This window comes from Onychostruthus taczanowskii, unplaced genomic scaffold (assembly GCF_017590055.1).
Source record: "Onychostruthus taczanowskii isolate IOZ18803 unplaced genomic scaffold, ASM1759005v1 scaffold11, whole genome shotgun sequence".
NCBI lineage: Eukaryota > Metazoa > Chordata > Aves > Passeriformes > Passeridae > Onychostruthus > Onychostruthus taczanowskii.
Genome location: NW_024497629.1, coordinates 10,747,378 through 10,819,466, shown reverse-complemented (window position 1 = coordinate 10,819,466; position 72,089 = coordinate 10,747,378).

Here is a 72,089-nt window from a genome sequence, read left to right as displayed (position 1 = left end):
TGGGTCCCTCATGGGGTCCTGCCTACTCGAGAGTGGGCTCCACTCTCCACGAGGCCACAGGTGCTTCCAGAAGCCTTCTCCAGCATGGGCTTCCCATGGGGTCACAGATTCCTTTGGGCATCCCCCTGCTCCAGTCTGAGGCTCTGCACAGGCTGCGGGTGGGTCTCTGCTCCACAGTGGAGCTCCGTGGGCTGCAGGGGCGCAGCTGCCTCCCCATGTTCTGTACCAAGGGCTGCAGGGGAGCCTCTGATGCAGTGTCTGGAGGACCTCCTCCCCCACCTTTTGCACTGACCTTGCTGTCTTCTCACATATTTTCACTTTTCTCTCTGCTGCTGTTGTGCACTTTTTTCCCCTCCATTCTCAACTATGCGATGTGGTTTAGGACTGGTATTCTCCAGTTTAGTAATCCTGCTAAAATCACACTGCTAATCGCTCTGCCTTCCCCTCCCCCTCCCTGCTCTGGCAGGATGGAGTTGAGAATTGGAGGCACAAAAGTAGAAAATCACAGCTTGAGATAAGAACTATTAGCTGGAAACAACAGTGAGATAAGAGAACAAACAGTAACAACAAAAATATTACTAACAAAAGGTATGAGGCTAAGGAATTATTTACATGGAAATCTGGCAGCAAACACTGACCAGGTTCCCCACTACCTTTTCTCCTCCCTGGAAAAGCTTGCTCTTCTTGGAAGGAAGAAAGTCTCTTTACCCATCCCTGGCAATGACATGAGATGGTATTGAATTAAATTAGTGTGTGGTCATGCCCCCTCAGCTACGTTTCTCCTCAGCTATTGCAAACAGTTAACCCCATCCTTGGCTGAAACCAGGACACTGTTACCCAGGGCTGCACCACTGTTGCTGATGGGCTCAGCCTTGGCCAGAGGTGTGCCTGCCTTGGAGCCAGATGCCATTAGCTCTGTTGAACACAGGGGAAGTTTCTGATCAGTTTCTGATAGAAGCCACCCCTGTAGCCCCTCTCAAAAGTCTTGATATGCAAACCCAATACAAATGAACATAAATTTCCTAACTGTTATTAGAAAACTCTCTATTGTTTTGCTATTCTGGAAATGGCTGGAAAAAATGTGTTAATTCTGCTGCAGTATTAATCACTGCCACAATAGATTCTGTCAAAGATAATAGAATGATCCTCCTGTAGTTTCAGAAGTGGCAGGTGAAGTTATCTTCTACTCTCTAGTGATGCCAAAGGGTAGCATTTGGCCTTGTTGTAGAGTGCTGTCTCAGGACCCAGGGTATTCCAGATAGTTTATGTAAATTTCCAGCGTACAAGTCAGGAAATGTATACTTAAAGTTAGGAAATGTCAACGTACCCTCAAGAGCACTATTTTCTTTTTGCACATTGGTATGCTCTGTTACAATGCCAAAGACCCACTGTACTGGTTCTCCTGCATTTCTTATGCAGTAAATTGCTTGGTACCATGGTGCAGTGAAATGAGATGCTGTAGCTAAGCAGTTAAGGAAATGTGCAGTATATCCAGCAATGTCAGCGTGTGCCCTTGCTCTCTGTGTGTTCTTGTTATGAGTGTTAGCTTCCTTTTACCTAACTGAAGCAGCTAGGAAAAGCTTTCTTCTTCATTTCAGCTGGGGAATCAAAGAACACTGAATTTTTTGTTAGCCACATTGTTCTTTTATCTGCCAGTGGCTACTGAAATTGGAAATATTATGCATCATAACACAGCAGGCCGTATAGCCCTAGGTGAACATACAGCCACCACTGTGAGTCTGTGTATTGATTTTATTACCAGGCTGTCTTGAAGAGCTGGTCTTATATCTGTCAGCTGCCAGGGACCTCGGGTGATAATGACTTGAACTTTGTGCGTTTCTTATTAAAAGCCTGTGGCACTCAGAATGTCTTTTTGCATTTAATTGATATTTTATCAAATATCAATTGATATTTTATCAATATCAAATTTCTCCCATCAAATATTGCTGATTTGTCTTATTGAATTGGCTACTGATGTAATCAAACAGCTACAAATGCAAAAACCAAAATGTGTGGTGGTATTTTCAGTACTGTATGTGTATTGAGAGCTCTGGTATCTGGTAGCATGCATATCAGTCAAAATTTCTTCAATCTGTCAATATTAATAAATAAAACAAGGCCACAGAGCACTGTCATAGTCTTAGGGCCCAAGGGTCTTATAGGCATCCTCTGACCCCTGTAACATCTCTGAAGTTTCAAAAAATATTATTATTACTATTATATGTTATTTCCTTTTTTGCTTGTAGGTTGTGAAAGGACATGAAGACTGTTATCTACCACAGTAATGTTTTTATAGCAGGAAGCTGTGGGAATCTGCTGCATGAAGTATCTTGTGGCAGGAGGAGTGTTTGAGGGTACAGCGCTGACTGCTGCAAAGCTAACTGTAGGGTGGGGGACACCCAAACCACTACATTCTTCTCCATGTGGCCTTTTGGGAATGGTCCTGGCACAAGTTATTCCCTGAACTATGCCCAGTCATTGTCTTGGAGAACTCTTAACTTGCAAAGGCAAAAAACCCTGCCAGGGAATATGCTAGCAATTATGCACTGCACAAGGCTGGCAGTCTCATCCAATGCTCAACTTCACTGCCTGGCACTTTTTCATTTAACAGCACAGATATGTGCTGTGTTTTATAGAATGTCTTTCAGAAATATTATGGGATTAGGTTATAAACAATTCTCTTACCTCTAATTCTTCCCAGTCCCCCATATTTTTGTATTGCTTTCTCCAGTGCAGGACCATGTCAGCATTGCCACTTCAGCTCAATCAGTGGTGTACTTGCTCTCTGTTAATGGCTATTATTATGTTGGCCCTTTTTCCCTTGAACAATTCAGCTGTCCTAGCTGTTTGGAGGCATTTGTCTAGCTCTGTTTCCCTCAAGCATGCCTCCTGCAAACTGGACTATTTTTTCCCAGAGACAATCCTAAGTACAATTATGGAATATCTAATATCTATAAAGTTACACATATTGTTTCCAGTTCTGAATATGTGCTCAGTCTTTATTCAGATTTTCAAATTTCTAGATAAAATGAAAGAAAACACAAAGCAAAGCAAAAATACTCTAGGAGTTCTCATTTCTTATGTAGTCAAGGTATAACACCTTGTAAAAAAAAGGGAAGAACACTAGACTTCAGAATGCTTCTATCTTTTACTGTAAGTAAGGTTCTTCATAGAACAGCTGTGATAGAAATGTTTACTATAACCATCAAATGCATTATCTCTTTACTAAGTCTAATGATGAGATACAAAAATGTGATTTTGCAAGAAATGCAGAATCAATAATAATTGGTTTAACTACAATAGTGCCATAGTGCCTTGCTCTACTGATTAAAGATTGATGCAGATTTAAGTAAATACTGTTTGCCACCTTTATACACAAATACAAATGTCAATAAGTAAAGTATTGGAATATTTCCAGTGTACATAGACTTAAAAAAAAGTATGGAAAATATCTGTAAGGGATGATTTCTCCAAAAGTGAGATATAGTACTTACTGATAGTGTGAATTCTTTTGTAAAATTAGGAATAAGAATTTAGAAGAACATATCTATAAGACTAGGTTTATAGGATGGAATTTTTAATATTCTGTATTTATATATCCTTTACATATATGATGCTAAGTTTTCCTGCATTTTTCCATGAGATAGTGCTGTTACATCAATGAGAGGGGAAAACCTGTAGGTATCTGCATAGGTAGTAAGAATGAGATCCAGAGGTCAAACCTTATAAATAACCATGCTGAGACCTAAGGCACCAAGCTGATTCAGTAAGAAATTGATTAGTTGATATTTCTGTAGTCTCATTCTGTCTGGAGTTATCAAAAATCTTGCTCAGCTGCTCCACGCTTCAGGCATTTCTTGCAACAACAATGTCATTCTCATATCTCTCATCATCCTAAAGGTAGAATAGTTAGAAAAAAAATTACTTCAATTTCAAATTTTTTCCCATGACCTTCTGCTATTTTTCCTTTCTGATTTTGCTGTCTGAATTATGACTTTGCTTGCCTGTACAAAAAGAAGAGAAAACTCATTGTTTTGCTTCAAATGGAATAAAGCATTCTGGCTCTTTTTATTTGCCTTTCTATTTAGGAACCCTGGGGAAACTCTAAGGCTAATTTTTGGCCATAACAACAAAAATCCTGCTTTTTACTGTAATAAAGCATGGGATTATCTTAGGAACGCATGACTCTGAGGATTTAGTCCTTAAAACTAAGCACTGATTATTACTAAAACTCAAGATAAAAACAATTCTGGTGATTTAGAATAAGCTCTGCCCTTCCAGAGCTGCAGAGTAAGACCCATAAGCTGAATACTAGCCAGCAGGAATTACTATGGTTTTGCATATATAGAGTTATTTACTTTTTCTTTTAAGATGTCTTCACCTTGATGAAAGAAACTGCAGTTAGTGTTTCAGAAGACTTTACAGATAAGCTGCCTTGCTGGCCTCCCCACACTAATTGTGGTTTCCTTATCCTGTATGCTCTCTTTATATTTCACTGACTCACTCCAAGCCTGTCTTTACATATCAGGCTTTTCTGTTTCAGCATATTCCAGGATTCTGCCCACTGGAGAGGCTGAGCCGGAGAAACAGCTAAATGGGCATCCTTCTGATGTCAAATGTAAATGGGAATGGGCTTGCCTTGTTTATTCTTAACAAGTCTTGACAGTGGTCCCTTGCAAAAATACAATGTTCTCTTAGTAAATGTGTTAGTGAAAAACTTGTTTTGATTGACAGCAGCGACAATACCCCGAAGGGATATCATACTGTAATGGAGCTCTTGCCTCCTTCTCACACAGCAAGAGTGTGCTGGGGCACCTGAGTGGGTGCTCCTTTCTTTCTAAATAACTTCGGGGAGGGGGAGTGGTTGGGAAGTTGGTTGCTGTTCCTTTTTTTTTTCTAGAAAGCATAAAAGTCTCTTTGGAGAGAATTGTATGAGATGCTAGTAAATGTGTAATGGAGATAGTTCTGTCATCTTCATATTTGTCTTTTTCTTCTTTAAATAAAGCACAATTCCTGCTATTGCAGGTTTATCTTTTGCAATATACATTAGTTAGTTGCTTGTTCTTGCAGTGTCTTGTACCAATACATCATCAAAAGTGACAGTTGTGTGAATCTGTCACAATACATGCAGTAATAATTGTATTTTTGTCTCTGTTGTTAGAATGTGTTCAGGACACGGCTGCGGCATCTCTACTTCTGAAAAATCATCAAACATGAAATGCCTTATGACTAATAAACCACTGCAGACAGCATATGTATGTGGATACAGTACATGTATATGCTACACAGACATGTATTTCTGGTAATATGCTGTAATTATGGCAAAAGTTCTGTTAGCATTCCCAGAGCAAACATCATTTTCAGGATTTATTGTACACATATAAGTTAGATTGTCGCCCTGATTTTGTAAGACTTTGTTAAGCCTTCTGATGTTTGCATTCTTTCAACAAACTTTCTCACACACAGTTCTGTAAATAACCTATGTTTTGCATTCTTTCATGGAGGTGGAGAGAATTGATGGACCCTTGGTCTGTCCAGTGGCATTGGAGAGGTGGCACTGTCACCCTCCAATCCACTGTCACCTTTGGAAAACTATAAATGCTGGAGTCAGAAAATAAAGTTCTTCTTCTTCTTCCTTTTTGTTCCCCTCGAGAGCAGCAGTGTCTGTGTCATCATTTCGTGCCGTATCGCAACATTAGATCTCAGATAGAATTTGGCAAATGAGGCCTCAGCCTACAAACCTTCTATAGATTTCTTTTTTAAAGTATTGCCTCATAATATATACAAACACGAAGAGAGACAGATGTTTTGCAAAGTTTTTATTTGTGATGCTGTAATCAGAAAACAGTACAGGTTTAAGAAGAAATTTGCTTCACAGAAATACCTAAGTTTAAACCCAGCATGGTCTACTTTTTTTTACAGTGCCCAGCATAGTCTGCTTTTTTCAGTGTTTCAGGGGGTCTTTTTTAATCTTTTGATAGTGAGGAAATATCACGTCTACTCTTTTATTCTTTGGCTGTTCCAGGCTTCCAGGAGTCTGAGAACTGCAAGAACTGGTGTACTGCAGTCCTTGGTGATATTGGAATGGCATGTGAGCTAAGGTTTCATGAACATCTCAACACTTTGCAGACACAGTAGGAAATATGACATGTTCCTGTTGGTGCTTGGACTTAGATCAGATTCTGTTTTATTCTTGTGTTCCCCCATAGCTGGTGGAAAGACCCTTATTCAGATGGACATGGCCTGTGAAAGTGTTTGGCTGTGGAAGATGGGGTGCCTTCCACCTTTCAGGCAGATGTTATCCCTAGCAAACCGTCCTTCAGCTCTTTCTGTCCTCCTCACAGACCCCCTGCTGCCCCCTGCTCCCCACCCTGCTGCTCCAGTACAAGGTTGTAGCGCTACTTGAAGATGGTTTTATTTTCACTTTCCTCACTTTTAGACTTAGGACTTTTGGGGGTTATTTACAAGAATTAAAAAAAAAAAAAAAAAAAATCAGTTGCAGTTAAGTTCTAGATACAAAAAAAAGGGAGATGAATGAAGAGTATTGCAGAAGAATGATCTGAACCTGAACAACAGGTTCACAGGAGGGCTAAATTGGCCAGAGGGCTGAAACACATTCACTGTGAAGAAAGGCTGAGAGATGGGCTTGCTCAGACAGGAGAAGAGAAGGGTTTAGAGAGGCTTTATTGCAGCCTTTCAGTACATAAAGGGTGCTTGTAAGAAAAATGAAGAAGGACTTTTTACTGTGGCCTGTACTGACAGGATAAGGGACAGTGCATATTCACATTAAAAGACAGCAGGGTTAGCTTGGATAAAAGAAAGAAATTCTCTACTCTGTGGGCTGAGGCACTGGGGCATGTTGCCCAGAGAAGCTGTGGATTCCCCAGGAAATATTCAAGGCCAGGTTGGATGAAGTCCTGAGTGCGGGGATGAGCCTCTGTGGCAGGGAGTTGAACTAGATGATCTTTAAAAGTCCCTTGCAGACCAAACTATTCTGATTCCAAAATGAAGAAAATCACAATTTTCATTTTAAAATGGCCAAAATAAAAGATTCTGTTAGTTGAGTCTCAAAATGGAAAAAAAATCACATCAAGTTCCTCACATATCTTTGTTTCAGCAAGAAAAGAATCCCACCTAAAACCAATGAGATAAATTACATTATGTTCCTACTTAGCATAGTTGAAGTTTGAACCCAATCAGCTTTAACCAAATACTTATTTTATTCTCAATGTCAATGAAAAGATCTAAAAATATGTTGAAAAGGATAAAGCTACAAGTGGATATTGTCAGGCTGACCTAAAAGTATATGCAAGATTTCTGTCCTTTTAAATTATGTATACAGAGAGAAGCATGATATCAGAGAGATCATACTTTAAACTGGAGTTGTGTGTAAAATAGGGCCTTTGAGACTGCCTTGTTATTGTCACTTTTGGTACTGATGGCAACTGATGGCTTAAAACCAATTGTCCAGCAGCAGCCAGGGTTTTGTGGAATGTCTCTTCCTAGTCTTGCTTTATGATGGACACCTGAAACACTAGAGCATAATTAAAATTATTTGTGAATTAAAAAAAAAAAAAAAAATATATATATATATATGCACACAGTTGAATAGATGTAAAAAATATCATACAAATCATTCTTTGTATAACCATGTTATATATGAATTTTATAATAATGGAATATATTGATTCAAAATGTAGATCTTACAAGCTTCCTTCACGCCACCTGATGCACTAATAAGTTTGTCATTAAGTTTAATAGAAAAGGTAGGGTGGAAAGCACTAGTCTCCTCTTGTATTCCAAACCTTTTTGAATGGAAGGTTTTGCTGTCATATAGCATGAGAATTCTAGGACTAATGCCCTTTAACTAAAACCAACACCACAAATTTGCTCTGATTAGTTCAGGAAGAACAAACAAAGCCCAGGTATGTTCTTGAGATTATAATCAAAGTTGCAGGTGCTTGCTTTGAAAATGTAGCAATGAACTAAACCACAAACAAACACACATAATTTATTATCCATACAATAGAACTGCTTGTCAAGTGTCTTTCATGGTGATTAGTCTCCATACTTCAAGTTAAGAGATCTGGTATGTTCATTTATGCAATCATTTCGAGCGCAGAAAGGCAAACTACCTTGACAGTAAAAGCTGACCTTTCAGTTATTTTCCTCAAATCTGAACTATCCATTTGTTAGCTATGGTGTGTGAACCAACTCCTTTCTATCTATACTAAGGTGCAGCAAACCTTCAGTTTGGAAAAATTAAGGTGAATAAAGGTCATCAAATCTCTTTATCTGATTGTAGCCAAGAAAATTGCTGAAAGTGAGCAAGTATGCCGCAGGCACATTGGTGATTTTTCACAATGCCTCTGACTAGAACCTTCAGATTTGGTGCAGTTATAGATCATGGACCAGAATGCACACACAAGCACACACAAAAAGAAGGTTAAAGAAAAAAGAAAAAAGAAAAAATTCAGATTTCAGTGAGACTATCACCTCACAGGACACCCAGTGACTGAGGATTTGGTTTTGTTTGACAATTCATCATTTCAGTCTTTCGGAGTGTCTTATTTTGTAATCTCTTCCTAGTCTTGCTTTATTTTTATACATTATTATTATTGTATTTATGTATACCTAAACTGTATAAAGACACCCATAGAAAAGCTATAGGTACACATAAAATTAATTAGATTTACAATTCCAAATGATGGCCAGCAAACAGCATAGCAATAATCCCACAGAGAGAACAAATTAACTCAGCTAGCTATGTTTTCTTTTTGACCTTCAAGAAATAAAATCTGAATTTGCCCAAATGCTTTATCATATAAATGACTCTTCAAAGATGCTCAGGTCATGATGTTTGACTGGGTGGTCTGTTTCTTTTTTTTCATAAAGAAAATAATTCAACACATCTTTAGTTTTTGTGTATGTTATGTGTCCCAGAAGGTATGACCTTGTCAGCTATCAAGACTCAAATGTCTCTGATGTCACTACTATTTACCACATTCCAACCAAGAAAATAGTCACCTATTTACTAATTAATTGATTAATTATCAATAATTGCAGTTGTGCTAATTTTGCCTGTTAGCCTCTACAAGACAATGGATAATGAATAATTGCATATTGCAACTGGGAATGGGAGACCAAAAGCTAATATTCTATGTCAAAATACAGGGCAAAAAAAATATTTATCACCATCTAATAATAATGTCATGCTATCATTCCAGATAAGCTCCTGGGTAAAGGGACCATCATTTGCTTTTTTCTTCACCAAAGAAACAGGGCCCTGATCTAGTTGACCTCTAAATCCCAAATTTACACCATCTTGTTTTGAGATCTAAGTGTCTTGCATCTCTTGAAAGCATAACGTCCTTCCAGCGTGGTGTGTCTCCCATTTCCTATCCCAGAATAGGCAGACAGGCACAGGTATCTGCAGAATGCAATTCAGACTTAATATGTGTCCAAATATCAACATTTTTGTCAATTCCTATTTTGCACTAAGTGTTGTGAGTTAGAAAGAGAAGTCTTGGTTTTCTTCAACATAAATGTTACTACTAATGAAAAAATGTATAATATGTGGTATGGAAAGCAATGTAACTAGTTTTTCTTTTTTTCAAGGTGCCTTAAGACCTAGCAGAATTACTGTATCTTCCTATAATTTGTCAAATGAGCATTTGAGAACAAAGAATTGACATTTAAGGCAAAAGTACCTCTTCACTGACCCGGGGCCTTTCTTTTTGATTCAAAACACTTATGTCAAATTTGAGAGACAAAATTTGCCAAGGTTAATAACAAAAAGTGATAGCCAACACTGAACTGTTTCTGCTTGCATGGATGGACTGCTATCCAACCGCAACTTGAATATGATTAAAAACATAATTTGACTTTGAAATCCAAACGTATCTAACACCTTCCTCCCTAGAGGATCAAACCAGATGTGCCTTGTTTTTATCCTGCTGGCAGCAAAACATAATTTCCTAGGTAGACATCCACAGAAATCCTATGATATCTTAAAAAGAAAATTTAATCAGGGTAAACACATCTCTAAAGCATTAGACCAATGAAATTTTAAACCGCATCTCACAAAGTTATATTTCACAAAAGTGGAAAGCAGTTTTTATTCCTTTTTGCTGCAAATTTTGTGAACATATGGTGTAATGTGGAAACATGGATAGTCAGAACAGTTAGCAGTTGCTGTGGTACTGCTGGCTTATTTCCACTTTACAAATTCATACGAAGCTAAAATATCACGCTGGTGACATATGCTTACCGGCTCTCCATTTACTGCCTGCAGCTATGGGCTCCTGTATTCTAATGGTAATTCTACAATCTGTTCACTGACAGCTCAGGGGGCCAGATGATATGCACACTACTGACAGGGACATCACTTTCATGAAACATTTACTTCTCTGCACCTGAATATTGGAGTAATCATATAGAGAGTCGACACACCATGAAATAGAGTTAGACTGAAGATTCTGAGAAGAAAATAGCAGACTGTCACTCAAAATAAAGTTCATTTTATACCCAGCAGAGCTAGGTTAAAAGACATTTCCATACACTGAAAATGCTTTCCATCCTTAAAGCTGCAGTTTAAAAGAAAAATGTTTTCCCCGTATTTTAATTCAGTGGCTCCAGGGGTAATTACACTCCAAGACTTGCATTTGGGAACGAAGTCAGAATTGTAGTGGGTAGATGGGCACTGAAAATTCAACGCCGCCACCTTGTCAAGAGCACCACTAAGCCACCCCTGGGCAACTTCATTTTATCTGCTGCCAGGTTTGCTGTGAGATTGTGAACACGTGAAGCCCATTTGCACGAAGCCATCCCTTGGATCAGATCCTCCCACCCGACTGAGGCAGTGGCACAGGTGCAGCTGAGCTTTCATTGGTGGATTGGTCCCAAAGAAATGTACAGCCAGCATGGGATTAGGGGACTGGTGCTGGGGAGATACATCCATGAGCAGCCAAAGGAGTCAAAGTACTCGCTATGGTGTTGGGATCAGCTGCTCAGAGTGAGAACTTCTGGACTGTTCCTGAGCAGGCACAGGCAGGGAGCATACTCAGGTGAGACCTAGCAAAATGCATAATGCATGGCATAAATGCTACATAAATGCTACATAAATACTACATTTTACAGAAAAGGTAATAAATTCCAAGGCAAAAGGTTAATTTAAATATGCAAAAAAAATTGCGAAAAGGCCTAAAAGGCCAGATAATATCTTTTCCCTTTGTCATTCCCACCAGAAGACAACAACCAATTATCTCATATTCTGAAAGAGGAATAGAGCAGTAAAATAAAACAAAGATTACTCCCTTGCTAATACAGATAGGTCAAGGATAAAAGCGTAATGTATGAGGCAGCAGTTGGTAAGTAGGGAAATCACCTTTCCAGCACCCATATCACCTGTGAATAAAAATACAGTGCTGACATTAATGTATGTTCTATGTCTTGGTCCTTGTGAAAGTAGTTATGAGCAGAGATGGCACTGGAGAAGAAATTTAAACATTACTGGGCAGATGAGAGTTAAGTTAAAAGCTGGACTGGAAGACACAGAATGAAATACTATCTGAAAAGAAAAACAAGCATGCTGAAAAAAAGTTAGCATGAAACCTGTTCACAATAATTTACCACTAAACAAAAAATTTCACATGAATTTAGAAGGAAAACACACAGAAAATGGAGATTGCTGAGAAGTAATGGAGATTGCTGAGAAGTAAAGCTTGTGATTGCCACTGCTGGTGATCAAGAATCCTCCCTGTCAGTCCCTTGTGATGGGCCACTGAAAATCTGATTTTTGCTCCAGTAAGGAAAATTGCCTTGATTATGCTCTGTTGGAATATGCTAGAACAATGAAGACTGGTCAGACATCATCAAAACAATGTCTTCTCAAATATGCATAGATGTAACATGAATCTTCATGGATACTTCTCTAATAACCACTCCTGTGGTTATTTCAACCCTTTTCCAAATGCTTATTTTCTATGTATTGTCAGTAGACAGGTTGCATAAAACAGTCTATTCTATTAATGTCAAGTTACAAAGATTTTTTTCTATAATGCCTGGTGCTCTCAAGGATTTTTCTCACAATATCTCATAATAAACTCACATATGTTCCTTGTGACCAAGGAAAGGCTACCAGAGGTTGGGTTTTTTTGGGTTTTTTCTAGGGGAACTAGGGGAACTTTCAGCTTGTTTCAGAATGACAACTGTCATTGAACTATTTGGGAATGATTACAGGGATCACATATCCTTGAGATATCCTGTGTTCAAGATTTAAACAGCTTTCATTTGTGTTGTAAAGATGTAGTACAAGCAATGTATTCTGGACGTACTGATTAGAACTTTTTTCACCAAAAGGTATTTATATGCAAAGTTTTTCTATGAAATGGCTTGTTTTGTAGAAAATGGACATGTCTGAATTTAGCTTTTGAAAAAAAAAACTACTTTGAAAAAACAGAAAAAATATTTTGATCTAGCTGAACAGTTATTTTTAAACAAAAATTAATTGGAAGTATAAAAAAACCTTCTGTAGTTGTTTTTGCATTCTCTTGTTCAAGCAACAATAAAGCACGTAAAGGAATAATTGAGAAAAAAATATTTTTCTCCCAAAAATACTTCTTAAAAAATAAAATACCAAAAAAGAGACATAAGAATGCTTAAAAGATTAAAATATACCTACTTTTTAGTCTATTCCAATAATTCAGAGAAAATATACAGCATTTTCAACCAAGTATAGTAGGTACATTTTATAGGATTACCTGGAAAATTTCTCTGCTTATACAACAGCAGGGATGGCTTAGGGCAATGTTACCATGTGGCTGGGGCTGTTACAGAATGTAGTAAAATGGGTATACACATTTTATTCTTTAATGGAACATTTATTTGTACACCTCTTGTTTTCCTTTATCCAAATTTACAGTAGTATCTTAAAATTTTATTGTAAAGAGTGCATTTATGTTATAATAAATTATCCTCTGCTTGTGTTGGAAGATGAAGAAACAGAGCATAAAACCTATTCATTATTTCTCGCCAGTTTTAAGTTCTTTCAAACACACTGCAGTACAACTTATTACCTGAAGCTCTTTCTTGCGGTACTTCCTCTAGAGTGGGGATGCCATAAATGCAAAGAGAATTGGTGAAAGCCATGTAACTGCTGTCCCAAACCTGGATTGAAGGGTAGAACTGTGACTGCATTTTTATGAGGTAATTAATTTTACATCTCGATTACATCATACTTTAAAAAACTGAATTGCAGCTTGAATTTCAGGGATTAATATATTGAAGTATAAAGTGTGACAAACAAGATATTTTACTGTGTTGTTAAGAAGATTCAGGTGGATTTTGAAGAGGACACCTCTCTTCACTCCAGTATCCCTGAGACACTGGAGGGAGATTTGTACATAAAATATACAGACTGCTCTTATTTGAAATTTTTGCATTTCCTTCTACGATATGACACTTTTTCGGGATCCTTTTGTTAATCTGTTGGACAAAACAAAAAGGAAAACATATGACACAAAAAATAATTCAGGGGCTAATCCTTTCAACATGCACTCTTAGAAACCTTGAAGCAACCCAGCTCTTTACCTTGGTGTACCACCCCAAGCCTCCCATGAGCGATGCAGCCAGGGACTGGCATGTGGAGGAAGTCTCTTTGTACCTAATACTGTGCTCTGATAGATCTCTACTCTGTGTATTTGTCACTTGCAGTGACTTTTTCAGCTGCTTTCTCAACCTCTTCTTGCAGCACTGGAGCTTCACAGACTGGAATTGAACTCACTCAGGTGCAGCCAGCAGAGGCTTTTCCCTAATGCTGTCTGATGGCAAGTCTCACACTGCCCCTCTCCTCTGGAGGGGAACTGATGGAGCTACTCTGTCCCAAATACCAAGCTTGGCAGCTCCTTTCTGCCTAAAATTTTCCTAGGTCACGCTTGCACTAGCAAATGTTTTGGACTAATGACTTCACATCAGTGTTGCTCTGAGGCTTCCCTTCTAGCACTCAGGCCTTACTGTCTGGACAGTGAAGGCTGAGGATGTTGCCTCATTTGCAGTTTGCTTATTCACATGTATGCTCTGGAGCCTCTGAACCTTTCAGGCTTTATCCTTGCTTTTATGGAATTGGAAGGTGGGTAATGCTTTGAAGAAAATCACCTATGAAATGAAGGCACCTGTTCTTTTCATCCCACCGAAAATGTAAAGCAAACATTTTTTAATCAAGTAGTACTTTTAAAATAATTTTCTAAGTCTTCTTTCAGAAAGGGAATCAGTGATAAGTACAGCATGTTTGGATACTAAAGGTTACATACAAAATGAATGCTGCTCTTTATTTCTGTACATGTCGCTGAGGCTTCTGGGTGCCTGGGCTGTTTTGCAGAGGACAATTTGGCCCTGATGCTTCATGGCACAAAATGCAGTTTTTACCTCTGCTCTGGGGCAGGCAGCCTGTGAGAGCTGGGAAAGGACTGCCCGTGACTTTTGTGAACCACCACCACTGTGTGGTAGTACAGACACCAGGCAGGCAACACTGGGAGAGGCTCTTGGTGAAATTTGGCTGCTGCCTGATTAGGAACCCAAAGACATCATTTAACTTCCAGGATACACTAACTCTGCATTCTAATTAACTTTGTACTACCACCTTGATGCTTCAATGTCCTTTTAGTGTCCTATTTAGGTCACTACAGGTCTGTTTTGGTCCAAACCAAACAGCACCTAACCAATGGTATCACAAATGTTAGCAGGGCTAAATGGCCCATCCTGTTCAGCTTGACAACATGAATCAAAAATTACTTTGGACGTGTATAAAGCAAGTAGACTTTTTAAGCAGATAGATATTAAAATATAAAGTGCAGTTAAAAGCAGTAGCTCCTTGTACTGAGTGTTTTCTCATAGTCTTTTTGATTGTTTGCTAAAATTCTTGGTTTGTTTAGAGTTTTTTACCAATGCTTGGCTATTGATTCAGTGGTGTCAAAGGAGCCATTTTACAGACCAGGGATTACAATGCCTCATCACAATATTTATCTGCCCATTTCTGCTCAGCTTCCTATTTTCCTTTAGCTCCAGCTAAAGGAAAAAAACATCTAAAAATTCCTTTTCCTAATGGTGAAATCCTGGTCTATGACATGACATATGTGTAGCACCCTTATTCACCCTGCAACTGAAAGAACTTTCCTCTTTTGTGCCTTCATTTCTGGTAAGTGTTGACAAGCAGCAAAACAGCATTAAATCCTTATTTCTTTTCTTCCAGTGCTTGTAGCAGTAGCATTCATTTTTCCTTTTTCCCTTTTTATTTCCATTAGAGATTTTTGCTATTGTTTTCTCTTATTTATCCCCAGGGATATCTCTATATGTGGACTCAGTATTTGTCTTTTTATTTTTTTTCTGACTGTATAAATTGGATTTCTTCATGTTTGTTTTTTTGGTGATTGGAGAGTGGTACTAATCCTCATTTACTCCAGTTCTTGGCTTTGCTCTTGTATCAAAGATACTTTTCCTTACTGACAACTTCACTAAGTGCAGCATCATTTCACTGAATTTCATGTTGAGCACAACATAAAAAAAACCCCTCTTTCCCTATAAAGTGATTCTTTTTTGACAGCACACATCAGGAAAACACTACAAAATAGTGAAGTTCCAAACCAACTTCTTCAAATGCTTCTCCAACCAAATTAAATTTTCATATTTGGGTAGAAAATGATAATAAAACAAACTAAGCTCGATTAATTTATGTAAGAACCTCTACTCTACAAGCGTTAACTCTGACTCACACTTCTTCCTTTTCTCAAGACAAAAGTTACAATGAAGAGAGGCTTTTATGAATTCACCTATTCTCTGCAAGTCTTTCTCCATCACAGAATCAGAATGGATACACTTTCTCCAGCATTGCATTCCTCAGTTCACATCGTCACTTGGATGACTCAAGCTAGGCTGCTCTGGCTACTCTGGATAGTCCTGTAATCTGTTCTGGAATTGATGAAATCTCTGGCAAGTTCCCCTTCACCCAATCCTTCACTGCGTTTGAGACACTTGCTGTGATTGACCCAAAACCACTTCCAGTTGTTTTATTTACCTACCTATTTACTGTTTGCTCCTAATTAAGTAAAAGGTAGGTTGCTGGCTGCTTTACCAGCCAGCTTTACCAGTGCCCAGCTTTACCCTATAACAGCAGAATGAGTCACAGGACTGAGTCCTGAGTGAAGGAATCGTCTATATGCATGGATGTTCATGTTAAGGAAAAAAAAAATAAAAAGTTGTGCTGTCCAAAACCTAAAACTAGAACTGATAGCAACTGATTTAATAGCTGTTTTTCCTTCACATTTCTCTAGAAAATGCTTGAGATCTTGACAGAAAGATGGTAAATACTGATAGACTGAAGATAATAACCATGCGAAGAAAAAGAACTCGTAATTACCTTCCACTCACAACAGGAAAAATCAAAACTATCAGTGCCCCCAAAACCCAAATGTCCTGCTTCTGTGTCTCTGCCTATCACTGCCTGCCTGTTTTCATGTTTTACCCTGCAATCCCAGCAAGGCAGGCACCTTGCCTTCCCCTCCATTCAAACAATATTAGCTCTGAGATGATAGGAAATTGTAACCATTTTAGGCAGTCTAAAAGAAAACTTTCTTGTTTACTCTGAGATCTGTCAATTCTGCCTTTTCTTGGAATAGGTCTTCTCTCCAACCATGGGCCTGGGAGGTGTCAGGTGCCAGCTCAAGGAGTCACTGAGTGGCCACTTCTCACCTGGAAGGGCTGCTCCCAGGACACAGAGTGCAGTGACTTCACTGTCACCTTCACCTACTGCTCTCATTATGGCTCATCCCAAATGTGGTAGTGATGCATTAAGTTTTAGCTTTTATATTTTTCAGATTCTGTACTGCTTTGGTGTGTAGTTCTGCTTTACTGTGTAGCTTCATATTAAGGGATGGTAAGCTCTCTTCACAGAGTAGGGAGACAAAACAATTCCTTTTCTTGCTTGGGAGCAAGGATAACCAATCCAAATTTCAGGCCCAAGAGCATAAACCATGGTGGACTGAAGAGAGGAAAACAAGAAGGGTGGGACTTCATGGGCTAAAGCTGTTATTAGACAATTAGCTCCAATATGCTAATGGACCAGAACTTGTAAAAGTGAGAGCCCTGTGCTCAGACATCCATTTTTGTGACCATTTTGGGTTCACCTGTGGTGTAACCCTGGCTGGGCTCTTGTGCTGCCCAGGGTGTATCCATTGAGACCTTTTAATAAATAAGATTTTTATTCTTTAGCTCTGTCTAGCCTCTGTTCTAGGTCAGCCTTCCCAAGGCATCAGTAGGACCACTGACCTGCAGGAAGGTGAAGCCCCTGTGCCCAGGGCTCAGACCCCCACTGCAGGTGAGCTGCAAACCCAGGCCATCTGCACTGAGACCCCTATCCATGTGTAGGTAGACTCCATGTGGACAGCAGGCTCATTTACATATGTCAAAGTAGCACCAAGGTTTTAATTGGAAATGTTAATGGACATAGAAATAAATAAATAACAGTAGATTTTGATGAAGCAAGAAGTTAAAGCAACTCTGGGGCCATGTGGCCGCTACAGAGTCATCCAAATTCATTACAATTCTGCTGACTTCATTACCAGTATATCTACAGAGAGAAATAATTTCAGACTCTGGCATAGTAGTTTAAAGAGGAATAGCTCTTCTTGCAACTGTGAACTGATGCACTTAATTTAGAACAAGGGCATATTTTGCAATTAAATCTAAAATAAAGTAAGCAAACTCTGAATAAAATTAGGATTTCTCTAAAATATGAGAAATCATTTAGAAGTTAGTCAGGTCTGGCCATTCCAGAATGGCTCCTCCTACAGAAAAACTAGTATCAGGTGTGAGTTTTAATCCTAAATTGGTTAAGATTTTGATCAAAGTACTTAAATTCTCAGTTATACTTCTCTTTTTAAGAATTTTTTATCTGAACCCTTATTGTTTTGGCAGCTCATACAGTAGATGGCTTTGAGGATTAGACAGTCGTTATTTTAAAATAACTGCTTATAATATACATAATAATTTAAGCATTTGGGGCTCGAAAACCATTCCCTTTGGAGCCCTTGAGAGAAATGTTATATATATGCAAAAATGCAGATGTTAGTAGGAGCAGCATGCTCCTATCCAAGAGCAACATTTGGCCCCCTTAAGTCAAGTGAAAAAACTTTCATGCTTACATGCACACTCACAAACCCACCCTGCTGTGAAACTAGATATCGTTTTCTGATTAAATGCTTACTCAGTCTGTCTGTAACCACAGAGTGACTGCAATCGTAATAAAGCTCTGATGTGGCACAGATTAAACCTTGAGGACTTTGTGGTGGTGTATTTCTAGATAATTATACAATCAATAAGAATAACACTTATCTCTTACAGACCAACTTTTATCTTAGGATTTTAGGTTGTGCCAGCATGTAAGGTTTAAATTTGAAAACAAAACAATTTAATTTAGTGGAAAATGCAGTTATCTCATGGAAATGGACTTTCTGCTGCGTTCTATTTCTTTTATGGAATTGAAATTACGGATGTCTTACTCTGTGCAAATGAAGGTGATCCTCAGAAGAGCAAGAGTAAATGAAGAGAGAATGCAGAGATTGTGGGTGAGGCCACGTGTACAGATTTGTGGCTATTGTTCAGTATGCAGCATTAATAAAAGCAAATCCTGGGTTCTGCTAAGGCACAAAGGGGCAGCAGTGAGGTGAGGAGCCTCCCCTCTGCCCCCAAGCCTGGATACTGAAGAGGCTGTGAGCATCCCAATGTGCCTGGTGGCTGCAGGGCGAGGAGGGAAGGAGCTCCTTGGTCTCTCTGGTCTCCCTTGTCCTCAGCTGGACTATGAGCCACGTACTGAGCCCTTCAGAGGGTGGTGTAACATCACTCCCCAATGTCCTGGGCAACTTGTCCTCCCATGGCACCTCCCTCTGTGCCCTGCAGTACTATCGCCTGCAGGCAGAGGAGATCTCAGTACAGACAGTGGAGTTTTCCTGGAACCTGGAAAGGCATTGAGAGGTGGGCAGTTTCCTGTCTGGTACTTTTTCTTAGCTGATAGCTTCTCTGGCATTTCTGTGAAATTCAGAAACTTTATTTGCATGTTTTCCTGCTGGTGAAAGACACTTTAGTGGATGACTGAAGGCAAAATTTGGCAATTTTAGTACTTGCAAATTCAAATTTTATAAACAAAGCTCTTAAATTATCTAAGTCCTAGACATTAAAATGAAAGGTTTCAAGACAAAATTATGTACTGTGTCTAGATTTATCTTTGTTCTAAAGTAATTAGATAATCAAAAGGGTAATAATATATTTATTTTAACTAATTAAAAAGGATGAAAAATCTTTTCATTTCATCTGCTTTATTTTTTTCAAACAGTTAATTCACATACTTTTATTTCCCCTCTAATTTTGAAGCATTTTAGATAATGTTATAGTTAGAAACATGTTTTGCCCAGTTTTATTAAATAAAACCCCAAATCCATCTCAGGATTAAATCTCATGTTCTCATCTATCCAGGAAGAAGTGAGGCCCCTGGTGTGGTTGCCCATTTGCCACTCTTCCCTGGTTCTGGCCCAAGATCAGAAAGGCTCTGGGCGTGTTTCAGGCTTCCACATTGAAACCTCTTAGACACCACTGGGATCTGTGTGAGCTGTGACTTGGGCTGAGAGCACCAATAACACATGCAAAATGATGACTGAAAAATAGTGATAAAACGTGATAAATGCGATAATATGATACAATTAGGATAAAGTGATGGTAAAAGGGAATTATAGATGCCGTCCTTCAAGAGTGAAACAAACAGTTCAGTCACAACTCATCAGCTATTCCTAGGAGACATCTTAAACTGGATGTTTTGACAAAATTTCACTAATATGGTTATTCTCAGAGACTAGCAGAGATGCTGATATAGGATTTTTGGGGCCCATCTGGTTTGTCCATTGGTAAAAAAAAAGGAGATAATTTTATCTCTATTATTTTGACAGACCACTAATTTGCTTTTGATATATTTAATATTGGCTCAGCACCAGTGAAAGTTTATTAAATTTAGTGGAAAAAAAAATCTCCTGGCTTAAGACACTGAAAACCAGTTAAGAATCAAGTCTACAGCTGTTATACTGGGATTTTCTGCCATTGGTTACAAGACCAAAATAGAATAAAAATATTTATACATATGCAATGCGCAGTGAAATTCAGACCAGAAGAATTCCTTTGTCTTCCCCTGTCCTTTAAATCATAATTCAGAGTATCTGAGCAAAAACTGTGTTTTATAAAAATGAAAGCCCATAAAAAAACAGCGAGGAGCAAAATGTGGGTTTTCTCAACATAGGAGTTTAATTATTAATTATACTTTAAACAGGAGGCCAGTTTCCAAGATTTTCTAAGTTATGAATAGAAAAACTGTTCCAAAGAGTGAGTTTAAGTTATGATTATTTTCTACGAGAAGCATTTCAACAGTGGCCTCTCATTCTCCTTTGACTATCAAGGAAAGCAAATGATATTCACCTTGTTAAATTTAAGGTGTACCCCTCTGTTTCTCTCTTTTGTCTTTCTATGAAACTGAGGTAGAAGAGCCTTTAAAATGTTAGATGTCAAGATTCTGCTGTTGTGAAAATTCCCTACGACTTCCCCAAAACTGTCAAGTAATGACTTGCAAATTGAGAGCTTTTATTTGATGTTCCATAGGCAGAACTCCTAATAGACTTCCCATGGAAAGAACTTGTGGAAATAGAAACCCTGGTGGTTTTAGGTTGGTTGGTTGGTTGGTTATTGGTTGTTTTTTTACCCAAGGAATTTTACAGCAAGGTCAGATTCTTACATTGCTGTGCTAAACTGCCTGTTGAAGTTTTGTTTGTACAGCAAAATGCATCAAAATTAAAACCTCAAAAGAAATATGCTTGTCCCTTCATTCTGTTGCTGCTATCTCATTATTGCTTTGGGAATACAAAAATAATTTAAAAAATGGATATGAACAATTAATGAAAATGATAATTAGTTACAAAACGCTAAACCAGCTGTCAGGAGGAGCAAGAAACTATGAATGTGGGTATTTCAGGGATGAACATACAAAGTAATTGTCCAGGTTCCCAACATGCAAAAATCCCAATCAGACCAAGAATGCACCTGGAAAGTACCTGGACACATTGGTAATAGGAGAGACTGGGGCCTGTTGACAAACACCGAGTTCATGAGTTACACCTCATCTGGAAGTGAGAACAATACTTTTTCCAGTCTTCAGAGAGAATGGAATTACTATTTATACTGGAAAATTCCCAGTTCAGAAGGAATATTTTTTTGGTTTAGGATTCAAATGTATGAGTTTTGTGAATTTCAGAATGCTAATTGCCAATTACTAATACTGATTCCCTTAATTACACAGATTGTGAAAGGAGTTGAGAACATAAAAATATAGAAGATTTTTCCTGAGCGCCAAACACAAAAAATGGTGGCACATTATTGTGCTCTTAAAAAACCCTATACTTCTACCACTGTGTTAGCTACTGATTTCTGCTGTGGGCTATTTCATAGAGATATAGCATTTGTCTTTTGGCAGCAGGTGTCTGGATATCAAAAGAACAAAGATGAGAAACATACTGCTAGCTAGCTGCTGTAAATATAAATTCAAAATAAAAACTAAGTCAAGTGGGAATGCAATTAAATTAGATATATTATTGAATGACATGAAAGAATCAATTCTTCTAATTATGTTCAGGCTCACAGAGATGAAGGATAACATCAGCGATGATCATGAATGAAGAAAACTAATTTGACACTAGACCAGGGAAAAATTCTGAGAAAGAATCATAAAGAAGGTCTTGACACATCCTTATAAATGAGAATTTTCACTGAGGACAAGAGTTTCACTTGCTATACTAAATAACCCAGGTGTTCTCCACTGAGAAACTCACCTGATTTTGCCCTAGGTGGTTTAAACTGCTGTTAAAAAATGAGTCACAAGAGATCTGCTCTCCTCTGTATTCTCTCTAGAAATTGTTTAATTAATTGTTAGAAAGATGACATTTTAATTAACAGTGGAAAATTTTGGGGTTGGAGTTCCAGGAAGATTCTAATATTTCTTGTGATAGACTTTATAAAAGATTTGCAGCTGTCATAAGAAATTAATAAAACCAGATAAAATGAGGAAAGTCAGTATAACCATGATATTGCAGTCCTGTTTTTTTTTTTTTTTTTTTTTTTTTTTATTTGGTTGTTTTTCTTTGTTTGTTTGTTTTTGGTTGGGTTTTTTTTTTGGTTTTTTTTTGTGTTTTTTTTGGTTTTTTTTTTGTTTTTTTTTTGTTTTTTTCCCAAAGACAAAAAGCACAGCTCCTCTTAAAATGGAACAGAGAGACAGTTCTGCACAAACCCTAGAGGTAAAGTCCCCTGACACACCTTTATCATGTAAATTATGGGCAACTGTGTGAGCTTGCAGGGTCCTTCACGTCCAATTTCCATCCTACTTTCCATTCTCAGCAATAGGATTAGACTTTCACCACCAGTCAAATGACAAGGCACTTCCCAGCTATTAGTATATCCAGAATATGCATTTATTGTTTCTCCATCATGCACACTATGGGGGAAGTGCTCTTCACTTTCTCACTGGAGTGCTTTTGTAGCAGAATCCAGGTTTTCTCCTACCCACGTCCTTTGTATTTTCCTTGGGACAGGGAGCATCAGCTCCTGGGTGTAGGTGAAGTGCCGAGCACAGCAGGAGCCTGTGCTTGAAAATGGACCTTTCTGCTTCAGATTTCCACTCCATGATCCCACTGACAGAGGCAGTTCAAGAGGGTTATGCTGCCTGAAGCTCCACAAGGGAGCTTCTGGTATTGAAAGTTTTTGCTTATGGCCCCTCAGCTGTGAGTACAGGCAGAGTTTTGGGTAGCAGAAGGACATTGTTCAAAACAATAGTTATATACAATAAAAAACTGAATGCAACAACAGTAAACCCCTCATTGTTTTAGAAGGCCTTAGAAGCTTGTAATGGTGGTATTTTTTCTCAGGGATGAGCATGTAAAAAAAAAATTAAAAAAATCTCCAAATATCAAACAAAAATAAAGGAATAAAACAATGGGAGGAAGCAAAGTTTGTACTGGTTCCCACAAATACCAGCGAACATTGTCTAAATCCCTAAAAAATTATTTTAATCATCCAGTTTCCCATTTCTAAAAAGCTGTTATTACAGTGTTTATGTGTCTGCAACATGTGGATTTTTCTGATCTTAAGGTTACTCACTTAAAGGCAATGACACTGGTTCATGTAATGGAGACATGAATTAGCTGCACTCAGATATTGATGGGCACATATGTATATGCCTGTAGAAAAACAAGAGATTATTTTCTCAGTGCATTCTTCTTAGATAGCCTATGTCTATTTTCATCCTTTCCTGTTGTACTCACTTAAGCACATGCACACTGGTGACTTGCATTATCATGAGATATTCTCTGGCTATCTTGGGAGCTGGAAAGTACTGTAGAGGGAACCCTCTCAAATTCCTCAGCAGCTTACTCAAGCTGTTTGAGAATGAAAATAAGTGTGCTTTCTGTATTGCAAAAATACTGTCACAATGCCTGATATTCAGCCTAACTTTCGTGTTCCCTGATTTTCAGAGCCAACATCAATTGGTACGAGTAATCTGGTTTCAGTCAAATTGTGCCAGCAGAAAATACAGTCCTCACTGCAACTTCCACCTTGCTTTAAAATACTGTTACATTTAAATTTGTAAATATTTTAAAGGCAAAAAAGAAAGGAAAACACATCAAATCTGCATGGTTTAAATAGTTTATGATTGGTACCCACAACCTAGATTCTCCAAAGTTTTCAGAGGACTTTGACACACCACTGTTTCTCTTCCTTCTCTATACAGACCTAGCTTTGCCATGACCAATCACTTCTTTACTTGGTCTAACCTCCCATACTCTAACTTACTCCCCAAACTCTCTATCCTTGAATATAATTTCAACCTAGCTGGTGGGTTTTTTGTTTGGTTGGTTGGTGTTCTTTTGTGGTTTGTTTTTTGTGTCATTTTTTTGTGTTTATTTTTTTGTTTGTTTGTTGGGTTTTTTTTTCCTTTGCCTTCCTTGAATTCACCTTTTTGAGTAATAAACTCTTCATTCAGTATGGCATAGCTCCTTCTAGCCGTCTCCAAACATTTGGAGAGTGATGGCTGGAGGCTCTTTCACTGGGCTTTTTCTTCTGCTGTCTTCAGAACTGAGGTCTGAGAAAGCCCCTATTACCAGATGTACTAATTATTAACTAATTCTGGTTTATGTTTTAATTGCATTGATTTATCTCCTTATACAGAGTCTGAAATAAATGGTCATACATCGATCTTAACATTGATTTCCTTTTTTTTTCATTGGGACAGTACTAGTGTTTTTGAGGGTTGCATGTCATCATGATCTTAAAAAACCAGTTACAGTCTCAGTTTTAACCTAGTTTGGAGCAGTCCTAAAAGAAAGTCTGAATTCCTAGAGGTTTCTTGAGGCAACAGGTTTTCTGAAGTATTCTATTAGATCAGAAGATTTCTCTAAGATTTTTGATTAAAATTACATTCATCACTTAGGGCAGTATAATATGTTGAGGTGAAGAGCAGGTAAGCTGATTACTGTAATTACAAGTTCAAAAAATAAAAATGGAACAATTTGATGTAATTTAGAAAGTTTAAATGTGTTGCACAAAATTGTATCTGTTTGATACAATCTCTGAAGGCCAGATTGCATGTAGAGACATGCAATTAGAGAATCAGGATTTAAAATCTGAATGAGACGAAATTGTACCATAATTGTTTATGGTGAGAGGCATGTTTATTGTAAGAGAACAAAGAAGTAGTAAAAGCACCTAATCCATCTCTGAAGATTTTGAGAAACTCTAAGTGGAGCTGCAGAGTAGGAAGGGAAAGTTACTGATGCTGTTTTTTTCAGGCTTGTTAAAATAGAAAGTTTTATAATTCACTGAACGCTTTTTTTCAAGTGAAAAGTGAAAGATATCAAATGTTTCCATATTCAAATGTTTGGGGTCCACCTTTCTTTCATTAAATTTCTTTGGGTTTCAGTGAGGTTGCACTATAGATTCATGTTGTCCTTGCTCTTTTCAGTTCCTCCACACATGTTTCAGTCAGCCCGAATTTCAAGATTTTAATTAAAACAAGTTTTCATTGCTTTAAAGAACTTTAATTTGGGGCCTAAAGGATTTCTGTACTTCAACAGAAAAGACATAGTGCAGAGCACTGTCTGCCACCTTCATTTACTGTTGTGTATGCAGCCCTTCTTGGGCCACTTCACTGACTGTGTATCAGTGACAGACCAGCCCTTATGAACCTTGAAGCACCCAGGCACAGGTACCTTTAAGAAAATATATATAAGAAAGGGAAAGAAATGTGTGTTATGCTGAGTTTCTGCTATATCTGCCCAGGACACTGGTGATGCTCTGAATTGATTTCAGAGAAAGGAAATGGATTTTTACTTCTACTGCTGCCTGTTATTATGACAGGCAGCAGTAGAAGTAAAATCCTGGGAAAATCCTTTTATTTCTCTGTTTTTTTTTTTTTTCTTTTTTCCTTTCTCTTCTGATGTTTTTCTTATTTTTCCTATTTGTTTAGAACATGGTTGCTTGTCTTGACTATTTACTTTCTTGCCATATTCAAAATGACTGAATTGTTGGAAGACCAAGAGCATGTAAAAAATCTGAGCCAGAGTCCAGTAACAGCTCCGTCAGGTAGGTGGGATCCTCAAGCAGTCCTCACCCATTTTATGTGTTGGGTTAGGATGCAGCACACTGAGGCTTGAGGTCAACTGGGATTCTTACAACTATCCCAGTAAAACATGGTCATAAATTACAAATAAAATACAGTAACAGTCATGAAAAGACTTAATAGACAAATGCCATGAAGGCATGAAGGTCCTCTGTCCTTTTTTCAAAATTTCTTTCTGCATTGTGATGAACACAGAGCACTGGGAAGTCTCAGAAGACAGTGTTCTTTGTGTTTGGAGCAGTCATTGCAGTAAGGACTTATTTAGTGAAAGGTTTTTTTGTTTTTTTCATTTTGATTTGCTAACAGCAGAATTGCTTCCTGATCACAGGAGTTTTATAGAAAATATGACAGATCTGAATGGCTTTTGTGACCTTTTTTTTTGTTTTGGAATCATGTTTGTAGGTATCTAATTCAATTTCCTCTTGCCTAAACATGAAGGGATTACATCACCAAGTTCATACTTAGCTTATATATGGTGTTTTCTGTCATTGACTTTTTCCCTTGGAAAATTTGACTGTAAACTACCAATAGTCCTTGACAGAGTTGTTTGCACTGTTAGGTATCCATAATGTACTGCATACAACCCTCCTTCTGGTCTCCTTTTTAACCCTTACAGAACCAAAGAAAATTACGTCCTTATAGCCTGATGCTGTGATTTCAACACAAAATGTGCATGTATAAAACAAAAGTCTATGAACATAAATCACTGGCCTGCATTTACAGTCCACTGAAGCAAAACTCTCCCTATGCAAACTGTTTCAGGGACAGTAGGCACCTTTCTATTTGCAGGAGGAGATTCTGGAGGAATTTGATACTTTCGTTGATTCTCTGTGGTTTTCCTGCTCAAAGGAGAAAACGTATATATCTGCAGTCCAGATGAAAGGAATGTTGTATCTCTTTCTGTGAGAAAACAAAGAGACCTTGAGAGGAAATAGTACCTTCTGACCACTTTCACAAAGTAAGTCCTATTTAATCATCCTACATATATATGTATAGAGAGATATAATATATATGTATGTATACAGAATTTGAGAGAAAAAAATGTCTTTAAGGTTATTGTGACATTTTCCACATCACTTTATAAATAGTTGGTGGCACTAGTTCAAAAACAGTATCTCTGCCTTTAAGCAAATCACTTCTGAGTGGCTTCATCAGCTTAAAGCTGGGGATGTGCTAAAAGCCTTGCAAAAAGGATATTACCATTAGAAAGGAAACCATTTAGAAAAAAAAAAAACCTTGCATGGGTGAAATGAAAAGACAAAATGATGGAAAGAAAAAAGATGCATTATTTCTATCCAGTTCTCATTTTGTTCTGAGACTTTTTTTAACAAGAGATAAAAATGTTTATATAGATTTTTTGACACACTGACATCCTTTTCCAATAAGGTATTCTGTGAGGAAATTCAGATATTTTTCCTAATTTTTTTTGTTTCATATTTCTTTGTAAGGTTTTAATTTTCAGAAAGAAAATTAGGGTTGCATGTACAAAGAACTGGAAAAGACCTGGAAAAGTAGTTTTGAGGTAATACCCATATAGTCAGTGGTATGACTACTGCTTGTGGCGATGGACTTATGTTGGATATAGATTTGAGTGCTAAGCTAAGCTCAGGACGTACCTGTCCACCAGGTACCAAGATACCAAGGCTGCCCCAGCACACATGCCAGCTGCTTTCAACTGCCACAAATTTATTTCCACAAGTGAGAGATTGTGCTGTGCTACTAATTTAAAAAATGTTTCTTCTTGGTAACATAATGAATAATATATTAGAAGGAAAGGAAAATGTTCCCTTTCAAGCATCTGGCATGAATCTTTCAGCTGAAAACTGAAGCAAATATCCAAAGTTAATCAAACAGACTCTGCATCAGCTGATTTTGTGTTTCACCAGAAGATGAGGCAATATCTTGGGGGCTACAATATGACAGAGCAGATCCCATAGAAGTGAAATACCAAAATCTAGGACAACCCCTAAATAACTTTCATCATTTATGGCGTTGACAATGGGCAGAACATGGCACCATGAGAATTAGAGAGATTTGTCTCATTCTCTGACCGTCTCCATATCTTTCAGCAACAAATAGAACTCAAGTGAGAATCAAGGTTACACCATGTAAAAAATATAACACTTGAAAATTACAAGCTGAACCAAAAGAAAATGCATGAGCAATGGTTTTCAGATTCTGACATTTATTTTGTTAGTTACAAATCAGCATGTACATTGAGTAAAAAAGACTGAAAGAAAAATGAAATCAGTTATTTATTCGCTTTCCACAGGACCTAAAGTTCAAAATCTGTTATGTGGAACAAATGTATATTGATTGTAAATATTTGGAGTGTGACATACCAAATAGGAAATTAGAGCAAATTATAAGTACTGAAATACCAAAGGACAATGAGTGATGTACAGGACCTGATCTATCCTCCTCCTCCTAGGTAAATGGGCCCAAAGATCTGTGCTATTAACCAGTGGCAAGGGAGATTTATCAGCTCCAATCTGCAAAGCACACTGTGCCAAAAGAAATGCAGGAGGACTAAAGAAAAAGACAAGCCCAGGCCAAATAAGAAATCGAGTATGCATACAGCCTTGTCCCCTTCCCTCCCAGCTCCACAGCTGTCACAATGCGGGCTATTAAACTGTCAAATATCACCTCTTCATCCCTCATTATTTCTGTGTTAGAAATCTCATGAAACTCACCAAACACTTCATTTTTTTCAAAGTAAGTATGGGGTTTTGTGCTTTCATATTATGGATTACTGAAGCCTAAACCACCACAAAATGTCCATTTCAGAAATTACTTCAGAGTACAGTTTTTTGCAAAGCAAACTGAAATTTACCATAAATTCTATTTTCCTTGATTATTGTGATTGTGATACTGGAGAGTGCTAACCCATTTTGCCATTTTTCTCAGTCTTACAGAAATTTTGCTATACTACCAAAAATTGTTTCACCAGTCCAAATAACAGTGGATAATCAGGAGTAAGAGGTGCATTTTCCCCCTTCATGTGCCAGGAGACCTGTACATGATACCATCTTCAGCATGAGGAACCATTGAGTCAAGGCAAGCTTTTAACTTAGGTGTGGGATACTTGACAATGAGGCTGAAAACATAGTGGAGAATCATCTTAGAAAGACCATCTATGGAAATTGTATCAGAAGGAGCATCTCTTTATGAATGTTTGGAGAATGTGATATTCAGACAGAGAGTAAGCATGCTGAGAAAGAAAAATGTCTTTGAATCACTAAATAAGACACTTAAGACTCATAAAAGGTCATCTGAGCAACACAGACAGTCAGACAAGAGTTTTAGTGTTGGTTTTGGCTTACCACACTGTCGCGTGTGTCCCTTTTCAGGGCGGCCCAGCCACATAAAGGGGGGAATGGGACATACATAACTTAAATCCATTCAACTATAACTGATTAAGAACGCACCCCAACACCACACTGCCCTCCCTTCCCCATCACCCGCCCCAGTAGATCTAAATATATCTTGAGCTATTTAAGTCTGCCCTGTGTGTATATGTGTGCACACACACACTTGTCATTGGAAACAACAAAGAAACAGCAACAAGGCCAGCATCTCTGGTGTAAATTAGGCATTAGAAAAGCCTACCACATTTCTACTTCCCTTGGCAAGAAGTGTGCCAAGTATGTGCTTTGCTAGGCTGGCAGGTCTAGATCTTCCTGGAGCACAGCAAGGCCGAAGGCACCAAAAGAGTTTCAGTCTGAGTTTCAAGGAGCAGGCTGAGGAGGGAACTGGTCAAAGTTTGCGGCAGTAACCATTGCACAGCTTTTTCTTTAGCCATTTCTTCAGCTATGATAAAGTATAATCAAAATACTAAACAAATAAGCTGCATTTATGACACAAATGCAGGAACTCTCATATTACTTTTTTTTTTTTTTTACTTAGCTTTGTCTACCAAGCTTTTGTAAATTGCTGTTTCTTTTCTCCTACCTTCCATTAGATGTCAACTCTAACCTTTTTTCATCTTACTATTAAAAGAATGAGGCCTATGACACAATTGCTTTTCAGGTGTGTTTGAAGAGCAATATCTCTGGTTTTAACTCAAAAATTACAATGGCTTATGTAGGCTGGGGTTGGGATGGAAAAATAATTGTTTTTCAAAATCAGAGTTATAATAATGGATAAAGAATGCTTCCTAAACATTAAAGGTGGCTAGAGAAGTGAGGTTAATAAAATAGAGCTGTATTTTAAGGTAAAGAACTTTTTCATCAAAGGGAAAAAGAACAGACAAAAAAATCAATTATAGTAAGCATTAAGTTATTAAATTAATTAATTGAAAGTACTGTAGCTATTTTTGTTCTCTTTCTTGACCTAAAAGAGTGTCCTTTTGAGCATAGGTTGGAAGGACATGCCTGTAATAAGTGCAGCAAGAGGCTGTAGAGTGAGTAATTATAAACAGAGTTTTATAATATGTATGGAGATGATTCCATGAAGAAGTCCACTCTTGGGATCTAAGATCATTACTGGCAGAAAGCCTCTTAATGGATACTTAACATATGTATGAGAATTACAAGGGCAAAGCAAATGCAAATGACGGCTATGAAGACAATTAAGACAGCAAAGGTTTACCTTAAAGAAAATTTATTTCTTTAGGATGTTTCATTATTTTTCCTTAAAATTAATGTAATAAATTAGATTTTTTTTTAAACTATGATAAAATGAATATTCCTGGTGCATGTACTGAAAAGTATGCAGATCTTTAGTTCTGATATGCTGCAGTAAAGATAAAAAAAAGTATCTCTGTCCTACATTGCATTATATCTAGTCCTCAAGCATGTTTTTTATGTAGACTGGAACAATGTCAACCAGTGAGCAATTAAAATCTCCAAGAACATGAGTGTACAAACAAATGGAAAAACACAACTTGAATGGAATTATATGCTAAAGCAAAAGTTAAAGTGATATTTCTGTGTTGCGGTGCGTTTTGAGGTGGGGCACCCCGGGGATGTCCCCGGAGGGCCCCCTAGGCTGTGAGTTGGCTGCTAAATAAAATGGAATACAACATTTCTGCTAACTTGGTGCTTGCATTTCACTATTTCTAAATTAGCTATTACTGTTGAAGTTGTCCATATTCTGTGAATAATAGTGACTCTACCTGACCCATTTTTTCTGTGCTGTGTGAGGTGTGAATCTTTCTGCTTTACAGGGACTCAGTCTGAGCTGAATAACACTTTGCAAGAATTTGCCTCCCTCCCTTGACTGCAGGAGCTTTGGGGATGACCAGCAGAGATTCAGACACCTCCAGTGTAGATGCTGAAAAGAATGACACCCCACACTGTGATACACAAAGGGAACAGGCTAAAGGCATTTCTAAATTCTTCCAGAGTTGTGCCATCACTCAATTTGAATCTAAATCTTATTTTTCTGAAGATGCACTGAGTCTTCACAATGTTTGGGGACAGTGATGTGCAAAATGGAGCAATTTGACAGCGGCTCTCTGGGCTCCGTGTGCACCACATAGCGACATGTATTTATCGGAAATCTCATTCAGTGATGAAAGTGAGACCAAGTATTGCCCTTGTGTACTTTGAATAAAAAAAAATTCTTTGGGATAAATGAAAATAGTTTCTAACTTTTCTGTAGGAGGAAGAATCTGATGAGAAGGCAGTGGTTGCCAGTGCACTGACCACAGAGCTGGCAAGTCCTGTAAAGAAAAACACAATTGCACCTGGGGATAAAACTTTATTTAATTTGTTTTGTACAACCATCTTTCATTAAACCCAGAAGTATGTGTTGATCTTCCTTGAAGTGTCCAGAAGGTGAAATAACAGCAGATTCAAACAGAAGATTGGTACACCAACTGACCTTTCATCTAGAGGGACCAGGTACTTGTCCAGGAATCACTTTGAAGATAAAAGTATTTAAAGAACAGAAGGAAAAATAAAAGTACACTCTCTAGGAGGTTATTTTGCAGAAATATTTTGTTTCTGGTGCTAGAAGGAAGGAAAACACCTGAAAGGAAGAAGCTCATAATAAAATCAGGAGACTTTAGTGAGGAGAGTACTGATAAATCTCATCAAGTATCACAAGTAGGGGAGCAAGAGAAGGGCCACCTCTTCCTTAGATTTCAGTTTTGTTGGGGAAAGTCACAAGATCTCCCTTGAGCATAGGCAACATTTGCCCACTTCGTGGTGGGCATTGGTGAAAAGGTCTTGACAAAGCGAGACAACCCCACTCTCACACAGAGACTCTGTGGGAGCAAAGGCCTGAGCCCTCCTTTTTCTGGGAAGTTCCATACAGCAGCCACCTGACAAGGAGAGGAGTGAGCTGGTACAGCCACCATGGCAGCTGTGGAGAAGGGCTGCTCTCTGAGAGGGGAGAAACAGCAGAGATGGAGGGAAAAACTGATCCTTCATTATGTCAGCAAGAAAAAGGGCAGGACAGGATTAACTTTGAATAAAATAAACTAAACTCTCATTTGAATGGAGAGACAGGTTAAGCTCAGAACAAAGTGAAGTACCCAAAGTGAAGTACCCATTAAAACTAAAATAATGTAAAAAAACATCCTTTAAGACACACATAAAAAACCCACATTCTGTCCCAAATCAAAGCCCATGATTTAAGAATCATTGGTATTTATTTCTGCACACCACAAGCATTTATTTAATTAGAGAAACGTGTTTTCATTGCATTTTGAGTCAATTAAATGGAAAAAATGGGTTTTATACATTTTGAGGGTTTTGTAAAACCTCCACTCTCTCTGGGTTCTCTGATTTTTAACCTTACTAATTATGTACTTCGTTTTCATTGTGAATACAATTTAAATTTCACCATCTCCTTTTACTCCTTCACTTCCAATGCCATGTAGCTTTTGTGCACGATTGCCCTGCTGTCAGTTCTTCAGTGAATCCCCTGCTCTGATTTTGGCCACAATGAATCACAACTTTCTCTTGTCCCATTATTTCTCCTGCTTGATTTGGGGATGGCCAAAGCCTCGGTCTGCTGCAATACCTGTGCTGTGTATTTTCAAGCAGAAACAAAGCCAGCCCTCCTGAGCTTTGCAGGAAATGAAGGAGCGAAGTACATGGCTAATTTGCATGCAACCATGTAGCATTCAGTCTTTCAAGCTCACAGGATAATGTATTGAAACAAATGACTGCCATTTTCTATATCATAAATGTAATATTTAATCTGCATTATTTGCTCAGACAAATTTTATTATGTACTTGTCTTATACAAGGTTTTAATAAGCTGTGGTGGAGAGCTGTACACAGTACTTAATGCATGCACTGATATGTGTAAAATCTAAGATCAGGGACGACAGTATGTATTTATAGCAGTGTCTGGGAGATTATATGTAATGAATACATTATACCACATACACACCAGAGGCAGAGTTAAGGATGCTCCTGAATCCTGCAATGTGGCATTTCCTAACTTCCGTGTGCTCAACCGTTCAACCTTAACATTCCCTGAACATTCTCCAATGGAATATCTATGAGCCCACATAATCAGCTTGCAAGATACTCCCACAGAGAAAGATATTTCAGATTGTCCTCTTCCAAGAGACATTCATTAATGCATTTTCATTTTGAAATGCTCTGCTTTCCAGTCAACGTGTTCTCATGATATTTAAAAAGCTTTAAATCTTTGTGGAGTAAGGGTCCCCAGGAAGGTTTAAAAAATACTCTCTGCATCCCATTTCCTTGGAGCTTCTCTGTTTTGCCCTTTCACTATAGCTATTATGCACAGCTTGAATTCTGGGAAGACATGATACTGTTGAAATACAAGTAATTATACTATTCTCTCTCATTTTTACCAAGTACTATTTTCATTTTTTTCTTCTTCCTTTTACCTTTTTTTCAGCTGTCTTTATCTGCTGCAAACATCACTTGCAGGTTATTACTTGCAGAGAAAATGCCAGCTGAAAATTGATGATAGATTTGTGAGATGTACATGATTGCATATTGGGGGCCCAAACTACAAAGTAGCTATTTTGGTAACCAATTTAATCTGAATTCTTGCATGCTGGGCAATTCCAAAGCATTTTAGAAGGTTTTGTTCAAATTTCCTCTATGAAATTACACCTACAATGCATTTTTCTTTATTAAAACATACAATGTAAAGATGTGAAAAAATGCAGCATCCTTGGTAGAGCTAACATGAGGTTTTGGGTGGCACCACACACCTTTTAGTAAAAGCTTACAATTAAGGAATTGCAATTGGATATTAGTTCCTGACTCAAATACTGGCCTGGAATAATTAAAGAAAAATCCATTAATTTCTAACAACCAGAACACAAAACAGATCAAGAAGGCCAACATATACATTCATATTGTAATACTTTATATTATGAATGGGGTTTTTCTGAGAATTATGAGTATGTAGTTCTTTGAAACAGAAAAATCAGTTGCCACTGCAGTTTAGATTTTTGCTATGCAATAAAAATCATGAAAGTACATTGTGCTACCTTTTAATTGTCTTTTTTCTAATAAAAGGAGTAAATTATTGAAACCAAATGTTTTCAGAAAAAATGGCACTGGAGACAATACAGTAGATGAAATGGTGTAGCTAGATTTTTTTATGCCCTGCATTAAGGTAAAAATGGCTTCAGCAAAACAAGTTCAGCTGAGAAATCTAAATGTATACAAGTTTGTGGGCCAAATAAGGATCCAGGGAGTTACACTACTGATTAATTTGGCCACCTGTGTTCGTAAAACTTCCAAACCCTAACAAGTAGAAGTAGGTAGTAAAATAAAGATTGACTATTCCAAGCTGTAACAGCCTTAATAGCAGCTCTTGAGACTTGATCTGGTGACATTATTGTCTGAATTAAAAGTCCATGATGCTTTGGCTGTGCAAAGATCCAGAGCTAGACAGAAGCAAATGCCATGGAATGGGAATGCACCTCAGCCAGAGTCCATCCACCAAGCATCATCTGCTCTCACAGACAAGAGGGTTACATTTTAACATGAGGCCATCAGGGCTGACTACTGAGAGCCAGAGCCTGGCTGCTCTCAGTACACTGTCTCAAGGGTGGACAATGATCAGTCAAGCCATTTGACAGCACCAGTGAGACTGCTGAATGAAATGGGGCTGGCACCGATCAGAAGCAGAGAAGCCAGATCTGGGCAGTTAAGGTTTCTGCCTCTTTGTGTCAGAAAACTCCCCATAATATCTAGTATTATTATTTATCCTGAAGAGCATTTTATTCTTCTTGCTTATGGTGTTAGGAGATATTGGGGAGGAGTACAGGTTGACAGGACACCTCCCATAATTGCCAGGAGATTTCCTTAGGGAAAAGATGTTTTGACCATGTTCGAATTTTCCTCTAAAGATGAATGTGTGTGATTGTTTTAAAAGGATTAAACCGACACTCTTTGATGTATCTTTACCAGGTTTTATGAAAGCTTTGACCAAACAGTGTGGGTGATAAATTCATTAAGGGTGATAAACTCATTATAGTGATAAACCTGGTATGGGTGATAAACTCATTACAGAAGAGCCCTAGTATGGTGAGGCTGATGCAAGGCTTTCTATCACTGTCAGCAAAATTGCAAACTATTAAACTTCCACTCACATAAATGATGGTCTTGGCACACTCCTCTCTTCCATCTCACCCTGTTCAAAGGGTGAGCTTAGACACTCACTGAGTTTCACTTATTGTTTTCAATCCCACAACTCACAAATACCTACATATTCTTGTTAACAAGTCCAGGTTCTCAGCCGATTTCCGACTTTTCCTCATTCCAGAGGCAGACCAGAAAGTCCCCCCCTGACTTCCTTCACTTTTCCAACCCCGCCCTTCTCACAGATATTTCCACCAGACCTCCTCAGATGCACATGATGCACAGATGGGGAAGAGCATTCCTCCCTCTCCTCGCTGGTCTTAAGGAAGTGCTGTTTGGTCCCACCACCATGACCGCCTTGTTTAGACCAACATCCTGTTTCTTCTACAGCCTTCCATGTGAACCTTTGCTGAGAAAATACCCTCTTGAGATCCTTTACTCCGGATGTATTTTTGAGCTAGCTTGACAAGAATTTTCCCCCTTTAATGGCCCAGCTGAATGCTAAAACAATTTACTTGCAACATGGCTATTGCTCTAGAGTCTTCAAAATTTAGCAATGTAGATCTTTCCGTCCTTCCAGCACCTGTAGGATAACATGGGGATACACACTGCAAGAAAGGTCATGTGAAGAAGAAAAGTAATGACATAATTCTGCATCTGGAAAATGTATTAGTAAAAAGAACTCCAGGTCTTTCAAGATGGGACATCCAATACAGATTGCACAGTCAAGGGGCCTCCTTGACTGAGAAGTTGAGCATTTGAACATGGTGCCCTCAGCTGAATCCAAGTCTCATGTTCACTTGTATACTCAATGTCTTCACTCATCTGAGACCTGGGAGCTTCCCTCTGCAGACTTCAGACCAGGTATTTACTAGAATATACAGGGAATTGAATCTTGAAGAAGCACGACAGTCCATTGAGATCCAAGTGTCTTTAGCAGCTGCAGATACTTTGTCTCTCTAACAGAAAGAAGAGAAGATACTAAGACAAGTAAATAAACCATCATATTTGGTAGCAAACATACTGCATGTGGCAGCTCTGTCATTTGGTAACATGACAGAAGTGTATTTGAAATGGATTAAGGAGGTAGGATTGTGATGATTTTATTTTGGTGCCAAGGTGATTTTTCTGAGGGATAGTTTAGTGATTAGCAGAATGGCTCAGTGCCACAGAAAAAAAAAATTCTTCCACTTCTGTGCATTGAGCAGCTGACTGCTAAATTAATGAATTGAATGGGTAAAAGGTCTTACAGATAGCAGAAATGGCACAAAGGAGTTGTGGGAATTTACTTTTCCAGCATAAGAGCAGAACAAGGAGAGCTACAGCACAGGGTGGCAGGGAGAAAGCAGCCCCTTTTGACAGCTTTGTGTATTGTCGAATCAGGCACGGAGATACAATCTGGGAATTTAGAGAGAAAAATTTTAAAATAAAAACATTTAGAGTCAACAGCACCTCTCTACAGGGCAATATTTGGTTTCAGGAAGTTTTGGTTCTAAATATTTCCATCTTAACTTTTATTACTTTTCTGGTGATATTGCAACAATATTTACAACGAGGATCATCTATACAGTATATTCAGGAAGATTATCTCTGTTATAGTCAGCCTAAGCCCAATGTCCTCAATATGCAAATCCCTGTATATGGGAGTGCAGTATTCATGTCTTTATAAGAATCATTACAGGCTTACAGTTACAAAAAAATAAAGTTAAAAAAAATAAGTTAAAAAAAAAGTCTTACAAAAAAATTTGAATTTCAAAAAGGAGAAGAAAATAGCACTTGCAATGGTATGGCCAGCTGGTGACTGTTTCATAAGAAGGCCTTTTTTCTCCCTCCTTTAAATATAATTTACTGGAACTTTACTTAGACATGCAACAAATTAGCAGCTATTCATTTTTGTAATGAAGAAGGCCTCATGAAATCTAAGCTGTGAATAGGCAATCAGAATTTATTTGGATATAAAGTGTTATTTACCAGGCTAATATTTCAATATTGAACTCCATACTGCTATCAATACCATCATAGATCATTCTATGCAGTTGTTTTACATCCTTATGTCATTGCATTGTCTCTGATTCTGCACATACCTGTAGCTGTTATTAATCCCTGCATAAAAGACCACCAAAAAAAGACAAATTATTTCTTCTTTGCATAATATACAAATTTAACTAATCTTCCCACAGGTCTGAGCAGTCAAAAGGAAGCTTTTATTACATTGAAACAAAGTTCTGTGGATTCACCAATATGCATGGGATTACATGCAGCCCTTACTTAAGTTCAAACAACAATTAAGAACACCAAAGAAAACAAGCCTTGATTTTTTTAAAGCAACTACAAAATATGCACAGCTACATCAGTTCAAATTGCCAATCCAAACACCTTCTAACACCCAAATAATTTCACACTTCCATTCCATCAGTTGACCTTTAGGTGGGCCACCAGTAGCTTATTGCAGTGATGTTTTCTATTATGTCCAGAAAATGTTTCCCACTTGGCAGGGTGCTGGTGATGTTGGTTGGTAAAACAAAGGGCTGAGGCTTATGAATTATGGGCTCTTGTTGTTGCTGTGCCTCTTCTTTGCCCCTGAGCTTCTTTCTCTGTGTGCTCTCTCTTTCTCTCTCCCCCTATTGTTTTGAAGAAATGATGGCCAGTTAGATGGGCAATTCCCTTACTGGCACTGAGGTTTCTGCAGTTTTAGATGAAATTTGTCTGACTGCAGAACACAGTGTACATGGGCAGCAGGAATAGCAGGTTTGTTGTGCCAAGTCAGATGGAAAACAGGTATCCTGGATGCTGAACAATGGTATAAAACTTTCAAAACCCAGGACAGAGCTTATAATTGTTATAATCATTTTTCTCATTTCACAAAAATGAAAAAATGGGGTGGGGGGGGCCCAGGAATTTAGGTGTATGGGACTCCAAGAGCCTTCAAGTTGTCTGCATGCATTCTTTTCTCTCTGATAGTTGTCTGTGCTTAACAAATCAGTGACTGTGCTCAAAGGTAAGTAGTTGCCTAGTTTTGGATAAGCAAAATTTGAAGTCCCAAAATCTCAGCTTCCAAGAGGAACCTATGCCTATGACCAATTTAGGCATCTAAAAATTAGAATCAAAGTAGGAAATAAGCACAGAAAGCTCACTTACATCATTACAGAAAAACTATTACTCCCCAAGGTGAGAGAACAAGTATCCAGCTGAATCTGACAGATCTCTGGAAGTAAGCTTTTCTCTCCAGTGCCTCTTTTGTTGCTAATACATGGGTCAAGGAAGACATTATGTATTTTTGGGAAACAGGTCCCTTCCCAAGGCCTGAAAAAGTTCAACACAATTTAGAGCAAGAGAGATATGGTGCTTCATGTTGTTATTCTGGCCAGCAATAGCATGAATGGGGCAGCACAGAAGTCCTATGGGTGGTGGAGTTTTCTCCCACATGTATTTTTATCAGTCTGAACTGCTCTGCATTAGGGTTTACTCCCAGCTGTATTTGTACTTTAGTGTCTGGTTCCCTGTACTGGTCCTTCATTGCAGAAAGATTATTATAACTGTGCTGGAGTCACAAGGAAGAAGCTACGTGGGTATTAGGTCATGCATTTTCTCAGCAAGTTATGCACATTATGTGGGCGTGTAACACATCCCCATGAGCAACAGCCTTACTTCTTACTTGTTTTAATTACTAAATAAATTAACTGTAAGTATCAAGAAATATTTTTAAGCAATGAATGTACTGGATGAGAGAAAATATTCAGAAGGTATGAAGGAAGTGAAAATAAGTTGAGCGTGTTCTTAAGTGTTTTGCCACTTTTGCTGAGACTGATTTTTCACAGCTATGCATTTATTTCACTCTCATTCGTCACCCTGCCCTCACCCGGGGACTCAGGGTCCTGCAGAATGAGAATAGGAGCCCTAAATCCCTGTCAGCCAGCCAAAGCCACGCACTCTGTATAACAAATCTCTTTTGTCCCCAAAGGTGGCCTCAAATAATTTTAATAAATCTTTAGTAATGCATTTCAGTAACTCAAACACGTAAGGTCAGATGGTGCTATTCTCACTGACCCTGACCCACAGCTATTTTCTCCGTGCCTGTAGCAGGATTGCTCAGGAAGTGATATACAGCACTGGTGACCAGGAGAGGCAGTGCCTGGCTGCTGAGTCTTTCTGCTGGTGCCAGGCGATGGTCGCTGCCCCAGCCACGCTGGCTTTGCAGTGCCTGGGGCAGGAGAAGGCTCCTCGCCTGCAGGGTCCAGCACAGCCTTGCCAGAGTGTGCTGCTTGCACTGCTTGTCTGAGGATTTAATGGAGCTGCCTCTGGTTCAGACAGAGCTTTTTTATACCGTTGCTTCCTGGCTTCCCCTCAGCGATTTCCTTGTTTAGCTTTTAACATTTTAATTTTGCCAAAATGTTAAGGCTGTGCTTCACCTGCTGACTCAGTGTAAAAGCGCCGCAGCAAATGGAGGAAAATAAAAAAAGGTGCTTAGCTCAGTTGAAGTCCCTCTCTTGTCGCCATAAAATTAATTGTTATCATTATCTAGCTGCTTTCTGGAGACCATCAAGTTACCTGCTACACAAACTGTAACGGCAGTAACAGCAGCTGAACCTGACATACAGCCCTGCCCTTGGTGTATTAAATCATTCTGATGTAATGTCTCACAAACCACATGACTCACCTATTAAACCTTTCCAGGAGGAGAGAGCTTTGTAATGAGGCCAAATGCACAGAGGATAAAAGGAACATATTATGAAAACAAGCTATTGAAGCCATGCATGCTAATTTGAGAGAATGCATTTGGACATGCAAGAGATTTGCTGTTTCTGTGTAAAATATTTCCAATTCCTTACTTCCCATTGCAAAGCTGATTGAGTCAGCAGCAGCTTGCCACTTGCATTCCAGGTGGCGTGATATGTCTCCTTATGCACTAACTCATATAGGTCATTAATATGCTAAATAAGTTGTAGCCAATTGGCTCCCATGGTGACAGCTCCAAAAGCTTCATGAATAATCAATGGAGCACCTGGAGGCATGAAATTTTCATACAAAGAGTTTCTAGACTTTGCGTTAAGCTCTGAGCAGGGACAGACAAGTGATAGACATGACTGGCACTTTGAGAAGTTTCAAAAATAAGAAGTGTTATTTTAAAAGAAAATAGCAATCTTATTTAAATAAGAATAAATCTAAAACTCCATCTCCTGGAGCCTTTCAAACAAAGGCACCTAAAGTGGTTCCCTTGCAATCTTCTGGACAGAAGCATGTTATAGATTTGGTGAGGGTGAGTGGGAATACTTCAGCCATTCTATGTAACCTTTGATAAACTCATCACAGAGCAGTAGCGATTCACTGACAAAATTAAACACTGGCAACTATATGAAATTAATAAATGATTACTGCCTCTACCTTTTTTTCTGTAAAAAATGAAATGCCTATAGAGTTTACAAATAAAAATCACGTGATCTGAGTACCACTGACGATTGTTATGAGCAGGGTCTCAGTTCACCCACTTAAAAGTTGTCATCTTTCTGACATTGTTTCTTTTTTAAGAACTAATGTATAATTTAACAGACCCTTTTAAAAAACTTTGTTGCTGAAACAAGCATACCATAGGCAGGACATATTTCACTCTTTGATTGAGCTGATCAGAAAATTATTTAGGTCTCCCATAGGAATTGGGATGATGGTAGGTATAGTCCTGCCCTATGCTTTCCCCAAATCAGCTTGTGCCTCACATGTTCCCTGTGCTGGCAAAGAAGAAACTGGAGATGTGCTGTGCTGTCAGTATTACAGGTATAGAGATAGCTGTCAGAAATGAGGCAGCTCCAGTGTTTCCCCTTTCACATGAGGCTGCTGTGTGCAGGAGACTCTCTTGAACGAGTCCAGTGCTGAAGGAGTTGTGGGACCCTGCCTCTCCCAAGCTTTGCCCTGCTGTCTTGTTCTCTGTTGTGAATATTGATTTCTCATGCAGATACACTGGGTGGAGCAAGGAACTTCAAGCTACTTCATCTCTGCTTGACAAATTTCTCACACAACTGCCGAGAAGACAGCAACAGACGCAGTCGCTTCTGGCATCACTAGCAGCAGTTTTCCAATCACTTTCTGCAGAACCTACAAATTACCTGCACTTCAATCTAGGCTATATTAGGCATGTTTCATATGAGATCCTCAGCAAAATATTTGTGCTTTTTACCATCTACTCTGACATAATGTCAGTCTTGGTCATCAATATGAGGGTTGGAGAGTTCAAGCTGTGGAAACACCATGAGCAGCACCGTGATAGTCATGTGCTGAGAATTTTGCTGGTGATGAAAATCTACAGATGTTGCAGTTAATCAGAACTGGCACAGCTAGTGCTGGCTGAATAACTCAAAAAACATTGGTTTTCTATCTTGAACACTTCTATAAGCAGAAAAAAAAGAGCATGAATATATCACCAACATGGCCCCACATAAGCGGGGGCAGCCCTTACTTTGGATTAGTGAGGTCTGTCTTCATCAGAAGTATACAAAAGTTGCTATAATCTTCCTTTGCTGTCTGTTTTAACAGTGACATGAAGTAATAGTATAACATCAGAGAGGCAATTTATAGGGTTGCTAGAAGGTAGCATGTTACTGGGAGGTAACATGGAAAAACTCAAAAGGAGTTTCAACAGTTTTTTTCCCGCTAAAGTTTAACTGAATGCTCTTCAGAGCTCTTCTGCATTTGTGTGCTCACTCACACAGCAGCAATTGTGCCGGCTCGCCCAGGAATGCGTTGATAAGCAAAGCTTGATCAAACATTAAAAAGTTAAAAAAAAAAAAAAAGATAAAAAGACGCACAAAAGAGAAAGAACAAGGTCTTTTAAAAGGTATTGGCAGGTTTTTAATGTTTTCTAAAGTAAAAGAACTACATATTGTAATTTTTTAGTGTTATCTTGATCATGAATAACCTGCACTGTTCTCATTTTGTACAATGTTGCTCTCCTAAACATGTGGCATTATATGCTGTGGCATAGAGAAAAAATTCCCACATGAAAATGCACACAAACTCACATGCACACACACCCATCTTTGCACACACAGCTTTCTCTTGAGATCAACCATCAGCTAAAAGCACTGAAGATGTCTTTGCAAGTGTCTTGGCTTAGACAAAAATATCCTGAGATCCTCTAGTTTCAGGCTCGGCTGGGCCGCCCTGAAAAGGGACACACGCGGCTGCAAGGAACAGAACAGTTTTTCCTGATCAGCTCCTCAAGGAGAAACTTGAAACCTCCATCGTCAGTAGTGATGGCATTGACTTCTGTGAGGTGTAAGAGTTTGCTCAAGTCCTCCAAAGACAGAGATTTCCAAGCCAGTGCGCAATTGCCAGGCTGGTTAACTTTGCTCTTCATAAGGTGAAACAGTCTGACAAAAGTACAAGTGATGCCCACATTTTCTTCTTGCAAACTTCCTCCACACAGTATCGCATGGTACTGTTAAACCTTGTGCCTACATCTTAGGTGGAGACAGCTTGATGCAGGTGTGTACTGGGCAGGATAATATCATCACACATTTACCTTCACAAAAAATAGGATTATGCATCCTCAAAGACTGTGTTATGAGAAGTGGGGAATAAAGCTGGTTAGTCACAGGATCTTTGCATCTGTGTTGACTTTGGCCAGGGTGCAATGTTTTGGATTTGTGATTTAAACAAAATGTGTTAATCACCCAAAATGTGTTAGTGACCCAAAGGACATTCTGTACAAATGACACTGCTCACCAACACATGCTGAATGAAGAAGGAAGGGAGGACATTTGACATTATGATATTTATGTTCCCAAGTAGCCATTACACATTACAACCCCTGCTTCCTGGAGATGCCTGAATACCTGCCTGCTAAGAAGTAGTCAATTAATTTCTTTTTCTCCTTTACTTTGCTGTTTCTTTACCTATTAAACCATATTTTCTCACTCTTACCCTCCTGATTCTCTCCCTCATCCTACTCTAGGGGAGTCAGTGAGAGTATGTGTGGGACTGAGCTGCCCACCAGGGTTAAACACCACCACTACCATACCTCAGAAACATCTGGAGTGCATTGAAAATCTGCTGACTCTGAAGACCAGGTCAACTTATTTTCTTCCTGGGTTGTTGTCTCCAGTTTTCCAGAAATCAGTGTAGAGGAGGTAAACCTTAGAAAAATGTCTTCTCTCACATATTTTTCGTTCAGGTTTGTCTGTGTAAAATTTTCCTTTGTCCAATTTGCTTTCAGGATTCTCTGTGCCAGATTTGTAGCCTCATCCAGAACATACAGCTTGGAATCCCACACTGATTGTCTGTTTAAGAAATTAAATGCCACACTGTATGTAAATATCTTTTCATTTGAAAATAAAGTGCACAGCTTAAGAGTAAGGACAGTAAATACTTGCAATGACTGATGGAAAATTAGGGAAGTGGTGCAATTCAGGCATGGCTTGTTATGACTGTACATGTTACGCCTTACAAATATGTTACATGAAATAACATCTATAAAGCATGCTTGCTTCTGTTTAAACTTAAACTCTACACTGTGTGAAAGAATCTCATATGAGATAATTACTAACAGGGATAAAAGCTTGACTTTGACATTTTGAACACGCATCCTTCTAAATTCTGTTAGACTCATTTGTAGTATCTAAGCAGCTATAAAACAGATTGGTGGCATCTCTTCTAACACATTTTATGCATGCAAGTCCTCTGTGCTGTAAGAATAATGCTACTTCTTGTGCTGTTTTAATGCCTTCCTGGATCACAGCTGAAAACTTGCCCCCATTGAAAAGGACAGAAATGCTATTGAATTGAGTTACACCAGAATTTCATCCTATATATCTGTAAAACCTGCTCTGATTGAGGGTTTAGTGGAAGTCTGAAGATAACTATGTTGGTGATTAATCTGTCAATTTGAATGACATAAAAATATATCTGAGTAGAAGAATTTTCTTCCACACAATAACAGCAATGTCTTCTGTGCCCTGCCAGGCTTGAGTCTTGGTATCACCTTGGATAACACCCTGGAAGGTGCAATCACTGACTCATGCACTAGAGTTGGGATTTGGCTGAATCTGCTCTCTGGCTTTGCAGTAGGATGAGACCCAGCCATTCCCATCCAGAAGCCACACAGAAAGTTCTTCAGCCTAAATGAGTGAGGATCAAAGCAGCAAATCAGTGTAGAAGTAAATAGCATGGATCAGCAGAGGCACTGCTGTTGACCTTGACTAGTTCTGAGACTCATTTTCCCTGCTACAAATAAAAAATTCCTTTATATCTTTTAAAGATTTTATAATTTTGGATAAAAATAAAAACATAGAAGTAAAAAAGAAAAATCATCTTTATTTGATGCAGAAATGTTTTTTTTTTTTTTTTCGTGAGGGCAATTTGCTGTGTCTGTTGGGTTTCACTATCTTCATTGTTCCTCTCATATTACTATTAAGAAAGAAACATAAGAAAAAAACATTAAAAACCTATAAGTGGCTTTAAAAAAAATAAATTTCAACAAATTTCAAGAGAAGCCCTCAGGAAATGAAACATATCTTGCTGTCATGGGGGGCTCACTCTGCAGTCCTTGTGTTCCATGATGAGGCTACTAAACACTGAGAATTTTACTGCCCTTACATTGAAGACAAGAGTCTTTACATTGCTTACCAGAGGGCAAATCTGGAGCTCTGGAGTTTTCCTGTGTCCTGAAGTTTCAGAGCTTACTGTCCACTTCCTGAAGAAATCCCAGACCCATGGATGTTTTCAGTAATTACTCAGCTGATGTTGGAGGTTCTCCTAAGAAAATCAACAGCCATATTTTATATTATAGAAGGTAAGACTTTTCAAAACTGGTAAAAAAGGAATGTCACTTTCCTAAAGCAGCCTCCAGCCATCACAAACATCTTAGTTCACCAGGAAGTACTGATATTTGACATGTTCCATTTTAATTAGTGCCTCTTCTGACTTGGAGCAGGTTTCCACTTTCAGCTAGCAGGTTTAATGCCTGCCAAGTACTGCATTTGTGGGGTTCACAAAGTAATTATTACATTTTTGCATTACTTTGCTCATAGTAAAACTTTTTTTTTCCAGACATCTCACAGACCCAATCCCACAAAAACACTGAAATTTCACTGAGCTTTCCACTTTGCTCTGGTAGTATATGGGGAACTGAAGTAGGAATAGAATATCTGCTATTTTCAGATGGCCACTGTCAGATATATTCATGCAATGTGTGTGTCAACAGTTATATTTCTTAGGTCCCCTGTAAATTAATGAAAGAAAAATAAATATTTTAATGGTCTAAGTGATTTGAACCACCCTAGATGCATGTTTAAAAATGAGATCAGCCATCCCTTAGTTCCTTTTTATTGTCTCAAAAGTGGCCAAAATTAAATAGTTATGGTATAGATGCCTAACCCATAAGCAGTTACATGTGTGGAGATGAATCCTCATTGCACATTTTATTAATCAAAATCACAGAAAAATCAGTGTGATGCAGGTATATGGATGACATACGTACATTATTTAGAAGGTGGTTTCAAAACATCTTCTTTCTTAATTGCTTGGGTAATCATAGTAATGCTATATTTTATTGTGATCTTTTCAAACATCAATGTAAGTAATTGTGAAATAATATTTGAATTTCTAATAGCTCTAGCAATTAAGTGGAGTAGAATTCTAAATTATAGAGGTACATTTACAAAAAATGACTAGAATATTTTAGAGCTTTGTCTCTGGTACTGGTTATTCCTGGATGTCATCTTATCCAATGGCATAAATACTGCTTTTATAGCTGTCATGTAAAAAATCTTAGATATGCTTATCTAATACTTGTGTCAGTTGTTTGTTTATCATCATTGACTATTACAGCAAATGCTATTTAAAATTTACTATTTCTGGAAAGCACTTAATCTTCTAAGCTGCAAAAGGTAAATAATGTTCAATAAGAGGCATCAGAAATCCCAACCCTGGTAGCAGCTTTTCTCAGAATCTGTTACTTGGTCTGTTTGTTTGCTTGCTTTTTAACACCCATATCTGAATTAGGAGGAAATGGCCTGGATCTGTGGAAAGACTCAGAGTACAACATTGAACTGGTCTGATTCAGTCTGGCAGTTTGCACGTAGAACATCAGCACATCACAGGCTTCAGACACCAAAGCAATCACAGCGTGCCATCTCATTTGACCCTCTGCATTTCAAGTAGTCTTTTGTCGCTATTCATCTGCAAGATATGTGATAGTTCAGGAACACATAATTGGAACAGGTTTAGTTTAGTACTAAATTCCTGAACCTGGTCCTCCGCTTTACCAGTACTTCTTGCTGCCTCTAAGCAGTAGACACAGGTTTGCTGTGTGTAGGTTGGTTGCTTTGCACGTGGGAAATGGAGGCCACCACAAACCCTCTGCTGAATGCTGGTTCACAGTCAGCTCTCTGCAGACAGATGGCTCCTCCATTCCTCCACCATGTTTTGAGGCACAAAAACGTGCCAACTTCCAATACACTGGTGTGGTGTGTGGCCACAGCTGGAGGAGCCTCTTGAAGCAGCTCAGGTGCCAGGATCTGTCTGCATGCAGGGCTGGAGGTCTGGAGGCTGTGGTGGCACGCAGCAGGAGAGAGCAGTGTGCTCTCTGCTACCTGCACCTGAATTCTTCGTCCTTCAACCAGAGCTTAGGTGCTTTAACGTTTTCATTATGTCCTGTGTTTCAAGCATTAATCTTTTACCTGCAAAAGTAACTGGGGACATTGCATCAAAATGTTCAAATACTCATATATATTTTTATCAAATTCTGCAGAATTTTCTCTCATCCTTCAGTGCACGATGACTCAATATCATATCTGCTGCATGTCCTCCAGACTCAGCTGAGAATTTAGGCCTTGGGTACCAGAGGAACTTTAGGCCTTGGGAACCTTTCCAGAACTGGGAAGTATTGCAGCACTAAACTTCTGCTCCCCAGATGATTTGCTGCCCCTTAGGGTACTGCATAGGGCCCTGACAGACGATACCCCATCAAGAGAGGACACAGCAATGCAAAATTATTGCAGGGTCCCTGGAACCTTCATATTCTCTGTTCTGTGTCATGCACAGTGTGGTGTCACCGCAGCCTGTTTCTCACCTATTTGTCCCTCATGGCTCTCTGATCTCTGTATGCATGTGTACACAAAATTATTTTCATTGGCATTTACCTATCCAGCCATACATGTAGTTCTTGGTTAGAAGGGGACTGTATTCCACTTTTTTAGTGTGGAATGCAGGTAGTGAGCCTGTTCTCAGCAGAAGGTGTGGGATGGTATGGGTGCATAGCTCACATATATGCACAGGGTGTCCATGTTCATATCAGGAACATTCTGGTCACTACTGAAGCAGTCTGGCCAAATATGCTAAAGGAAGGTATCATTTCCAGAAATATTTAGCTCCAAATCTTAATCTGAGATTGATCTAAGAGTTTTACAGACTTTTAGGATTTACCAATATTTGATTGGCTTCTCACATTTGCATTAAAGGTCACTTTTGTTTTACAAAGATGGCCTCTTCGTCAAATTGATAAATCACAGTGGTGTAAGAGATGCTCACCAGAAATTTTCAGCATGAGGAGCACAATGTGTTTCCCCTCAGCCTTTTTCTCCCCTCAGCCTTTTTCTCAGACACAACTAAATTCTGCTCTGACATTCACTCCTCCCTCATCCTGCTCTTTTCCAAAGAAACAACCTGCTTTGGAGGTTTACCATTTTCTTCATTTGATGAGAACTGTCAAACAATCCGAAAATAGGCATTATTATCAACAGCCATTATATCGAAGGCAGCTTACTCCAGTAATGAATAAATATCCATTCTCCTTCCATGCACAGATACACACCTGTCATTAGTGACAATCACATACCATGCAACACATTTCCACGGGCAGGACCTTAATTATTTCCCTCCGTTTCCCCTTGCATCTCCTCAGAATACTTGCCAGTTTCATTAGTTGTGGCTGAGTTGGAAGTGTGCTGATTTGGAGGGAAAGAGGTTGTTAAAGGATCTTTTAAGAGATCAGGCACACTGCAGGTGTAGAGTTAAAATTAATGGCATCTGCGCTGAGGTGTGCAGTAGCTGCGACAGCTGTGACAGATGTAGTGCAGCTGCAGATTACACAGCGGTGCGGTCACCCTGTGTCACGTGTCCAGGGCGTGTGTCACCCTCAGCAGCTTTATCTGTGCAGAGAAAAATGCCTGATGCTAAGCCTGTCCTAGTTGCTTAAAACCTTTAAGCAGTTGCTTAAAACCTTAGGGTTTCATTAGTTGTGGCTGAGTTGGAAGTGTGCTGATTTGGAGGGAAAGAGGTTGTTAAAGGATCTTTTAAGAGATCAGGCACACTGCAGGTGTAGAGTTAAAATTAATGGCATCTGCGCTGAGGTGTGCAGTAGCTGCGACAGCTGTGACAGATGTAGTGCAGCTGCAGATTACACAGCGGTGCGGTCACCCTGTGTCACGTGTCCAGGGCGTGTGTCACCCTCAGCAGCTTTATCTGTGCAGAGAAAAATGCCTGATGCTAAGCCTGTCCTAGCAGTTGCTTAAAACCAACTGGATTGAGAACCAGCCCTAAGGTAATACACTTTTCTAGTGAGGTCTAATTACATTCCAAGGAAGAAAAAACCCCCACAGCATATCTTTAATATTGAGAAGTTTCCTTGAACTTGTCTGAACACAGTGACATCAGTGCTTTTCTGGCCTGGCAAAATATATTTTCTCTGGAGCTCATTACAAAGAGGGGCTGGGTCAGCAGTAAAAATGTGGCTTTATGTAAAGACTTGAGAGAAGGGAGGGCAGAGGAGTTGCAAGCCAGCTCAAGAAAGGCACTCAGTGTTAAGGGGCCACTGAAGAAGAAGCTGCAGAGACAGTTGCAAAAGAATTTATCACATAAATATATGTGTGATGCTACACAGAGCATGTGTATGTAATATTCATAAGATCATCTTTTAGACACACTCTTCCTCTAGATTTTGAAGCTGTCTGAAATCTGCCGAGTTTCAAACCACTTAAATATAATAAAGCCTGCACTGATTATATCATGATTGCTGACATTTGGTGTCTGTCAGTCTGAAATAACTTTTCCTCCTTGCTATAATTTCCTCTAAGAAGCAAAGCAGAGTCAGTGATTTTCCACAAAATGCTCTCCTAACAGCTCCTGCCTGAATGTCTTGGTGGTTTATTTCTAAACCAGGGCAAACCCTACTGCCCAAAAGCTTTTCTTTTCTTCCCACTTTTCATGCATTTGTTTGTCTGGTACTTCTGTGTCTGATGCTCTTGACTGACAAACTGCAGTGCTACCTGTGTATAAAAGAATGTTATTAAAAATCTTAAAAAGGTCCTATTAATATTTTATTAGCATTTCTTTTCTTCCTGAGACTGAATGACAGCTTACCCAAGATAGCTGATTTTAATTATTTTTTTCAACCTCTATTCCTCTTGTCACTGTCTCCTCCAGCATAAATCCAGTCAGATGTTTTTCTTTATTATTACCATAAGGCCTCAACAGCCTATAATTACTCTAAAGAATTTCTTATCTTTTATTTCTGAAGCATAGACTTTTCCCTTCTTTTAATTTTCATTTTTTTTTTAAATATATTTTGGTAAGATGTGTAATTAACCTTGCAGCTGTTGATAGTCTGCTGGAGGCTGTAACTATTACACTTCATGTAGCTTCTTTCTGTCTCCCCACCCCACCCTTTTCTTGTGTGACTGCAGGTGAAGGGCTGGTTGCAGTAAAGATATTGCTGTCTTCAAAGCAGTGAACAAAATGTATACAAAAAATTCTTTTTGGAATTGCTTTGAAAAATCCATTTTTAATGTTAAAATTACTAAAATCCTGCTCTTAATAGCACACAGTGCATATTTCCAGACATTTCCAACCTGCAGTTTCCCTGCATTTGCCAAGGATGGGCAATGCAGAGGAGATGGCTGCATGGTGGTCTCTGTGTGGCAGCCTCAGTTCCTCAAGAAGGGAAGCATCAGGAGCCTACACCAAAATTTTGTCTAGTAGGGGACCATGCCTGCACTGACATTGATCAAATGTAAATAATTGCACAGATCACATGACTACTCTGCTTCCACTGGAAATGGCTCTGCCTTCTACTCAAGAGGTGGAATTACAAGAAATAGGAGAGAAACTGTTTCAGATCTGTGATGAAAAATACATAAGGCTATTCTCAAGATACATTGCCTTGTCATTAAATAAAAGGCTTCTTTCAGGATACTGCATGTCTGAGAATTATGGTTTGTAAGTAGAATAAATTCAGATGCAATGTTTCCATGATAATTGTCCTTTTTTATGTTTTTACAGAAGTACACTTCTCTTGGGCAGACTGATTGACATCACAGTGCTTGCAACATCCCAAGAGATTACTTTTGGAAAATAAATAATACAAACCCAAACAGAACATGTTAGAAACAAAATTTAATGAAGACATTGTTTCAGCATTTTAAGACTTCAATTTAATGTTTTCCATGGACTACTGAAGGAAAGTTAGTCCTCCAGTGATGGAGAAAGCAGGTAGAAATTGTTATAGATAAATCTCTAATGTCAGTACTCTCCTTGAAGTCTCCTACAATGACCTTCACCATGACATGCAGAGGTCACCTATTTTATGAGTCAAAGGTCACTCAGACCTTTCAAAACCTCAAGTGTGAATTCCAAAAAAGGGATTATGGATTTTGAATTCATGCATGTCATTATTTTAAGATGTGCCCCACAACTAAAGGACAGAACTGAAAGTTCATTTTTAATTTCTCTGTGTAATACAAAGAATATGCAGCTCTTTGTGTGTTGATTGCTTCTTAAGGTTTGGAGCTTATGATAAAAAAAAAAAAGATACTATATAACATACATTTTTAAAAGAAGTTATCACACTACTTGTATCCTAACCAAATTCTTTATTTGTTTCACTGATTGGGTTTCAATATCTTTTAAGGGTTCTTGATAAGAAAAATCAGAACTGGGAGAAATTAGAGTAAAGGACAGAAGTCACCTTAGCTACCTTTAGCTGTTTAGCTACAGTGGAAGGTGGTGACCTGAGTTCACCCTACTGCTGGTGAGGAGAAAAGGGCTCATTTAAGGAGCAGTTCATCCTTTCTTAAGACACATACCCAAAAATGATGAGCAAATTTGTTTCCCCAAGGTTTCATGCAAGGTTTCTTGTATAAGAAGCACAGATTAAACACTTTTTAACAGGTAATTTTACATGGGGTGAACCTTTCCCATGCAAATAAGTGAGAAGCAGTGTTGAAATTCAGTTGGACTGTCAGTGCCCAAGCACTTATGTCACTGATATTTATGTATTCCTGAGACAAAAATAGACATAGAAATCTGTCAGTGAACATCTGTGAAGTCCTTTAAAAAGTGTCCTAAACAGAAAAAAAAAAAAAAAAAAACCACAACAAACTAAAAATAACCAAGTGTTGCAAAAAAGTTCTTTTAAAATTGTTGTAAAAAGCAGACAGAGCAAAATCCCAAGAGCTCTGTTTTAAACACAGCAGCTCTTTGAGCACCATTTGCTGTACTCAGCAGTTCATTTCAATGCACACAGTCTTTGGGAATATAAAGTAAAAGAGTAATATGAAAAATCCCATCATATGTTACTTTTCAACATGTGTCAGGCAGCAAATTCATTAGTCTGGTTCTTCCTTACTGTATCCTAGGAAACTCGAGTCAGTTGGAAGTCTAACTGTATGCGGGATCACAATAACCTGAGGTGGAGATAAACATTTCTTCTACCTCAGTACAGACATAAGTCTACACTACACTTCATTGCATGTTGCTGCTCTACTAACAAATTTGTCTTTTCTCTCTCTCCTATCTGGTTTCTCTCCATAGATCATACAAAATTTCAGCATGTGCTATGGCAGTCAAACATTTGAATTCTCTCCTTGAGGCTGGACCCATACTGGATGTGAAACCATGATGTTCAATCATTACATTTTCTGGTATCAGGCAACTCTCCAACCTGTAGCAATGGCATGTAGTGAACAGTGTCCTTGAAACTAAAGGACCTTCTTCTTGCCAGCTAACAAGAATTAACCTCTTAAATAAAAATGTAACAAGATGAGGAATTCCAAACAGCAACTGGCATATATTTATGTTTTGCCAGATTCCTTCCATATTACCCTGGTTATCAGCCAAGGTACCTCTGTCTTTCCTCTCTCAAATTGTTTTCTGTTGGGAAAAAACACTTTTTCCAATTCAGGCAGGCTTCTTTTCTTTGCCTGTGCTGAAAACACTTTTCTACTAGTTTTAAGAACAGGTGACATCAATGAAAAAAATTGTCAAAATGAATAGTTTTGGCATTGTCAAACAAACAGGTGCAGTTAATGAAATTATCAGGTAGCAGGTTGGAAATAAACTAAAGGAAGTACTTTTTCTAAGTGTATAATTAAATTGTGGAATTCATTGCCAGAGGTTGTGATAAAAGGCCACAGAATAAATGTTGTTAGGAAGAAACCAGCCAAATTTATGATGGACAGTTTCACAGGGGGCTACTGAATCCAAGAGCCATATTTGAACTTTCCCCGGGCACTACTGACAAGAGCCAACAGCAGCTTTCTTGGAGTGGGTGGGTTCTAGTTCTGGCTCAGCATTGTCAGTTCCATTTTCTTGAATCCGTTTAGTGTTTGATGAAATATGACTATCCTGAGATATTCTTTTCCATCTATTTTTTTCCAGACAGACTTTTAGTATGTCTAAACCTATGCAGAAAGAACATTGTATGTACCATAAATACCAGTTTTGTTCCAATCCAACAGTTATCCCCTTTTTCTTCTTAGTAATTTTACAGTCCATTCATTGAAATCTTTACATACAAGCTCTACCCTAAACCAATTCAAAAGATTATTTGCTAGGTATATCAGTAAATATATAAACAATACTTCAAGGTCTCACGTTTGGAAGGATAATGCATCTCCTTTATTTACCAAGATTACAGAAAATATATTAATTGCAATGAAAAAAAATCAAAGTTTGTACTCATACAGTGCTAAGTTTCAAAGAATCAGAGATGGAAAAGATCAGTAAAGTTTTTGGCTTCAAGGCAGGTTCAATGTAGGATCCTTGATGTTCATTTTCCATTGTTTCAACCATTCCTACCGGCAAACAGCTTTGCCTGCAGAAAACGAAATGTGAAAGAAAATAATTAAGTGCTTGAATCTGTTACTACACAGACATTACAAGATGAGTTTTTAGTGGTTTTAGAAATACTAGTTTTATCTCATTTGGCAGGAGAATTCTTTGGAAAAGCTGAAGAGTGGATGGAGACTAAGACAGCTCAGTCTGCTGAGCCAAGGACTTCATTTTCTTGACTCCAATGCTCACAGCCATAAGGAGATAGAGTACACTGTCTGAAAAAATGCTGCTGTCCAATTTTGCCATCACCAGAACCCCAATGAAAGTATAATGCATAATAATTACTTACTGATTATAATACTGACTCACTACAATAAAGTATTTCTCTATGTGGCTTTTGTAAATATGTGTCATTATGCAATTTGATGATTCTTAACTATTTCAAGTTTTCTTTTAAAAGGAAACACTAGATAAAGAGTACAGCTCTCAAGACAGTTCCTGTATCTTATATATTATCATTACTAATGTTGTTGTTAACCACAAAAGCCCAGAGTCCCATTTTTTGGGATCCCTCTCAGGAAAGAAAAGATCATATTTTCTCCCCTAAAGATATTGCAAAGTGGTGTGAAATGCAAAAATTTGAGACAAGCAGAGTCAATAAAATAAAGATGAGTTTTCAAGATGGTGGAGAAAGCAGCAAGAATGCAACCCTCTAGTTACATACATTAATTTTACATGGAACTTGATCGTTGATATAATTTTTTTTTTGTTTGTTTTATTTCAGCTTTGTTTGTGGGGTTTTTGTGTGTTTTAATAAACAAGTACATGCTTCATATCTCTAGGGGGTTGTTCTGCTTTAGTGCATTGGTGAGCCTGGGGTAAGCACAGCAGATGCAATGATTTTTTGGGGAATCCAAACTGAGCAATGGACTTCTGCATTAGATCTATGATTAGATATTTTCTTTAAAATAAAGCTACATTTGTGCAGTTTCACTCATCCATCTGGATAGATTGAAAATAACTGCTTCTGCTTCTAAGTGTCTTGTTATAATTCTAAGTGTCTCAGAACTACCGCTCTATTTTAAACCTCCTTTAAAAAATTTATTTGGTGTTCATTAAAGGCTTCTTCCTCACAGCCTCCTGAAATGTTATTGTCTGATTGCTTTCAGAAAGTCAAGGATCATGATAGAGCTCTCATCCTACCTTCTGGAATTTCAGCCATTTTACTTAACAGTGAGAAATGAAATAGGAGATCAGCTGTCACAATGCTTAGTTCTGCTTTTGTTTTTGGGTTTTTTTCTCTCTATTCTTGCTGATATCGAGACAGACCTTAATTTTTTACACTTAGATTGACATCCACCATGTCTTGCAAGAAAACAATTATTCTGATTTTATCTTGGCTTAAATAAATCCAGAATTTGGAAAGATAGATGTTATTTTTGTTAATGTTTGTTTTTTTAGAAGTTCACATGGGTTTCAGTCACATGCCCACTACTGTTTTTATTATTGTTCAGTCACATGATTTTCAGATTTCAAGTTTATCATCCTATTTCTGCAAAATGATATGGTTTTTTCTTGTCTCTTTCTCCAGTGTCAGAGCAGTTCCATTAAGTCTTCTCCATGTCAGGGAGAATTTCTTGCCATCAGAACTAAACACATGAGAAAATGAAGGGAAATTTTACCAGATATTATTTCAGGAAATCACAACAGAAGGACTAATCTATTCTATGCTTTGCTTTCTGAGTCACAGTGATTTTCACTCTTTTCCAACTAAATATTTTGTTTTTATGCATGAATCGCTGAAAAACAAATGTAAGCTTTCTGGTAATGTATTTGGGGGTTTTTTTGTTTTTTTTTTCCCTTAGTTACCTCTCACATCTCTCAAGAAACCACTCCCAGACTGCTGGTAGACTACACATCAAAAATTACTTTTCTGTAAGAAAGATGAGGTTCTATAGCAGTGTGTTGCTCTTTGAGAATTTAACTTCTTGGCTTTACAGACACTTCCATTTGTTCCAGTACTCACTTGAAAATGATCACGTTCCCGCAACTCCTTTTTGCAGGCGTGATGATGTGTGTCGTGGCAAGGGCGGAAGTTTCATGCTCCCTACTCTGGGCTGGAAATCAGGAAGGGACACAGCCAAAAGGGAATGGTGTTGGGAGTGCTGTAACTTGCTCAGTTTGAGCACTTCAGCTGGACTCCTTAATGATAATTTACAGTTCATCCCCAGGCTCCTTCCATCTTTCTTACATTTTCTCAGTAGAGCAATGGTGACATCAGTATTTTTTTTAATGTGGATCTTTGCCCACTCAGTGCTCAACTGAAGTACTTAATATTTTTCATCTGAAAGTCTCATCTAGTGGTTTGGGGATTACAGTTAATTCCTCTTTTTTTTTTTTCCTTTTCTCCCAAGAAGCCATCAAAAGATAAAAAACCCAAACCCAAACAACTGAGAGAAGGAAAAAAGTTGTACTCTAAACACGTGTTGCACATGATAGTAACAGCTGCAGCCCTGTTGACAATATAATACCACTGCAATCCCCAGGATATAACTCAGATACTGAATTTCAGACTGCAGAGGAATGGTGCTTAAGGATCCTTGAAAAGAATTATGTTTGGAAGGGAGAAGAAAGATTAAGTAAAACAGAGGAAGTATGCTGGTGGTCCAGTGCAGAAACCCCAAATAAATATTGTTAAAAAAGAGAAAAGTTAGTACACCCACAATAAACACATTTAGCTGATATGTACATTTTCTCCACTATAATCTTATGTTTCTGGATTTGTTTGTTTTTAGTGCTATTAGGGACTGAAGCATACCGTGAAGGCTGTTGCTTTTGTATTGATATGATGTTAAAAAGAGATGCTAATAGAGCAATGGCAGGAATAAAAATAATATCATTTATGAAACAGAAGGCTATTTAGAGAAAGACCGTTCTTTTCTATTTCTCTTCCTTTACAATAAGCAAATGAGCAATGTCACTTATAAGGCAACTTTTAATCCTTTTTTTCTTCTTTAATTACCATGATGTTTGCCTTCAGAAAGAATTGATTTCAAAACATACCTACTGCAAGAAAGAAAAACATAGACCTTGTTCCAGTTTCTACTGTGAATGAAAGTTTCTATTTTGCTTGTAGTGCATCCCCCCAAGAAAAAAACCAAAGCTTTTTGTTTACAGTCTGATATCTGCTTCTTCACTTTTGCTAAACCCGTTAGTTTTATGGCATAAACAGTTCTCTGGGAAGATAAGGGACTTTGTATAAACTCCTTGTCCCTAGCAATGCTGGCTGTGCTCAGTCTCCTTGTTGCCCTTGCTTAGGAAGAACCTACACAACAGAGAGCCCTGTCTGGGACCAGTGTCTGGGTCCCCACTGCCGAGCAGGGATCAGCTGAAGGCTCATCATGGTGCCACCTCGTGTGCCAATCTCCCCGGGCTGACTCACAGTGCCAAGGGAGAAGCTCAGGTGCAGTCTATTCCCCCAGAGAGCAATTTAAGCAACACTTCCTTATCCTGTGTGTGTGCTCTGGCTTTCTGTGCATGGTCTGATGGAAGTTCTATCACCTGCTCATCACAGGCTGGTCTGAATTCCCTCCTAGCAATTTTCCATTTACCTACCAAAGGACAGGCAGAGATTCTAGAAATCTTTGTTCAACCTTCCTACAAGTGAGATGCAAGCACATCTGGTGAGATTTGTATCAGCCTAAGCCTGAACTCTTGCAGAGGAAGGAGGTCATAGCAGAAGGGTCTTGTCAGAGCTGTGGGGAGAAACAACCAGTTGCAGAGCATCAACTCATTTAACCTACTTTGGTGTCTAGTTTAGGACTAAGTGAATCACATCATGGAAACAACATACCCTAAAGGTGCTGTAAGAAAGTTTGTCCAGCCACTAACACCAACATTGTAGGTTCATCATTGGCCAGATGGGTCTATGCAAGAAGCTAGGCTTCAGGAGGTACTTTGTTTCTTCACCAAATGGAGGTATAGCCATATCCGAGATTTTACCAGAGTTTAAGCAACAGAAGTAAAAATGCAGACAGAGGTATGTTTAGGAATGTAATGTCTCTGTGCAGGGTTCACTGCTGTCCCATCAGTGAGGATATTCTTTACATAGCAAATGACAGCAGGATCCAGAATGCTCCCAGGCAAGAAAACAAGTGACTGATATTCACCGGCACTCGTGAAAATACTAAAACAAGATTGCATGTGACAGAAAATCCGGACCTCAGAGTTAAGCACTAAGTTCAGCACATTCAGATATCACTGACTGTCAGACTACTCCATATTTGAAAACACTTTTCGTATGTCATTACACATGCCTCTGCCTCACTGCTCACTTAAGCTCCATGGAACAATCAAAAATGTGAAGGAGGATAAAAGGAAGGAGAGAATCCACTGGAGGTTTCTACTTTACCAGGTTAATTTGCTTCTAACACAAGAGTGCCAGAGTAAGAAAGGAACACCTAAAGGTACCTACAGTCAGTCCTGCAGTAGCGTTTAAACAAAGTCTGTCATATTTATCACAAAAATGGACTTTCAACTCTCACATCACCCGTCCCTACATTTTAACTGAACAATAGGTGTGGACAGATGAACTGGGCTAGCTCTCAACCTGCTATACAGAACATTTTTTGGATGATGTTGACCTGCCCTTTCTTTAGAGATAACCATGCTGACCCTGAAAACAGTCACAAAAAATTTGATCAGTGCTTGGAAATATATTACAGATGAAATACAGGTTTATTACTAAAATTGTGGGGGTTTTTTTGTTTGTTTTGTTTTGGTTTGGTTTTTTTTCCCATTTTTCATTTGTCACTATTCTCCTTTTCCTCCTGTTCCAGATAATGGTGGTGAATGTTCTTACTGAAACACACTTTCTGCCCTCTTGGCCTGCTTAGAGCAATTTCAGTGGAAAATAAGATACCCAGCACATACTCCTTCACATCTCAGCTAGGTGAAGCAACTTAGACAGTCATAATAAACTAAATTATTCTCTTAATCCTCAGAACTGTCAGATATTTGAAGCTATGTAGCCTCATTTTGTGTATGCCACTCATATAAGTGGATAATTTTTCTAAATCTAAATGGATAGCAAGTGTAAGCAAAAATAATAAGTATATAAGAAATATATAATAATAATAATATAACAAATTTGCTCTTATTATTTCATGCTACATTGACCTCCAGTCAATACTACCCATCAGTATTTATTTTGATTGGTATCAGAGCCTGAGCTTGGATTGAATAGACTGCAAAATCTTGCTAAGACATGGTAAATTCAAACATAAATGGCTGGGAAAATGCTCAAGCAAACTTAAGCTTGTCCTTTAGGGAAAAAGCTTTAAATGACTGAACTTGCTGAGACTAATAATGTTCATCCCTTCTTGAATTATATTTCCCTTTCCCCCCCCCTCTTTTTCCTTTTTTCTTTTCTCGTTTTTCTCTTAAATTTTTCTCCCCCAGAACAGTTAAGTTGCAAATTTAATGTTTTTAGTCAGCTTCTGGAAATCAGTATCAGAACATTATTTACATTTTGAAGCCAAGCTGTATCTTGAGAATTTCAATCACGCCACTTTTATGAGTTTCTACAAACCGAATGCTGAAAAGTCTACTGTGGCATTTTTTTTTTGAAGCCAAGTAGGAAGCAGAGGGAAAGAAAAAACTCAGAAAAACAGAGAGAAACTTTGCACTGTAAATGCATGTTTCATTTTTTAGTATTAATAGTTCCTCAGTGCAAATGCATTAACATGATATTGTTGCTGTAGATTTGATTTAGAATAGCTTTATGTATAAGCTATGCTCTGATACTGCATTTTATTTCACAGAATCCATGCTTAATCTGGCCTTAATGAAAAAGAAATGTTAGCAAGAAAATAGTAAGATGTACAAGATATTCTTCACAGCTGTGGAGGGTGTTTCATGCCTCATGCACAGAACAAAGGAGAACAAAAATTTGTGTTCATCTTAAGCAAGCATGGAATCTGAACTAGAAGAAATGGTCTCAAAAATTTAATTTAAGAGGGAAAGTTGGCAGAATCATGTTGACGGATGTAAAAGAGATACAGCAAAAACACTATTAAATTGTTGTTCAACATAAAGTGATAATTCTAACATGAAGAATTTAGTAATTGACATAGCAGAATCTGTGCTACAGCCACCCATCATCATTTACATTACTTGAGTGAAAATAATGGCTAACAAATCAATCAGGCAGAGAGAAAAATCTGAGAATGTCCAGGTACTTTGCCATTCCTAAAAAACTTTCACCCTCTATTTTATTAAAGTGGTATGGCCTGTTAATGGAAAGAAGATAAAAACCACATTTGCTTCTGAAGTAATCTTTCCAGTCTCATTAAAGTCAATGGAACTGCATGAAGCAATGAAAAGAAAAATTTGTTCTTATATATTCCTCCAGGAACAACCTATCCAGCAGCAGAAATGAAGCCCCAGCAGACATTAAAGTTGTATGTCTTTTCCCGGTAGGGCCTGATTGGATGGATTCAAATTAAATCTTGCTGCTTCTATTTTTTGCTGTTAAGCTGTTTGACTTTGAGGTAATTGATAAGCCTGTCTGACTACTGATATATTGAAAATGGCAGCAATGTCTCAGAATGGGCTATCTTTTTTTTAAAGACTGATAAAAAGTAATCACTGTAAGTGGATGTGGTTAAAGGTTAGAACAACAGGAATCCCAGTGTATCTTAACAACAATAAGCATAGAATCATAGTCCACAGAAGCCTGGCCCTGCACAGCAGCATCCCCAAGAGTCCCACCATGTGCCCAAGAGCATTGTCCAAACACTTCTTGAGCTTTCTCAGTTTCTTCAGCTTTCTCAGTGCTGTGACCCCTTTCCTGGGGAGCCTGTTCCAGTGCCCAAACACCGTCTGGGTGAAGAAACCTTTTTCTAATATCCAACCTAAACCTCTCTGGCACAACTTCAGGTCATTCCATTCCTGTCACCACAGAAAGGAGATCAGTTTAGGTCCCTCCTCTTCCCCTCACAAGGAAGCTGTAACTGCAGTGATGTCTGCCCTCAGTCTGCTCTTCTCCAGGCTGAACAGAACAAGTGACCTCAGTCACTCCTCACACAGCTTCCCCTCAGGCCCTTCATCATCTTTGTTACCCTCCTTTAGACACTCTCTAACAGCTTTATATCCTTCTTCTATTGTGGCACCCAAAACTGCCCCCAGAACTTGAGGTGATGCCACCCCAGCTCAGAGCACAGCAGGACAATCCCCTCCCTTGCCCGCCTGGCCATGCTGGGCATGATGCCCCCCAGGACAGGGTTGGCCCTCCTGGCTGCCAGGGCACTGCTGGCTCATACCCAGTTTGCTGCTGACCAGGACCTCCAGGTCCCTTTCCATGGCACTGCTTTCCAGAATCTCATTCCCCAGTCCATTCATATATCCAAGGTTGCCCTGTTGCAAGTGCAGAATCCAGCACTTGTCCTTATTAAACTTCATGTGGTTGTTGATTACCCAGCCCTATAATTTATTGGGGTGTCTCTGCAGAGTCTCTCTGCCTTGATAATTTGTGTCTTCGGTCAAAACATTGCACAAACATGAATAAGTCAATCATTGCAGCCATGTTCAATTGTGTTTGTCTTTTTTGTAGTTGAGAAAAGCAGAATACAAACAAGCCATATATTATGCTCAGCATTGCAGCACCCAAGGACACGTAGTGATAGGACAAGGGCTTCAAACTGAAAGAGGATAGTCCTAAATATAAGGTGAGAGTGATAAGGCTGTAACTGCCCAGAGAAGCAGTGGATACCCTGGAAGTGTTCAAGGCCAGGCTGGATGGGTCTTTGAACAACCTGGTCTAGTGGGAGCTATCTCTGTCTACAGCAGGAGGGCTGGAACTAGGTCCCTTCCAAACCAAATCATTTTATAAATGTTTCCACTGTTTCTAGATGAAAAGTCCTGATATTGTTCACACCCGTGCTACAATGCCTTTCAGTCTGGATTTTGTCCAAGTTCATGTGAAGCAGGGAAGAGAGGAGTTTATGCAGCTACACCACTGGTCCTTTCTACCTTTCTGTGTAGGTGCTTGAAAGTCACAAGGTAGATTAGCAACATTACTGTCCTCCAACTTCGTTGTCTAATCTTAAGCCTCAGTTTTCTGACTCACCATGAAGTTCTGCTCTCAGGTACATGAAAACCATGATGGTGGCGAACAGCTCATTTAACGCCTAGGTTGTATCACAGTCTTTCCTGCCTGTTTTGCCTGGGAGGATTCACATGGGATTGCCAAGCAAACATCTAATTGAGGTAACCATAAATAAAGTTACGGTTTTGTTGCTAATGGCAGGAAAGAAACTCCTGAGAGGCAGGTGATGGACAACCGTGCAACCTCCTGTGTGTGTGTCTAGGTGCTGATTCTCTTGGTAATTTTACAGATACATCTGAAGGCGAGATCCTGACCCTGGCTACCATTTTCTGACACTGCTGATTGCTGCCCAGCAGCACGGCCACCATCATCCAACCATATTCTTGTGAAGGATGTGCTTCACAAGATACATGAGCATACAAGCTCATTGACACACATCTCAGCTGCCAGAAGACAAGGGGTGCAGAGAGGATGCATGGCACTACTCCGTGTCAAAAGAAGCAGAAGGGAATGGACTGACACTTGGTGTTGGGAGTCCTGTTTGTTTTCTCTGTATCTTGACTAGGATGTTACAGGAGGTGGCCATGGCCTTTCTTACGATGCGTCCATCTTTCCCCTGTCCTTACTTTCCCAAAAGCTCTCTTGATCCACTGCTGCCCCCAAATAAGATATTATCTTTTTATTCCAAAGATCAATTTTACCATAATGCAGCTTTGAACAGAGAAGGTAGAAGCATATGCACCAATTTTCCCTTTTTTCTGTCAACAAGGTGCCTCTTCAGCACACTGATAAGCAGTAGAAGGTCTTTCTTTAAATTAGGGTCAGGCTGATCACATACATATTTCTACATTAGAGTGGTTTTTCACTTAAATTATCTCATATATGTCTATTTTAAAATAGATATATTTCTGATGATAAACTGGCACTCTATATGCCCATCAGAGGTTGGGGTCCTTGGATATTTTTGTCTCTCACAGAGACTCTCACAGTATGAAGGACACAGACTGTCTCAGTGTCTCATATCTAGGTAACAAAATTATGGGAGGGCAAAAATTGCCAGAAGTTTCTGACTATTCAGAGAAGAAATTTAACTGTTTGGCCTTACAGAAGATTTTCATTTTGCTTTCTTGACTCAGTTGCAACACCACAGATATTATAGGTGAGAAAGACTCATTTATAAGTCTCACAAAAGTAATGGATGCTTTAAAGAGATATCATTGTTTATTGCACACATGGGTGAGGAAAGAGAGATGTGAATTTATGTATTTATTTTTTTAATAGCTGTGAGAATTGGGAGAACTAATTTACAGTTTATCTGCATGGTGTTTTATAGTAGGGAAATATGAGAGGAAGACACAAGAGAAACATAATTCATATTTCTGCATTTTCTGTGTAAGAGGAGTTGGAGAGTAAGGAACTTTATCAGTATTTTAGCCTTTCTGAGGAAGATTTCAGAAGGGCAATTTTATATCTTGTACATCATATTTGTGTACATTGTGTTTAGCAGCTGTTTTGATGGCCATGAGGGTTTAAGAAATATGCTTCTGGCTATACTTTCTTAGCCATGTGCAAAAATTTTACTTTAGCACTGAAGAGCACTAAAGAAAGCCTTTCAGCATGTGTGGCATGAAGTGCCCTAATACAGAATGTGCCAGCATGGAATACACTCGTGGGACACTCCCACCACCACAAGCTGGGGTAGGACACAAATTATGAGAGCTGTGAAGGCTTATGTGCAGAGAGACAAAAAAAAAGGGCCATGCTACAGCCATCAAACAAAGACTTGTGACATGAATACCCCACAGGAAGAAAGGCAGTTCATTCCAGAAGGTAAAGTCATTGAACAGGACATATACAAGATGCTCTGACTGCGCTGGGGGTTCCCTCCTGGTATGAGTGAAGGTATATCCTAAATACCTTCTAGGTTTTCATGTTATGAGTGTATGAAATTATAAGTCTGTGTCTCGGGGATTCAGTCATCATCACACAAAGGTCCTTGAGAGCTCCAGACGCAGAAAGTGTAAATTAACACAAGAAACACAAAGCTGCTCCCTTTCACTCCATTTCACACGCATAACCATAAATCAGAGAGTGAAGAAAGTCACTGGAGGCAGAAACCCTCATTTGGCTTTAAGTCCAGATTTCAGCTCTTTTCTGTAAATTTGTTATTGTATCTGTCTTAGTAATATGAGCTGAGAGGAGCTGTAGAAATCCATGAGAGGAAGCTCTTCCAAAAATGTTTTATTCCTTCAGCCTTTTAAACAGCTGGTTTCTTTCTGAGGAAAAGCTGACAACTGCACCAGACTCTGTTGAATTATGTATTGTACATTTGGGGAGCAAGCTGCAATATGCAATGCAGTGAGCAAAGCTTTCCATATGCATTTGTCTAAGGATAAGACACAAATCCAAGTCCAAGAGGTGATAAACCCAGTGGTTTGTGTTCCAATCAGTTATAGCTGTGCTCAAAAATAATACCTTGTAAGTGCACATTAGGGGCAATGGAGCAAATAATTACACACGCAAATGTAACTCAAGACACAGCCTTGTTGTTGGAAAAAGATTCTTCTCTATTGTAAAAGAGCACTGAAGAGGAGAGCTGTTTGCAGGGTTACTGTGCATTCTGTATTCTGAATTATGGTCCTTATTGACAAAGAGAGCAGGTGTAAGAAAGTTGGAACTCAGGAAAAAGAGTGAGGTATAACAGTATTGTAGGACAACATTGAACCAGGAATTCTTTAGCTACAAAAAAGTCTTCCTAATTATGAGGATCACTATTGCTCTGTAAGTGGAGAAAAAGTGAAGGTTAGGCCTTAGCATTAGTAGTACATTAATACTGTTCCCCAGTATTAATCCCAGCTCCTCTTCCAATAACACAATATTGTACATGTGCCATGGTTTCACAACAGCCATCAGACAAGCTCCACGCAGCCACCCACTCACTCCCACCCATGGGATTAGGGAGAGAATTGGAAGGCAAAAGGTGGAAAGTTCATGGATTGGGACAGTTTAATAGGGACAGTTTAATAAAGACAGTTTAATAGGGAAAGCAAAAGCCACTCACAGAAGGAAAACAAAACAAAGAGGAATTAAATCACTGCTTCCCAAGGACAGGCAGCTGTTCAGGCTTCTTCAGAACAGGGCTCTATCACAAGTAACAGTGACTTGGGAAGACAAACACCATCACTCTAAAAATTCCTACACACTTTCTTCCTTCTTTCCTCCAATTTAAATACTGAGAATTATGTCATTTGGTTTGGGATATCACATTGATCAGTTTGTGTCACCTGTCCTATCTGCATCTGTCCCCAACTTCCCATGGACTCCCAAGCTCCCTGCCAGGATGGGAGTAAACAAAACAGAAAAGGCCTTGGCTCCTGTGTGAGCCCTGCTCAGAGATAGCAAAAACCTCTCTATATTATCAACTCTGTATTCAGCACAAATAAAAACCACAGCCCCATACATACACAGTCCCAGCCACCAGGAAAAAAAAAATTATTCCATCCCAGACAAAACCAGCACAACGGGTGACAGGTTCAATGTCAAAGCCCCAAGAAATTGCTAAAAGAAGAAATATTTATGCAACATCTCCACTCCACCTGAATGGAACCCAAACACTTGGTAAATTGCAAAACTAAGCACAATAGATTTGACAAAGTTGTTGGGAGAGTAGAACTCTTCTGCAAGCCTCAGGATCCTTCATTTACACAAAGAGATTCACAGTGCATTGCTCCCATACCTTACCATGTAGACAGCATGATTCCCTGCTATGAAACATCTGGCCCTGAACTTCCTGACTCTAATTAACATTCTATTTCCACTAGCTATTTTCCCCTCACCTAGAGCATTTCTGAAATAATTTCCTACTGCTCTGTGGTAAATGTAGGTCCTTAATTCTTATAAAGGTGCCTGGTAAATTCAGTCTCTGGATATTCCTTTGAAAGGTGCTATTCAGGTTAAGCATCTGCTCTGTAGGTGGTTAATTAGCAATAATCAAGTTGTCTTCTGGATGCTAACAGTGATAATATGTTAACACAGTTCCAGAAAAACAAAAACCACCTGACAACTATTTAATAGAAATTGTTCAATATTGGAAATTTATTATTATCAAAACCTTCAGATATTTGTAACACTGATGTCTCAGAATGGCTGTAGGCTCTGCCCTGAGGTACAGACCACAAGACCAGGATTTTATTATTGACAGAAGCTGTTTGTGTTCATTGAATTAAGAACAGAGCTGACTCTCTTAAGAAAGAAAAAAGAGAGTGATGATTGACAGTAAGATGGGAAAATGGTGCAAAACATGGGGAAAATGAGAGCAAAAGCATTGAAATGAGGGGAAGACAGCAGAAGAGGAGAACAGATACTGAGGAGACTGAGACTATGAAAGGATAGTTCTAGGTGGATTCTGCTCTTGTGGACTCTGGATGAGATGTTGACCCATAAATATTAAAACTGTAGAATTGTCTAATTATTTTGGTTTGAAAAATATCTTTCAAGATGATCAAGTTCAACCACTAATCCAAGACTGCCAAGTCCACCAATAAACCGTATCCCTAAGTGCCACATCTACACATCTGTTACGTGCTTCCAGGGATGGTGGCTCTATCACTACTTGAGCAGCCTGTTCCACACTTGACAACACTTTCTTTTAAGAATTTTTTCCTAATATCCTATGTAAAATGACACTAGATAATTTATTTTCTATTTTTACACTTTCTTTGACATTACATTTGGAAGTCTATACCTACTAATACAGAGGAGTTTTGGCAGAAGGACACGAAAGATTTCGAAGGCTGGCAGCCTGGGATGGAACATTTAAGTTCTGCAGAAAGATAAAAATCACTAATAGGAAGGTAATACCTGGCTGTAATCACCTCTACTGCCATGCAGCTGTTACCTGAACAGGGTTTCATTTGGGTGAGGATAAAAGTTACTAAGTCTGACAAATGAACATGAATATCAAAATAACAGATACATACTTCCAAATTTTTCTAATTTTTTCCATTACAGAGAGAAAATTTGGAAGGGTTCATTTTAGGAGCTGTGGGACAGCTCCTGAAGATTGAGCAGGATGTATGTGATTGCACCAGCGAAATCCCTCCTTGAAGCACTGGCACAAGAACAAGAAGTGATTCTGACTGGGTTAATGACATTTCATCTGGGAGAAGTCAATAGAGGTAAAAATCCACTAGATGGAATAGCTGAAGCAGAAATTAACAGGCTGTGTGTGGAAAGATAAGTTTTGGGCCAACACATCCTATTTCAACTTTATTTGGAAGAGCAGCAGAAACAGTCAAAATACACATTCCTGCTTATTCTTGGCAACAAGAAGAACAACACTTTTTATGAAGTATTCCTGTGTCAAAGAGAACATTTTTACCGAGGATTGTCCAGATTTAGGCCCAATAACTAAAATAGAATTTTAGTTATTTGATAATATGGTGGTATTAGTAGCAGTAGTTTTATAAGTATATTAACTAATATTAGAAAAAATTCAGATTGAATGACTGTTTCTTTAGTGAATTATTTAAAGTATTAATAGGTAAATATTCTGTTTTGCTGTGACTTACTGAGCTACATGAGTCTGTTTTGCAATGGTGAAATTAGGTCCAGCCATCTGTCCAGTCAGAGTGGAGTGACAGACTAGAAACCTCCTCCATCAGCAAGAATGTTTATCAAAGTACTCAGGATGTCAAGTAGACCTGGCAGGATAAGAGCTTTGTTGACAGGAAACTCATGACTGCACTTCAGCGCAAAAATGCAGCAAAGGTGGAATACAAAGGAAGAATTTAGAAATATTGCGTGGCTGTGTGGGAATGGTGGCAGAACAGTAAAATCCCTGCAGAAGATAAGACTTGTAAAGGATACTGAGGGCATCAAGAGCTTCTATCACTGTATTAGTAACAAAATGAGGAACAAAGGAAGTGTGGCACTGTTGCTGAATGGGGCAGGGTGAAAGTGGACACAAAGCAGAGATAACTTTGGGACAGGAGGAACAGGCTTCGAGTTAGGATGAAAAGAAATGGCCTCAAGGTGTGCCAGGAGAAGTTTAGATTGGATATTAGGAAAAAATTTCCACACTGAAGGAGCAATTGGAACAGGCAGCCCAAGCAAGTGGCTGAGTCACCATCCCTGGGGATATTTACATTTGTAGATGTGACACCTGGAGTCATGGTTTATTGATGGAATTGGCAGTACTGGGTGAAGAGTTGCATTTAGTGATCTTAGAGGTCTTTTCCAAACTAAACAATTCTATGATTCTGTGATTCTACTTTTAAGGCTCTTCAGTTTCAAAATGCAAACACTGTTTTCAATATTTGTGAAAAACTGAAACAAAGTATCTTACTGAAAGCAGCACTCTTTTTCTTGAAAGCATTTATAAAAAAAACATTCCAGTATTTTCAAAACATTCCAGTATTTTCTTATGTTCTCTTTTTTCTTAAAAGTGTTCACAAAAGGAGAGGGAAAACTTTGAAGACTTGTTTGCTAGATGTTGATGGGTAGCTGCTACTTACACAGCAACTACTTTTTTTTCTCAGTTTATTACATTGGAAAACATTTTTTCCTGCTTGAGGGCAAAGCCCAGATGTGTGAGAAATGCGTCAGGGTCTTGACTCTCAGGGATAGCTTCAGAAGATAATACTGGGGTCACCATGGACTGTCTGGGAAAATACAGAGAATTCCTTTCACCAGTTTCCACCTCCCCTTGAAAGCCTCCCACTTTCCACCTTTTTTTGCTGGCACTTTTTGACACAACATCATTCTGGAAACTGCAACCCAATGTTTCTGTGGTAAGCAATGTGTCTCACTCCTTTGTGCACCTGGTCAAGAGTCTCTTGTGTCGCTGCACTCAGGGCACAGATGGTTTACATAGCTGAAAGATCCACCACACTCCTACTGCAATACGACCCACAACCGGGATTTGGTTCCTTAGGCAGAAGACATTAATTTTTATTTGGCAGAATGACTAAAACACCCTAATGAATTTCAAAGGTCCATTAAAATCTACTTAGAGAATATAAATATATTCTATATATTTGTTACAATGAAAAAACTTTTGGAACATTAACGCATATGTGTTCCATAAGTTTTAGAGAAGCTTTTGTTACATCACAGCAGTTTTTCTCAAGTCTGGATTTCCTGGATATCATTAGAATTTTAGAGTCAATAAAAGATGTGGAATTTACTGCAACGCATTAAGTCATATTTATTCTACTGTTCTTAGAAGATGACCTGGTGGAGAGGCACTTCCAATAACACTCAAATCTGAACCCAACTCCCAGTTTCATCACTAAAAGTCATACAAGTATATTAAATGCATAAATGTCTTCCTGACCCAATTACTCCTAATGGAATATACGTAGTAAAAATCAATGTCACCATCTTTTGAGTGATGCACTCAGAATGCTTGAAAATTAACCTCTAGTGCATTCATTCATTTTCCAAAATTTTGCCTACTTGTGTAACTTTTGCCTTTGTGAATTAAGGCAATCAATTATCACTGAGTGAGCAGCATTCTTCTGCAGTGTCTCAATGAGTAATAAGGAGATAGGACAATTGCACTACAAGCAAGGCTGTCACATCAACTTCAGGAAGTGGTCTGAAGCTGTCCACTTGATCCTTGCCAGGGCTGAAGATTGCTTCGAGGAAAGCAAATTGCCTTGAAACAAACTGAAAGTGAGCTTTGAGGACTTGTTTTACATGTTTCCGCCCTTTCCACTTTTGTGTCAGAAATTACATCAGGTTTTGAGAAGTAGCAGCACTAGCCACAGTGATTTCCAAGCTGATATCTGAACTTCCATTGCATGGGCAAAAGTCAGTGTGGACAAGGACACAGAATACAAACAGGACTTGTTAAATGTGAGCTCAAATCCTCCTATGCCACCATTGTGAGAGGGATGGTAACTTCTGGCAAGCTAGTGGAACAATTAGATAGAGATAGAAACCACTGCAGAGAAATTTTCAAAAGTCCATCTAACGGACTCCTAAATTCTTTCTCTCCCTTTAGGAAACTGCTATCTGCCAGCTGAAAAAGGACATTTCTGTCGTTTCCAACCATAAACATTTGCAGTGCTGTGGCTCTGCTCCTTGGCTGTTCCCCTTTACCCTCACGAATCTGCAGACACACAGATAGTGACACCTCTAACCAGTCAATGCAGCCCAGTGTTCCCAGTTTCAGGCACAGAATTTCTCCGCAATGGTTTTGCAATTAGTTTTGTCTGACATGCACACCTTTACACACTCACTTCAGGAATACTGTGCTTCCCCTGAAGAAAAGCATTCTGGATGAGTAAATAGTAATAACACTATTATATAATTATTTTGTACTTATATATATTTTCTGTATCAGTTAAAAGCAATTTTCACTTCAAATCATTGATGCTGGTGTTTTCTTAGACAAGCAGAATTTAATTTTATTTACAGTCAATCAATGTATAGTTTATTCCACTCAGGCTTTCTTAGATATCGCAGGGTGACTTACAGGACAGAATTTCACTGCTCCAAGTCCTTCTTCAGTTTTACTTCTTTTTCTCTCTCTTTCTTTCTGCCTCAATTATGATGTTCAGCAATCAGATCTCATTAATAGCTTCAGAATATTCACTCTATTAAAGATACACAGATGTTGACACTGATGTTTCTGAAGTCAAGTTTAAAAATTATTCTTATGGGAAACATTCTTGAAGCTGATGAGTATTACAGTTTTTGCAGAAAGTTTCATGACTTAATATTCATCTTGGGTAATTATCATAACCTTCTACTTTTTTACAGGTGTCTCATGTTTTTCAAATAATAAGCTGGAATCCATACAACATACGCTAATGTTTTTCAGACAGTTAACATCATTTGTGACTCTCATTGTGACCTACTTTTTTTACATATAGCCAACATTTAGTAACAGTTAAGAGTGTATTTATATATACATATAATATCTCTTGTTACAGGATATTTTCCTAATCCTAAAGGGTGTGCAAATCTAGACCTGAGAACACATCATGTTTCATCCAGAAGCTGAACTGCTGAACCAGGAATGGAAAACTCAGGGCTGTAGAAAAAAAAAGACAAGCAAACTCCAGCCCAGCTACACAGATTAGTAGCAAGATTGCTAAGACAGAAGAAGACCTGACTCTCCAAATGCTAAACCTTGAAGTATTTCCATTTCTTGGTTGCTGATTACATAAAGAGAATGCAATGGCCAGGGGACACAAAACAGAAGTTTATCGATATTATAGTCAGTGGATTTATGATCAGCATCAATTCCATGTACAGTTATAATTTTGAGGGCTAACTATTCCTAATTTCAGCAATGAAATCTGTACAAAAGGGACTAAGAAAATAAAATATAAGTTTTTTCAGAATCAAACAACTACTTAGCTTTTTTCAGATAAGGGTGCTCTCTACATTAACTGCTAGTTAAAACAAAATTTCCTCTGCTTTAGCTGTCAGCCTGTGATCTCTTTTTTTTCTCCCACTTTTAAGCATTTTAAAGTACCTATTAGCAGTGCTTGATTAATTGACTCTTAATTTCAGTACTATAGCAGAATAATCCTCACAGTCTGTCCAAGAATAACACACTATAACATACTGCTTCTTAAAACAGAAAAAAATGCACTCAAGAGTATGTTGCTTTTCAATTTCAGATACACCACTGTTTATTTTTAAAAAAAAACATTGGTTAGTTAATAACAAACTTTGCCAGGTGACTACCCATTCTTGAAGATTTCAGAGTAACAGAAAACCAAAGTAAAATCTCAGGTGAAAAGAGCCATCAAAGTTTAAGAATAAGAGGAACACAGTCTTCAAAATCCTAATAGACCTGTAGGTAAGGTGTAAAAAAAGCAAAACTAAGAAACTGAAAAACAAGTGATACCAAAAGTGGAGATGGAAGCTGAGTGGGATTTCATGCAGTGGCCCAAGGATCGTACGCATGCTAGTGCACATGGTAGTGGTATTTTGCAGCAGTGTCAAGAAACCATTAAACATACTGTAGCTTTTTTTTTCTACTACAAATTACCTAGGATTAACATGAATATGAGTATGTGTCATCCTAAATATTAATTAAACATTTGCTGCTCATTGGCTGTGCTGGCACACATCTTAGGGAATGCAATCTTTGGTGCCTGAGCAGCATAGCCAAGAGCACACCTCAGCCAGTGCTCCTCCAGAGCTTCCTCTGCTTTCCTTTGCTGCTGCTGAAGTGAAGGATGTGTTTTGCTAGCAGTTACGCATCTATCAGCAGATGTATTTTACCTGGCAGTTAGTTCTGACAGTCTGATTAATTAAATTCTTCTGTTGCTCTAAATCTCTTCCTTTTAAGCATATTTTAGTCAGTTTCTTGATCTCAAGCGCATTACTGTGCTTTCCAGGCCTTTGTTTTATTCTTTCCTCTTTGATGATTTGGTTCATTTCCAGGTTAAATTCAATGGGACATTAGCCCTTTTATTGTACATGCTTGCTCAGAGGCACCTGAATCCTGACTGACACCTCTAGGTACAACCACAACAGAAACACCCTGGTGTTTGTTCTTTCTAAAAGAAGAAATTAATTTAAAAGCACACTTCCATTTTTACTTAGATAAAAGCTTGCCAACTCAGATTTAGTTTTTACTTTTTCCCCATCCATTTCAATACAAAGTGATTGAAAATTAAAGGAAATATGACCATAG